We start from the raw sequence: 72,089 nt of genomic DNA, 5'->3' as shown, positions 1-72,089 counted from the left end.
CCATCTTTGTAGATATCTTTGCATCATTATCATATTCAAGCATTCACAAACATGTTACATGCAAATTAGGAATTGTACCATTCATTTAGTAAGAATAATAGCATAAGCATTGTTGGTGTTAAACCTTTGAAATAATATTTTTGTTAGTGAGTATAAGATGCCAAAAATATGGAAGATCAATTGGAAGCCCAAATTAGTGCATTAGAACGAAATCAAGAGGAGTTTGGTCATGACATTCAAGAGCACAAGTGAGCCTTATGAATTCATGGAGTTATGATTAACCGATTCCCACTAGACTTGGTAAACTTTCAGAGTATGCTGAATTATTCCATGGTTTGAGCAATAATAAAAATCTCGACAAGATCATGGGAATGATGAGTGATCTAACCATTCAAAGGTCTGAGCTTCAGAATTTAATTTTTAAGACAGGATTACCAAGTTTTATGCAGCTTTCACTAATTGTCCCCACTTCAAACTTGCATTCAAATCTTTCTCATGACTGTTTTCAACCTTTTTTCCAAACATCTACGATCAGCCCCTCAAAAATTCATACAATCTCTAAGTCCATGTCTAAACTAAAATTTTTGGCCTTTCATTCCCTAACCACCTATTCAGTCGATTGCTCAAGTCTGAACCTTTGTACCATTGTCAAATCCTAAGACTCATAGTCAACCTATTATCCAAGAATTACCTAAAAAAAAGAAATAGTGAGATTCTTTCCTTATTTCATAGTAATTTTTTTCCCATATGTTTAAGAGACACTTTATTGTCCCTATGCCTTCAGAGCCTTTAAAGCTTCTGTACCAAAAATAATTTGACCCAAATGCAAGATGTGAATATCATAGTGAGAATATAGGACATTCTATTAAGAATTATAGGGTTTCAAGCATAAAGTACAGTTATTCATAGATATAAAATGGTTTGATCTAACTACAATAGGAGATTAAAAAGTTTAGGAATAATGAGAAAAAGATGACAAGATGATAAACTTAGATGAGACTTTTGTTTAAAGAGGGTTTTCAAGTGATAGGCTGTTCAAAAATAAAATGCCTTATAATTTTTTTCTGTTTGAAATTTTTTATGTTGACATGACATTGTCTGTTGAATTTAGATATGCGAATTATGGTTCATCTTTCATTTTTGCCCTTTTGCCAATTTTCATAGTTTCACTAAAGAGTTTTGTTAGTTGTGCATTCACTCATTGATTCATTCATTCATTTGTGCATTCATTTATTTATTCATTCATCCATTTATGTATTCATTCGATATAATGCAATTCTTATGTGCTCTAAAGGAAAAAAATTTTTCGAGAATAATCTCTATGATTTTTTCTAAAGATCTGAAGAATATTGATCGATTTAAGAGAGATGAAGAAGATCATTGATGGATAATGTGCTCAAAAAAAATCATCTTAAAGGACCTGGCTTAGGACTCATAAGGGGAAAACCAAGAAATCTAAATGAACAGAAAAGGTACAATCTCTTGGAAGAAAGAGTTCGAGCTATTGAAGGTAAGGATAAATCTTGTGATGTAAAAAAATTTCAGCTAGTTTTAGATGTGGTTATTCCACTTAAGTTCAAAGTTTCGATGTTTAAAAAGTATAATGGAATTGGATGTCCTCAAATACATTTGGCTCAATACTGTCACAAAATGGTTGGGGTATACTGGTGACGAAAAGCTGCTTATTCATATCTTTCAAGAAAGCTTGACTAGGGTAACAGCTAATTGGTATTATAGTTTGAAAAGCAATCAAATTCGTACTTGGAGAGATTTATCATGAGCATTCTTGAAGTAATACCAGTATATATTAGAGTTGGCCCCAGATCAATTAACCCTTCAAAATATGAGAAAGAGCCATAATGAGAGCTATAAAAAATATACTGTCAGATTAAAGAAAATGGCATCACAAGTGTAACCACCTCTTACCAATATGGAGCTGAATTCTCTGTTTATGGATACCCTTCTTTCTCCTTATTATGATAAATTGATCAGTAATACTTTATCAGAATTTGTAGATTTATTGTTTGCTATAGGCAAAATTGAGGATAGGATAAAAAAAAAAGAATTATAGAAGTTAGTGATGAAAGAAAGGGAGATATTTTTACAGAACAAGCCCAAGAAACAATCGTTAAAAGGTAAAATGAGGGAAACTTCACTAGGATACAAGAAGATTTAATGGATGATTATTCATAATGGTCACCATATTGTCCCCAACCAATATTTTAGATCAGTGATTTTCCCCGACCACTTCATCTGTGTGCTTCAATTCTTTCACCACAAACAATTACAGAACCAAAGATCAACTTAAACCATTCATGGAGCCATAATAGAAAGAGAGTCAAAGTGTATCATTCACTTCTAATACCTTACGCTAAGCTTTTTAACTTACTGATTAAGAATCATATGATCTCTGTTATTTTTGCAAGACCCAAAAAGCCTCCGTACCTGAAGTGGTATGATCCTAATGCTAAATGTGAATTTCATGATGGAGTTAAAAGGCATTCCATAGAAGATTGTACTATGTTCAAGGATATAGTTCAAGCTTTGATCGATGTGGATGTTGCAAAGTTTAAAGAGTTGGTTGGTAGTCTTGATGATTGATGGTAGTAGAGTTGCAAGTTAGTGACGCTAACGTTGAAACTTCAAAGGGGGAAGCTTTTATTTATGTAACTTTGAATGTCATCTCAAGAGCACATCAGGATGGTAAATTTTTTTTTTCTCAGGTTCGAAGGTTTGCATTGCATGAGTGGACATTGTGCATCATAGTGTTTTATGGTTATATTATCATTTGATGTCCTTTTATTTTGTGTAAGTTTTTTATATATGGTTGGTTTTCTTAAAAAAAAAAAAAGTAGAAAAAGGAAGATATTAGATATGAATAAAGCCCTACGTGGTTAAATACCAAGGCTATAGCAATGCCTTAAAAAAACACAAAAAAAGTAAAAAAGTAAAAAAAAAAAAAGAAAAAAAAAAGAAAAGTTTTGAGTCTAAGATGAATTGACGATCACTATTAGGAATTTTTCAAATACTTAAACAATAATTTGCTTTAATCATTTAGTTGACCCCATTCATCAGCAATGATCCCTTAACAGCCTTGAATTCGAATTTATGAACCTTGCTTTCACCTGATACTGTTATTATATCAAAGGGGCAATATTCTTTTCTAAAGCAATGAACAATGAAATAGCCATTGAAAAAAATGTGTGGTTCCAAGAAAATCAAGTTTATCTGACTTTTTTTAAAAGAATTTAAATGCGATAATTTGATGTGTCAAGATTATGCTACAATTCCAAAATTTCCAAATCCAAGTTTTGTAAAATAAACTCAAACATACTATCTTTTTAGCTTTTTACCCAAAAACTGACCTGATCCTTTGTCCTGAGGTATGATTGTTAGAAGAGAAATATTTCATTGCCTTTAAGGCAACTTAAGCTATGATTAACCTTTTTGTTCTCTTTTTGTAGAGTAACTTAGATCATTCGATACCTTAAACATGTTTACTCTACATAATTCTTTTCTCATCCATTTCATATGATCATTACTTTCATTAATGGTGGTTTGTTAAAATGGGATATCTTCCATGAAACGTATTACTGGCAGAATGAATCTAGGTGTGAGCCATGGGGGCATGTTAAAAAAAAAAGAAAGAAAAAAGCAAAGAAAAAAAGAAAATGGTTATGACATCATACACTTAGAAAATTTGAGCAAATCTAAATAAAGTCCTGACAAAGTCAAAGTTTTGAAAAGGGACGAGAAAAAACCTTAAAATAGAAAAAACCAATAATTCAAAAAAAAATTTTCAAAATAAAAACCTTTCTTCAAGTTCATTTTACTAAAGAGAATTGCTCTTCAATTTAAGTGTTTATGCTTGAAATGACAAATGACCATATTTCATTATCCCTTCACAAAAATAAAAATTTATATCTTGTTACCCTTTTGAGCCTAATTAAATTCTTTCAAAATAAATCTTGACTAAGGATCACCTTCCACATTGAGGGGCAAAAAAGAATGCGTTTGAGGGTTAAGAATGAGAATGTCTAATGGAATCTCATGTGATAAGGGCAAAAGCCCAATATAAAAGTTCATAAAAGTTTTGAATCCACCTAGTGAAAGAATGCAAAAAAAAAAAAAATGAAAAGAAAAGAAGAATAAAAAAAGAAAAAAAAAGAAATGAATGGGTGGAAAGCATAAAAGGGAATATACCTTAAAGTGTATCCTTCAAATGAAAAATGATCTTTAGTTTCAAATACCCTTGAATAATTATTTTGGGCCTTTTTATCTTTTTTTTTGGCAACCCTAACCTTAACCTACATTACAACCTTTGAAAAGTTCATATTGGATCAAGTATGAAAGCTTAAACTTGAAGAGTTTTTCTTGAAAAAATGAATATGAATCTTTTGAGTTCCTTTTTATTACCTAATTTCCTATCTAAACTGTTAAACCCTTTCAAAAAAATTCTTTTCCTCTTTCAAATTAGGTTTGAATTTTTTAAATGCATGGTGTGTAAAAAAAAATCAAACAAAAAAAAGAGAAATAAAAAATAGAAATAAAAACAGCTCTAGGGTGAAAACCCTCAAAATGGCAGTCTAGAGCAAACCCTGAAAGGCCACTCCTGATGCTAAATATGGTGGACGTTGAACAAAGGTAAAGCCAAACCTTTTTGAAAGATCTAAAATATCAAAGCCATAGAAATTTGAGATGGGTTGATTTCGAAAATGTTAACTTTTGTTCATTCTTAAATAACCTTTTAAAATCTCAAGCCTTTACAGCTGACTTTGATATATATCAAAATGTCGCATTTGGATACTAAGAAAAATATTGAATATGTTTGATTTTCAAGGAATTCATGTTTTTAAAAAAGTTTATGTTTCATCTATAAGCTTGCATGAAAAATTATATGCCTCTTTCACTCCTTTTAAGTATTGAAACCTTTTGAATAAACATCTCTATCTATAAAACCATTACATCCATTTAGAAAAAAAATCTCACCTCTTTCATTTCTGATAGGGATTGCCAATTTTTTTAAAAAAATTTTCAAGCCCAATTTAGCTAGCATCAATAAAGTCTTAAACCCAGATGATTTAGCATTAAAGAAGTTTTAAGCTCAGTTTAGCTGGCACATAGGCATAGATTATTTGGCACCAATGAAGTTTAAAGCCTAGTTTAGTTGGTACCAATGAAAACTTAAGACCAGTATAGCTAGCATGCAAGCCCAAATTAGATGGCATATAAGCCCAATTTAACTGGCACAATAAGCCCAGATTAGCTAGCATAGAAGCCCAGATTAGGTGAAAAAGTGTATACCTCTTTTATCACTTCTAAGTGGTGGAATCTTTTTGAATCAACAAGAATCGTTGGGTACTAAATCAACCAATTCATTGAGAGAGATTTTTCATTTTTTTCCATTTCTAATAGAAATTGTCAGTTCTTGAAAAAAAAAATCAAATCCACATAAGATTTAAGCCTAGTTTATCTAGCCCTTAATAAAATTTAAGCCTAGTTTATCTGGCCATCAATGAAGATTTAAGCCCAGTTTAGCTGGCCTCAAGAAAATCTTAAGCCCATTTTATTTGGCCTCAAATCTTTAAGCCCAGTTTATCTGGTCTTCAAAGAAAATTTAAGCCCAGTTTATTTGGCCATCAATGAAGTTTTAACCTAATTTATTTGACCATCAATGAAGTTTTAAGCCCAGTTTAACTGGCCTTTAAAAAAAATTTAAGCCCAATTTATGTGGCCATTAATGAAGTTTTAAGCCCAGTCTAGCTGGCCCTTAAAGAAATTTTAAGCCCAGTTTATCTGGCCATCAATGAAGTTTTAACCTTAGTTTAACTAGCCCTTAAAAAAATCTTAAGCCCAGTTTAGCTGGCTCTTAATAAAATTTAAGCCCAGTTTATCTGGCCTCAAAAGAGTTTTAGAGTTTTAAGGTTCTATCCAGAATAAAAAAAAAATTCTTGATGCAAAACCTTTTGAAAGATCTTGCATTTGCATTACTTGTATCATGAGAAAAACATTTGATCTGTAAACAAAAAAGAAACAAAAAAGAAATATTCAAAGTTGCATCACCTGCCTGTGCATCAGGAAAGGGACATTTGCATTTGCATCACTTGCATCTGCACTATAAGAAAGACATTCGCATTTTCATTACTTGCATTTGCACTTGTATAAGATATTCACATTCGTACTATAAGAAAACTATTTGCATCATGGCATCTGCATCCTAAGAAAAAGTAATAGTAGGAGCATTTACATAAAAAGAATATTGTCATTGTCAAATGTATTTGCATCAAGCAGTCGCATTCTTGCATTTGCATTAACATTTGTATTCACATCGACATTTCCATTAGCATCATTTGATGAGAATAGACTTTTGTACCATTATTGCATTTATCAACTTTAATTGGGGGAAAGCCACTTTCAATTTTAAATATTTTAAAGTTTTATGGCCTTTAATTAGAGGAGCATTAAAAAATTTTGAGATCTGTAAGACCTCTGAGCATGATTTTTAAGATCTTCGGGCATAATTTTTAAGATCTTTGGGCATAATTTTGATTCACAGTGTTATCTCGATCGATTCTTTACTTTTTGACTTGTGGTGTTGTCCTGATCATTTTTTTTACTTCTCGACTCACGATGTTGTCCTGGTCATTTTCTTATTTTTTGACTCACGATGTTATCCCAGTCGATTTTGTAAGACCTCCGAGCATAATCTTTAAGACCTCTGGGTATAATTTCGATTAGCGATTTTATCCCAATCGATTTTTTATTTTTTGACTCACGGTGTTATCCCGATCGATTTTGTAAGACCTCCGGGCATAATTTTGATTTGCGGTGTTGTCCCGATCGATTCTTTATTTTTTGACTCGCGGTGTTATCCCGGTTGATTTTGTAAGACCTTCGGATATGATTTTTAAGGCCTTCGGGCATAATTTTGATTCGCGGTGTTATCTTGATCAATTTCTTTATATTTTTGACTCGCAGTGTTGTCCTGATCAACTCTTTATTTTTTGACTCACGGTATTATCCTGTCGATTCTGTAAGACTGTCGGACAAAATTTTTAAGATCGGGTATAATTTTGATTCACGGTGTTGTCCCGATCGATTCTTTATTTTTCTACTCATGGTGTTGTCTCGATCGATTCTCTATTTCTCTACTTACAGTGTTATCCTGGTCGATTCTTTATTTTTCGACTCGTGGTGTCATCCTGATAATTTCCTTTATCACTTGACTTGTACTTTAAAAAAAAAGAGAAAAAATGAAAAATCCTTGATTTGCTTCCAGACAAAATTGGCATCTTTATCTTTGTCCTATTTTGATTCTCAGCAATATGTAAATAGGGGCAGCTGTAAACATCTGATTTTATCCGGGTTTTTTATGATAAAATAATAATAATAATAATAGTAATAATAAATATATAATTTTTTAGAAAATTAATTATTAAAAAAAGAAAAATAAATAAAAAGTAGGGGGTCGGCGTATGGCGCCGTTGCCACCCCGCAACCCCCTACAGCCCCTTTCCACCAGACCAGCCATTCTACTTGCCTCTAGTAGACCCCTCACCAGCCACCTTATAGCTTCTTGCCATCGCCCTATCGCCACCTTACAGCCACCCCTACGGCATACCTTATAGCCACCCCTGCAACCACCTTAGTCCACCCAATCCTTAAAGCCCCAATTTCTTACCCTTTTAGCTTTCTCCTCTCAGACACACCAAAACCCTATGTAGACACACTGCTCTTGAATACACCAAAACCCTAACCTTGGCCCCCCATCTAGCCACTACACTACCCTCAGATACCCAAAAACTTGAAAACTCCCAACGATCACAAATCACAAGCCTCGATTACCCAAAAACCAAACTCTCAAACCGAACCCTAGCTCAACCCCAACTGCACCTCTGCTTAGTTATCCCCTCGACCATAGCCTTTGCTCGTTCAAGACACCACTTCGCAAACCCCAGTGCCAAGCTTCCACCCATACAAACACCCCTCACTAGCAAAAAAAAAATACCAGAAACATAAAAAAAGTAACAAATCCTCGCCGATTAGGTGAGGAACTAATAGCATCGAGCTACCTGCAAAGAAAAAAGAAATATATAAGTTTTAGTTTTCAAAAAAAAAAGGAAAAACAAAAACAAAAACTTTGAGCCTTGATCTACGCCTATCGGGGCTGTTTTTGACGAAAAGAAGGCCATATTTGATAAGAGGGTGTTGGAAAGAACTTGGGGAAGAATTTTCATATTTTCGACGATTGCACGATCGTCGGCGACCACCGACGGTGACCTTAGGCAATGGCCGACATGGTGGTCCAATGCCAAACTCTAGTAAAGCTAGAGAATTTTTTTAAGCCAAAGATTTTTTTTCTAGAGCATAAGAAGAAATGAGCCAAAAAAAAAATCTTAAGCTTATATAGAGAAAACTTGAAGCAAAATGACGTCGTTTTGCTCAATGAGAGGATCCGCGCGTGGACCCAGTTATGACCTAGGATCCGCGTGACCCTACCGATGACCCATCCTTTAACCAGCCTTGAACCGATCGCTGAACAGCCCCTCATCTGGTTCAACCGGACAGAACGGTTGAACTGCCTGAACTGCTCGAACCGATGTTGACCGGTTCGATTCAGGTAATTTTTTTTAATTTTTTAATATATTATTATTTTTGTTATTTTGCACTTTATTTTTAATATTTATGCATGATAAATTTTTAAATTTTTTTAGAATAAATATTTAATTATTTTTAATAATAATAAAAATAAAAACAAGTAGGATAATAATTAAAAAATATTAAAAATGCTAAAAAAATAATAATAATATAAAAATTAATAATAAAAATTAAATTAAATTATTTTATTTTATTTTATTTTTCCTGCCTAGATGTTGGAGGGAACAAAAACATACTTTCAAAAATAATTTCGCCTAGATATTAGGAAATTATTATATAAAAATTAATTAAAAAAAGGTATAAAAAGAATAATAATTAAATTAAAAAAAGCATAACAATAATAGTAATAATAATAGTAATAAATTATTAATTTTAATAATAATAAATCTTCATAAAAAAAGAAATATATGAAAATTTTTAATTAATTTTTGAAAATCATAAAAATCAAACTTGCTCCAAAAGTCCATATAGATATTAAATATTTTTAGATATGTTGGCATTTTTTTAAAATAAAAAGGAAAACATCAAATCCTCAAAGCGCTAAAACTAAAACCTTAAACCCTAAATCAAAACCCAAAAATTGGAACCCTAAAATCAAATCCCAAATACTCTAAACCTTAAAATCAAAACTCCAAATCTTCAAATCCAAAAATTAAACTCTAAACCCCTAAACCCTAAAATCAAAACCCTAAATCCTGCAAATCCTAAAAGTAAAACCTTAAACCCTTTAAACCTTGAAATCAAAACCCCAAACCACCAAACCCTAAAATTTAATCCCTAAAACCCTCTAAACCCTAAGACCCTAAAACCCTTGAAACTCAAACCAAAACCCTAAAATCCAAAATTCCAAAATCTTGAAACCCCGACCTTTAAAGCCCTAACGTATATCTGTATTCAAAACCATTTCGAAGTTTTAAAGATACATGCAAAAATCTCAATTTGAGTAATTTATTCTCGAATGCTGCCTAAATGATGAGATATTTAAAGAAATCTTATTCCATTAAGTTTTTCTCATGAGGTTTTAATTCGCTTTAACAATGGGGTTAATATTTAATAAATAAATAAGAATAATAATATAATGGGATCTTAAATATAAATAGTCGCATCCAAGCTCTGCTTAGATGTTGGAGAGTCAAGGTCATCTCGTTATATTCAAGAATCCAATTTTAAATTTGCATTTTATCATTATACGCAATACCTATTGGCTCAAATACATTTATTTTGTTATTGTTTACAATCTTTTACATCTCATTGTCCTTAATTTTTACTTGTTATCTGATAATACCACCATGTATTTTTTCGCACAAAAATGTTTTTCAATTTACTTACTTTTAAAATTGTGATATTATAAAATAAAACAAAAATAATATTCCAAAGAAAATAATTTTTGGTACTCTGCCTAGATGTTGGAGAGTCACCAATAATCATTTCTTGCAATGAGTGTTATTTTTATTTTAAAGGATATTGTATTAAATTTTAAGTGAAAAGAGTTATTTTAAATTCTGCTTAGACGTTAGAGAATTTTAAGATAATTCTTTAACTTAAAGATTTTCTCGATACTCCTAAATAAAAATTTTGATAAAATTAATTTTCTTTCTTTTAAAATGATAAAAAAAGATTATTATTAAATTTTAAAATAAATTTTTTTATCCAACACCAAAAATAGCGCATGATTAAATGGTATCAATTTATAGGCGTAGTGCGGGTGCTAATCCTTCCTCACATGTAACCAATTCCCAAACACAACCTGATTTTTATAGACCAAAATTTATCTTTTTGATAAATTTTAAACCCGTTTTTATAGTTTTTATTAAAAAGATAAATTTTTTGGTGACCAATCACATCCTAAAAAAGATTGATGGTGACTCTCTTTTTATTTTTCTCGCTTTTAGTGTGAAATTTATTCTTATGCAACCAATCTCTTTTCTTTACATGCACATCACTTAAGCTGTATTGTATAACAAGTGAGGATTCAAGATCATTATAGGTCTCTTTAACATTTTCTTCAAAATCTCGGGTACTTTAATAGGTTTTCCTTCAGCATCTTCAAGATCTTCATCCTCAACCAACGTAACTATTTTGAGATTTGGACACTCATAATGTATATGCCCAACTCTTTAGCTCTTGAAGTCTCTTTGGGTTTGAGTGTTGATAGTACTAGATTGTGGTTTGATGAAAATGGCTCATTCTTTCTTTAGGGGTAGATTTAAAGGAGATTTAGTAGAACCACTGGTCTTGGACGTGTTTTCCTTGTTAATGCATTCTTTCACTAAAAGATCCCTTTGCTTCAAGTTATGGAGCCTAAGGAAGACATATTGTCGAAAGTTATTTGGAAGATACTTCCTCTTCAACTCTCTTTTCATCTTCTTTCAAGTTGTAATTTTTCTCTTGCCTTTTCTTTCTCTTTGTTTCTTCAAATTTTTCCACCAAAAGGATGCATGCTTTCTAAGTTTGATGGCCACTAGCATCACCTTACGATGCTCAGAGGCATCATGGTTTTAAAATATGCGTTTCACTGTATGTAGTCAATCTAAGAATTCTTCAGGTTGCATCTTCCCCTCGAACTCAGGAATCTCTATCTTTGGATTGAATATGTTAGTTTGAAGTTAGTTTCTGTGTAGATAATCTTTGACTTATCGTGGGTGAGATAGGGTGCTATCGTCAGAATCACTATTATTTTCGTGGAATGGATTGGTTTTTCCTTCATCTTTTTCGTTTCTTCTTTGTTGCCTCCTCATTTCCTTCTTTTTTTTCTTGTATATGCAGTCGATGTTGTAGTTGAAGGATCTATTGCAGCATCTCCTCTATAAGGGCATCTTTTAGGTCAACAATGATCGTTGCTGCTACATTGGTGTTGGCTTCAACCTCTTCTATTAGTGTTTGATGACGACGACCTACCATAGCTCTGATACCAATTTGATGCCGAAAATTAAAGTTGGAGATATGGAGATTAACTGTAAACAGAAAAACTCACAACAAAGATAATTCGCAAGAATTTGAATAATAGCATAATATGATTATTGGATTAAAAAGGATAAGAGTTCACCACCAAGACTAGAAACTAAGGGATACAGAAACACCACCTTAAGAATTCTAATCAAGGATACAAAACAATAAAAAGTTCACCACTCTAGAAAATCCACCTAAGAGATACAGAACTTGAATAACAATAAAAAAGATTGCCTAAGGATAAATAAAACTCTATTTTGCATTTTACCAAAGAATAATAGAAAATATATAGGCTAGGAACATCCCTCCAAGTATAGAAACTTTCATATTGTATTGCTAGAATCATGCCTAAAATCATGAGATTTACATGTGAACATAATCTGTCCATTTACTCCTTAAACTGACCTTTTTTTTTTACATGTGAACATAATATTCATGATCTTTTTTTTTTAACTAATGTGAACATAATCTCTTTATTTCAACCCACTTTATTTATGTGTGAATTTGGACCAATAATAAATCAATCTTATTTTTAGATAAATTTACCTTAATCTCAACCTAAATTATATAATGTTCAGATACTCCGATGTGATCCCTACCATAAGCTTTCTAATTCAAAGGCATGACAGGGCTCGGAAATAATAATAAAAAAGCGTTGCCATTGTTTTCAAACTTCAAAGTTTGTGCTCTGATTTTAAAAAGGTATAGGATTTTACCTTCCGAAAAGCTAAAAAAACTAACAATAAATTTTCCACCTCATGCTGGAGCAACTGAGTAAATGACTACAACAAGGCAAGACGCGTGGTACAAAATTGACAAGTGTATAGGAAAATATTAATTTACAAACCAAAACATTATAAATGGTAATAATTAATGAATTTGACAATGTTTGGCACTGCTACTTGTTGGACTCTTTGATCCCAAAATTCCAAAACCGTGAGGATCATGTCAGGCCATCGAAACCCTCCAAAAACAAAAAAAAAGTTTTCAAAGCCCACTCAGATTTCTCAATAATAAGCAAACACATAGCAAGATTTTGCGTGCTCTGCATTGTGAAGCTGCCACATGCACCTTTTTGCATGCTCATCCCTAATGCTATGCAGCCACGCATCTCTTTGCCCATACCTTTGCCTAATCCTCTCCTTTTTCTCTTTCTCTTTAATCCACCAACAATATATGTAAGCCCCCATCCCAAGCCCTTTTGTTCCCTTATCCATCAGCAGCTGAAGACATCCCTTTCTTTTCCTTTTAATTTTAACAAACTAGCTATTAGGCCATTAGCCATCCCCCCTAAAGGAAAGATGAGCACTGCTTGTGCCGAGCAACACAAGTTCCAGCCCTCTCACCAACTCGCCAAGAAACTACCCTTCAAAGACGACATCGAAATTCCTACGAGGAAACTCCTCCTTTCTTCCAATCACATCTCAGAAAACACCACCATGCAACTTCCCTACGAAACTAGCCTTCAGAAATACCTGCCTTCCAACAGGAGCAGCAATGAAGATGAAGACAATGACTCCGATCCCTATGCTACTGACCATTTCCGCATGTATGAATTCAAGGTGAGAAGGTGCACCAGGAGCAGGAGCCATGATTGGACTGACTGTCCCTTTGCTCATCCTGGCGAGAAGGCCCGCCGCCGTGACCCTTGTCGCTACCATTACTCCTCCACCGTCTGTTCTGACTTCCGCCATGGCGGTGGGTGCCCTCGCGGGGATGATTGTGACTTCGCACATGGGGTATTCGAGTGCTGGCTACACCCTACCCGCTACAGAACTGAAGCTTGCAAGGATGGCAAAAATTGCAAGCGCAAGGTTTGCTTTTTCGCTCACTCTTCTCGTGAGCTACGTATCTTGCCTGCGGCAACTCTAAAGTACAAAAATTCAAGCCCTTGCATCTCTTCCCCAATGAACAGGAATAATCATTGCTGCTTGTTTTGTCACTCTGTTACCTCCTCTCCTACGAGTACTCTGTTGGGTTTGTCTCATTTGTCAAGGTCACCATCTTTATCACCGCCTTTGTCTCCTGCGAAGCAGCGGACATCTTTAAGTGGGTTTTTACCAATTTCTAGGTACAGTGATCGTTTGAGGAAGTTTGGAACCGAAATGATGAGTTACAAGGATGTGCTTAACAAGCTGATGAGCTCTTTGGAGAACATGAATTTCTGTGAAGTCTCTTCGCCGATGGCTGGTGGGAACGACCTGTCTACAAACATTCCCTGGTTTGATGTTTCCTTCAATGGGGAAGACCAGACACAGTTTGTTCTATCTCCTTCCGGGGCAAGCCCTTCTGGATCTGGGGAATATTTTGGTGCAACGTCAAAAGGATTTGGTGGTGATGAGAAGCTCAATGAAAACACCGTGGCTTCTGGTCCTGATCCTGATCTTGGGTGGGTCAATGAGCTATTGATGTAGAGATCAGGAGGAGATGATGACGAAAATGAAAGGAGAATTGCATTTGTAAATACTGTCATGCAACAGCCGTAAATACATACATACATATATATATATATATATATATATATATCTGATCTCTAAAGTATATTTATATGTATGTGTGTGATTCCTTTAATATTGCTAATCTGATTATTGTTTCAAGCTCTTGTTTGTTTTTAAAATTAAGATTGTTTAAGTTTGTTTGAGTTTTTTTTTTTTTTTTTTTGGTATGTTTTTTTTGAAGATCTGATCTGATCTTCTTTTATTTACTCTCGAATTTCGAATTATTGACGTGAAAATTTTATTTCTACCAAGCACAGTAGTAGTTTATAATCTTGCATGTAGCCTACGTGGTTAACCTAATGTAGCAATAACGAGATTTTGGGTCGAGAATCATGCTCAAAACTTGAAGAAGATATTTGCGATCTGATCACGGCTTAGGTGGCAAACTAAATCTGATTGGATTACGTGGCAAACATGCAAGAGGTGAGGCGGCGACTAGATTTGGAGAGGTGAGGCATTATTATCGATCGGGCTGAGGGGATTCGTTTTATTTGCCAGATATTTTTTGGCTGCTTATTCTGGACGTGACGGTGTGAAAACTAAAACTTTGTTTCTTAGCTGCCACCAGCAGGCTATATTTAACAAGAATATATACGTAAACACACGCCTTCCATCTTAAAATGAACTTCTATTGCAATATGAGGTTTAAATAGGGGAAGAACTTACACAAAGTTTTAAGGTGAAATTTTTTGTAAAATTTTTTAAGTTATTTTTATTAAAAATGAATTAATGAAAATGTTAATATTTTCGTGACATTTTTGAAGTCTTTTTTATTAACAATGATTTAATGAAAATTTTAATATTTTTTAAATAAATTTTAATATTCTTCAGATGAAGTTTATGAAAATTTTTATTAAAAATGATTTAATAATACGAAAATTTTTAAATAAAGTTTGTAAAGGTTTTTTTTTATTAAAAATGATTTAATAAAAATTTTAAAATTTTTTATATGAAATTTGTAAAATTTTTTATTGAAAATAATTTAATAAAAATTTAAAACCAATAGATTAATGAGAAGATCAATAATATATAAAAAATATTATTAAAAATATTGTTTATAATTAAATTTGATTAGTACTCATTTAATAGTAAACATTTTATTAAAAATGCCTAAAATATATATAAAAATTTATTAATTTTTTTTTCAAAATTTGTATATTTTATCTATATAATAAGAACTTTCAATCTATTGATTTTGATTTTTTATTTTAGTTTCTATTTAATTAATTTTAATATATAACTTCACTAATTTTACCTAATAAATTTCATGTAAAATTTTCCCGTTTAAACTTTTGCCTTTTTTCCTCTATTTTTGAGACTGTTATTTGTAAACAGAACAATTCAAATTTTAGTATGTGCTATTTTTATTTCAATATTTGTATTTTTTTCTTATTTTCAAATCAATTTCTTTGTATTAAAAATATAAAAGATGTACATTAATTTCAAATTTTAAATTCAAAGTGTTGTTTGAATAGAATTAAATTTCTCTCAACTACTAACAAAAAGAAATTTTATCCCAAGTACAAGATGGCCATTAGTAATTCGTTTTATTTTCCATTATTATATAACTAAGTGTAGGTATTATATATATATATATATATATATATTCATTCGAAGGGGATAGAGGAAGGAATATTAAATTTTCTCCGCAGAATATTGATCACATTGGTTAGAATTGGATCAAAGGATATTACTATTTTTCTCATGATTACAGCTGTGGTATTTCGTTTTTTAGATAAATGTACAATTTGCTTTGGTCGGATTGTAGGTGGTAGCTAGAAATGGGACTTCAATTGCTATCATAATTATTTCAGTGGGATAGTGAGCATGTTTCATTTAGTAATTATTTTAAGATTTGATGGTTTCCAAACCCTCTTTACGCATAAAAAATTTCGATATAAAATAATTCGTACTATTACCATATGGGAAGTGAATGACACACGACCCTTTGATTTGTAGAACTTGTAAATCAAAGTACTAAAAGATCTTTAATTTCTTAATTTAACTTAAATAATTAATAGTAACAAATTGAGGCTGAAAGAAAGCAGAAATATTATACCATCATCTCCCTCCTCGAGAAAAAATGAAAAATATTTATGAACATGAATGAGGAAAATCATTCGACTCAAAGGGACTAGTCAAGCTCTCTGAACGTGAAGAAGACTAGAGAACGGCGAAATGTAGCTGCAGAATTACAGCTACAGTACCATGGTCCTAAAGAAGAATTATAAGTCCCATATCCATTGTATATTAGAGTTTGACTTAAAACGTAAATATCACATAATCTTTATTTGATACGTATTTTATAAGATAAAATAGTAAATTTTAATTTATCAAAGTAGATAATATTTTATAAATAAATATGAATTATAACATTGATATTAAAATCAACTTCAAATACTAGCATTGTACCATCAAGGACAGCAAATCTTTATTGGAGAAAAAGAGAAAGTCATTATCTTAGGGAAAAGTTATAAATCCCAAATTGATTTTGTATTAAAATTCGACTTGAGATATAAATGATTTATCACTTTTAATTTGTAAGGTTTATTTTATAAGATAAAATTATGAGGTTTAATTGATTGAAGCAAATAATATCTTATAAGTTGATGTGAGCAATGATATTTAATATTAGAGCTAACTCTAGGTATTAGTGATATATATCATCAAGAATGATCCTTGGAGTAAGGAAAATGTAATGATCTTAAAAAAAAATTTATAAATTTCGTATCAATTATGTATTAAAATTTAATTGAAAATATAAGTATTCATGTTATTTTTAATTTGCAAAATTTTTTTGTAAGATAAAATCATAAATATTAATAAATAAAAACAGATAGTATTTTATAAATTGGTATATAGCGTCTTACAAACCATAATATTTGGTTCCTAGAGAGGTAAATGTGATCTGAATTAAGACATCTGTGATGGCGGTAGGGACGGCGATCCAACCCGTCTCTGATGGGTTCCGACCCGATTTGACACTGTGAGGTCGATTTTTTTTTTGAAATTCGGGTTTCAGGTCGAGTCAAGTCGGATAAGGTTAGAGAACAATCGGATTCGGGTCGGGTTCGGGTTTTAGGCAAACCCGATCCGACCTGATATTATATAAAAAATTATTTTTTAATTATATATATTTATATAATGATATTTTTAAATATTTATATTTAAAAAATAATATTTTATTAATTTCGAATCGGATCGAATCGGATACTATTTATATAATATCGGGTCAAGGTCGGGTTTAGGTATGAAAAAATAAAAAAAAAATCAGGTAGGGTCAAGTTCGAACTTATTAATGCATAAAGTCAGATCGAATTCGAGGCGAGCAAAACCCGCCTCGAATCCGACCTGATGCCAACCCTAGATGGCGGGGGAAATGAACCATAAGGGTGTGTTTGGAATGATTTCTAATCCATTGGTAGGGCTAGGCTTGTTGGCAGTGTTGGGTTAGGTGGGGATTGTCAAAGGCTCACAATAATGGTGTGGGGGTGAGGTAGCAGCCCATGCTAAAACGACCATAGATAGGGGACTCAGCCTGGGGTCCTCCACCTGCCCTTGCCTTTTTTGGGTTCACAAATTTCCATTTCATTTACTATTTGTGAATTCGATTGTCATACATGGGACCAAAGGCCCATACTTTCCTTTTGCCCTGTGACTAACCTCTTCTTAGCTAGGTATGGCCGCTCCTCCACCATCAAATGGATTTATTTAGATAGATAGGGCCATGTATGGCATTCAATGCATCGTAGATCTATATCTGCAAAGGGGGAAAAACAGAGTACTTCTTATTATGTACTATATATCTCTTTGCGTGACAAATGGCTTGTGAGTTGTAAAATGCCACAAATGCTAGAATAATATATGCAACCTAATTGAAAATGAAAAGATACTGCTTGCTGTTACAAACATTTGTAGCGCGCATTTTTAGTTGCCAAGCGAAGTTGTAGTTTATTATTATTATTATTATTATTGTTATTTTAACTTGTTAGAAAATTTGTGATTTAGTAATTTTTTTTTTTTTTTGACAAAGAAAGTGAACAATGGTTTTGCACTTAAGAGATATTTCTATTTATTAATCGGATAATGTTGATCCGAATTATAAATTAAATTTATCTCCCAACGCCTGTAAATAAGTTCATAGGTAAATTATTTAACATGTGTTTGATATATAATATTATGATAAAAAATAAAATAATATTATTAATAAAATTAAATTAAATAATATTATCTTATTTTACATTTAATATGTGCAATGATTAAATAGAATAATTTTATTTATTCGTCAAATTTTTTTTTTCAAAATTTATATTATTTTTAAAAGTATAATAATAAGATATTTAAATTCAATCTTATACATTAAAATAATCTTTTTTATTTTGAAAAAATTGAATCATTCTATGCCAAAATAATAATTAATCATTTTTACAATTTTATCATTTTTTTTATACAAACCAAATATGGTATAGGATTATTATTATATTTTATCGATCATCTTATGTACAAAACATAGGATCAGGTCATATTTAATAAACAAGATTATGATAAGATGAGATAAAATAATATTATGAATAAGATTAAATTAAATAATATCATCTTATCTTATATTTAATATGTACAAAGATTAAGATATGATAATTTATTTATTGGTCAAAATTATCTTTCTTCAAAATTTATACAATTTAAATTATTGATATAATTTTTAAAGATATAATAGGACATACTTTTTTAATCCTATGAATTAAAAATAATCTCTTACTTTTCCAAACGTTAAAGTTATCATATTGGTATATAATATCTAATCTTTTCAATAATCCAATCATTTTATTTAAATGCATAACAAACATATGATAAGATTATTAGTATCTTATGCTTCAACTTATATGTCAAACATAACCTAAATATATTATATTATATTATCTATTGTATAATCAAAGATAGATTTAAAATTCTTTTTCCAAAGAATCCATTTATAATATATATAACAAAATTATAAAAAAATTGAAATAATATATTGCTATATTATTATAATTATCAATAATGAATTCTCATACATTAAAAAAATAATTACATTATTGCTAATGCTATCAAATACACTTTCTTAATATATAACTAAACAATCATTTAATAAAAAATCATTGCTAATTCTATCAAATTTTATTCTTATCTATTTATCAATACTATCAACAAAAATATGTTCAAAAATATTTAAGAATGTCCATTTTTCCTTTAAATTTTTTATTTTTAATTTTTGAGTGATCATAGGATATATCACATAGATCAGCCATTGAGTATAACCTTTACGATCCAACGTTTCCTTTATTCTTTTTCTTTTTAATTTTTTTAGGGTTCATTCATTAATTTTATTAGGGTTTATAATTGATTATATTAGATAAGATAGGAGTAAAAGAAAAAAAAAATTTTATTACTTTGCCTAAGCCCGGTTGAAACTTTGGAGTCTAGAGTCAAATCGTCTAGCCACTAATTTCTATTGCAAGTCGTATCTTGGAAGAGATCTACAAAGAAAAGGTAATATTTTTTTCATTATTAATTGACATGACCAACTTGTTTGTCCACCCTCGGGGAACCCTTTTAATCTTTCTGAGCTTATAGCTAGATATTCATGAATATCCATCTTATTGAAACTTACATGAAACTTCGTTTCTATTATTTATTTCGTAGTGAAATCCCTAAAACAAAAAGAGCGTTCAAAATTCCGACTCAATTGCTCTTCCTCATAAACAATAAGCTACGAAGTTCACATGAAAGAATAGATAACATCAATCACAGTAATACATTCAAATTCGATATGTCAAGATGATGTAAATAATCATGTATTCCCCCCCCCCCCCCCCCCCTTATTCCATTCCTGCCGCTAAATGTGTGCAAGCTTGTTTTATGATGCTAATACCCAAAAAAAAAAGGAAAATCACAAGCTAATGTTAGTCTTTTTGTGAAATATATTATTTACAATTATTACAATACAATACAATTAATTAATTATGATTCAATACTAAAAAAAATTAATAAAAAATTATATGCAATTTACACTTTTAACCCTTGTATCCTAAACTTAGAATCGGCCCACCTATTCTTCAGCCTGCTGAAGTGTATCGATTTTACTTGGTTTGTATGTATACCGGAAGTACTTCAAAGATAGAACCGGACCCATCCCTGCTGCAACTATGAGCTGTTTAGGGGCAAAAAAGAAAAAAAAGGAAGTTTAGTTTTATCACACCAAGTATCATATCAAGTGAATGCTGGTCAATATCTTGAACCAAGTAAAACATTAACCAAGTTTTAGAGTATGGCAAAAGGACTAGCCCTCCATCACTTAAATTGGCACTGGAAGCTGACAAGTTAGAAGATGATTGGAGGAATTGGAATCCGATGACGACTAATTGAACAGGACAGAAAGAAATGGAAGTTGTTTTCCCTCCCCATAACATCGAAAGGTAAAGTAAACAAAAGGAAAAGGTGAAACTTACCAATGAGATAGTTGTCTACATAACCGAAACATGACAGTGTACATCCCCGTTCAAGGAACCGCGCTTAAAATCCAATTGATGACATAGAAAGCAACTAAATTCCCCCATGTGGCAAGATGTTGCAATATTGTGAAGGAACTGCAAGCACCAATTAAACCTCAACAAGTCAGGATGGCCAGGTTTGAAGCAATTATTTTGAAATTTAGGGTAAAAGTAATTGGCACGGGCCAATTAGCAAGCTCCAGGCCTCTGGCAGGCGCAGGCCGTGAAGTTATGGTGAACAAGAAAATAAAACTCCCCTCATCAGAACTTGTGGAAAAACAATATTTTGTAGAATCCTAAAGCAGGGTTAAACTATCACATACCATTTTTCTTATTCTCTATAAGCTAGCCTAAAACACATCGTTAGAAAAAGGAAAAAGGGAAAACAATACAGAAATTCAAACATATTTAGTGCATTCTGCAGTTTTTTAGAAGGAAGCATACGTTGTCTCTACTGGCACAACAAAAGCCTGCAGCCATATACATCTTGAGAGTGCCACCATATAGAGTTCTTCCATTTCACTTTTCTCATACGCATAAGCATGTATGGTGATCACAAATATAACAATTGCTTGCAAATAACCATAAAAATCAATAGATGGGGCAATAAAGCAAAATGTTACAAATGTAAAAATGTTCAAAATACACTCCAACATAAACAGATAAAATAACAAGCAAAAGATTTTAACCATGCCGATGAACATTACTTTAAACCTAGTCCCTAGCATATAGATGAAGAGAATCTCTAGATACGATAGGTGAGTTATCAAACAATCTCAAGAACTCGTTGAAGGAAATAATATCCCCGCATCCAACATCTTGACATTCAGGGACTAGAAATCATGTATATACCTGTCACTCGCATTCTCTGTCAATCCATTGCAAGGCACATCAATTTGGAAAGCCTTTTAAGCATTACAGAGAAATGATTCCCACCCATTTATTGGATTCCCAACATAGACAAGACAAAGTCTCCCATATGTTCCTAATCAGTAATCACTCTACGATGCTATTTCAAATTTCAGACTAGCTAATCAAGTTTCTTAGAGTTTGCTCAAGGAGTCAGATAAAAGAAAAAGCACTTTCTGACTATGAAGTCTCAATCAATGGTATAAGATTTAACTAATGTCATGGATCATTACGTGTTTTAGAATTGCTTCAATTGCTTCATGAGTTATATCAGTAAACATGCTTTGATAAAGAACTTCACTCACATGGAACAGAGATTAACCAAACCATCCAGCAAATGTACCTGGATTCAGAAGCCTATGGCAGAAACAACCCTGTATCAGTTAGATGACCATTAACCAGCAGTCCGTATAGTTACATGCGAAAATGATACAACAAATTGTTAAGTTCCAATGTTTCGTATCCTGACCCTGTTATATAGAAAATGCAAATAAATAAATATATAAAAGGAGGAAAAACAGCAAACCTTCCAGCTTGTCAGTAAAATAAAATTTGTGGATGCTGCATAACTGTTCCTTCACTAAGATCTTTGTCAAGGACACTAACTAGAGCAGGAATACTAGTGTAGAAAACATTATAGACCATCAAGCTAACATAATTAAAAAGAATAGTTGCAGAGACTCCTGAAATAAAAGAGAAACTGATGTGTTCTGCTGTCAGAAGAAAAGAATTCATAAGCAAGTTAAGTGGGAATCAAGTACGATGAAAAACAACATATAGGGGAACATTAAATTTAGGAACTCACAAAATTTGGATGAAGCATATAACTAGTGACTTGTAGAAGGAATACTAAGATAAAAATGATGTGCGATTGTAGGAATAAAGGCCATGAACAAGTATCAATCTTTTAAGAAAGCTCAACTCTGCAAGCCAGAGAGGTATTTGGTAAAAGAAAACCATTGAAAAGGTAATCAGTGATTACTTCACATTGAAGATAAAGAAAACGAAAAAAATTCAAAACAGGAGCGTCTGTAATTGCCATAACAAAATAGTGGTTAACATATAAATTTATGTGTACACCAAACATTCAAGGCAGCCATGATCAATAGCATTCTTGCCATAGTTTTAAACTTACCCTATCGGCGTCCATCCTTGAGCATTTTTTATCCAAACTATTGGACTTCAAAACCATGAAATATTATATTATCAACAAGAAAGAGTAGGTAATATCCATTCCATCCTCATTAATATTATATTTTCCCAAGGGAATCATAACAACATGTTGTAAGCACAATTATGCTGGGCTGGGCTCATTACCTTTATTTCACTTGGGCTGCTTTTATTTCCTTTTTTGTTTTTGCGGCCTATGTTGTATATGGCTAGTTTTCATTTTATTTTCTTTACATTGCCAACTACTGTTGTTACCGTTATGGAAAGAGAAAATTGAGTGATAGTTTCCGAGAGTTTAGGAGGTAGCTGGAAGTTGTTAGCCAGCACAAAAAGCGAGTCCAGGGGAGGGGTGACGCATTCTGTGATTTGGAAATAAAATTCTTTTGTCTGGTTCTTCTCTGTTCTGGATTTTTCTTATTTCTATATTCTATTATTTTCTTGAAAAATCTTCTATTTCTCTTGCTCGTTTATTTTGCTTCATCATTTTGGCATTAGAGCTTCGACTTGGCTACCATGGCAGATGGAATTACCACCAGACTTTAGAAGGACGTTCAGCAGAATCAACAGGAGATAGCAAGAACACATGTGGAGCTGCAGCAAATGGAGTCTAGGCTGCTTCAACAGATGAACGTTAGGATGAAACAAAGGTTGGAGAGATTTCGCAATGAGCTTGTGGATGAGATCAAGAAGTTATTCCAGATGGCCAACAAGAATGGAAGTGGTGCATCCAGTGAACCGATCCATGATCAAGCATCTGACAGTAAATCAGAAAAACAGTTTGTGAAGGAACCTGTTATTGGCTCTGGGTTGAGCAAACCTTTTTCAGTGGAGGTAACCGTGAACACTTCATCACCTTGAACACCCAACAGGTATTTGATCTCTGATTTTTCTAAGCTCTTTAAATGAGATTGTCCTAAATTTAATGGGGATAATTTCAAAGGCTGGTATATGAAGTTGGAACAATATTTGGAGGCTGAGAGGGTACATGAAAATGCTAAGGTGAGGACAGTTGTGTGAGTCTTAAGGGTAAAGCCCTTCAATGGCATCAGCATTATACTAAGTCTCAAGGGGGTTTTGAACAGTTAGGATGACCTGAATATTAGAGAAATGAGGGAAAGGTTTGCATCTGAAGAGTATGAGAACCCCATGACTGAATTGGTCGAACTTAAACAAACTACTTCTGTTGAACAGTATTGTGAAGAATTTTTGGGTATTGTTAACATGCTGCAATCGTTTGACCTGTATGCTCCAAGTATCTTTATCAGCAACCTTAAACCTGATATTTCCCAGTCGCTCAAACCGTTTAAACCAAAAACCTTAAACCAAGTTTTACACCTGTCTAAACAGATTGAATCTATAATTTGCTCCAGCCATAAAAAGACTTACTCATCTTATAAACCACCCCTGGTAATACATCAGACTTGTACCAGCACTATTCATACCGACACCAATAACCTTCCACCTTTATTACCAACTCCAAAGGCCCCACCTAATCCTAATCCTTATTCCTTCCACCCCATAAAACCACCAAATCAGTCACCTAATAGGCCTAACAACCTTCAACCCTAAAATAACAGTTTGAAAACTACTAGTAAGAAACGCTCCCCAGCTGAGATAGAGGAAAGGAGGAAAAAAGGCTTATGTTTTTGGTGTGGAGCTAAATATTCGGTTGGTCACAAATGCATGAAATCCCAATTGTATCAACTGTTGATAGAAGATTGTGATGAGGAAGGAGTTGAGACTGAAAAGTTTTCTGATTGTATTGAAAATCCTGAAGTGTTGTTGACTAGTAATAATGATTGTAATGAGCCCCTCCGTGGCACTTCTGGTTTTCAAACCATGAGAATAGAAGGACTGATAAAAATCACAAGTTGGTGATGTTAGTTGACTCAGGTAGTACACTCAATTTCATAGACCTAACAGTCGCCAAGGTTGCAGTTCTAAGTGTGAGGCAAAACCATCAGGTGAGGGTGACTGTAGCAAATGGAGACAGGGTGAGGACTGCTGGAATTTGCCAAGCACTACAATGGTCAGTACTGGACTCTACTTTCATTGCTGATTTCATGGCTTTATCCTTAAAGGGCTGTGATGTTGTTCTTGGGGTGTAACGGCTTGTAACTCTTGGTTTTATTCTGTGGGATTTTACTGCTTTGACCATGGAGTTTAAGGACCAAGGCAAGTGGAAGACACTGCATGGAATTAAGTCTGGCACAGTGGAGCTAGTTGATGACAAACAGACTACTAAACTTTTACAATCTCTGACTGTTGGTCAAAATCCTTATCCATGCACACTGATGCTTACTTTTGGCAATCTTATACAGTTGAATGCTGTTAGTTATTAGGCAGCTTGTTCAATTGAAGAAAATAGTGAATTTTAAGTCTCTGATGCAAGAATATGCTGAATTGTTTGAAATACCACGGGACTTGCCTCTTTATAGATCCCGTGACCGTAAAATTTCCCTCAAGGATGAAGCTCTAACAGTCAAGATCAGGCCTTACAGGTACCTAGACTTCCAAAAAGATGAAATTGAAAGAATGATTTAAAAGTCGCTGGAATCTGGAATTATTAGGCCAAGTTGTAGTTCCTTCGCCTCTCCAGTTGTCATGGTTAAGAAGAAAGATGGAACATGGAGGTAGTGTGTTGATTATAGGCAATTGAACCAATTCACCATTAAAGATAAATTCCCATACCTTTAGTGGATGAGTTGTTGGATGAGTTGCATGGAGCTCAGATTTTTTCCCAACTGGACTTGAGATTGGGTTATCATCAGATTAGGATGAATGAAGCTGACATATACAAGATTGCTTTCAGGAATCATGATGGACACTATGAGTTCTTGGTTATGCCATTTAAGCTCACAAACGCACCATCAACCTTCAAAGCCTTATGAACAGTATCTTTAAATCCTATTTAGGAAGTTCGTGTTGGTGTTCTTTGATGATATTCTCATTTATTAACCTAACTTAGGAAGTCATCTAAGACAGTTGAGAAAGGTGTTTGAGCTTCTGAAGGCTCATAGGTTGTTCCTTAAAAGAAGTGTGTGTGAATTTGGGGCGAATGAGATTGAATATCTTGGGCATGTAATCTCTGCTAATGGAGTGGAAATGGATAAGAACAAGATCTCCAGTATTATTGACCGGCCTATTCCGAAGTTAGTGAAGGAATTAAGAGAATTTTTGGGACTTAAGGAGTACTACAGAAGGTTCATCAGAAACTATGGACTATTGGCGAGACCTTTGACAGAATTGTTGAGAAAGGATGCCTTCAACTGGAGTGAAACAACTATGGAGTGTTTTAGAAGATTGAAGACAGCAATGACTATAGTGCCTGTGTTAGCCCTTCTAGACTTTATTAAAACTTTTATGGTGGAAACTGATGCTTCTGGTTTTGGTGTTGGGGCAGTGTTAACTTAAGAGGGAAGGCCCATAACTTATTTCAGTAAAGCATTGTCTATGAAACATCAAGCCCTGTCGGTGTATGGAAAAGAAATGATGGTTGTTTTGATGGCAGTCAAGAAATGGAATGCCTATCTCACTGGCAGACATTTCATTATCAAAACTGACCACCAAAGCTTGAAAATTTTCCTCACCAAACAAGGCACCACACTTGCGCAACAATTATGGATCACTATGATGATGGGCTATGACTATGAGGTGGTGTACAGGAAAGGAATCTCTAATACTGTAGCTGATGCTTTATCAAGCAAACCTGAATTAAGTCCAACTCAAATCATGGCAATTTCCACTATGAGCACTAATTTACTGAGTAGAATTAAAGATTCTTGAAAACAAGACCCAAAGCTGCACAAATTAATAGAAGAGTTACAGTCCAATACAGTCTCACATTCTAAGTATACATGGCATGGGAATCAATTAAGAAGGAAGGGAAATTGGTGGTAGGTTCAGTACCAGAATTGAAAAAAGAATTGTTACATTACTTCCATCACGGTCCTACAGGTGGTCACTCAGGAATAATTGTCACCATGCATAGAATCTCTGGAGTGTTATACTAGAAAGGGCTTCAAAAAAATGTCAGAAGGATGGTCAGAGAATGCTCCATATGTCAGCAATGTAAGGGTGATAATGTTGCATCACCTGGGCTCCTTCAGCCATTGCCTGTACCTTATAAAGTTTGGTACGATATTTCACTGGATTTCATAGAGGGTTTGCCTTAGTCCCGTGGCAAAGACACCATTTTAGTGGTGGTTGACAGATTTAAGTATGCTCATTTTATAGCCCTCTCGCACCCTTTTACAGCCCTTACAGTAGCTAAACTCTTCATGGATAACGTCTTCAAGTTACATGGGATGCCACGCTTTATTGTATCAGACAGGGATAAGGTCTTCATGAGTTGGTTTTGGCACAAATTATTCGAAAGACATGGAACTTCCTTAAACATGTCTACTTCCTACCATCCACAATCTGATCGTCAAACAGAAGTGGTTAATAGATGTGTGGAAACCTACATAAGATGCTTAGTGAGTGAAACGCCTAAGGAGTGGACGAAATGGCTTGTACTGGCAAAGTGGTTGTATAATACCAATCATCACATTGCCATTAACACGACTCCTTATGAGGTGGTTTATGGTCAAGCACCTCTATTGCATCTGCCATATCTAGCAGTTGGTTTAGTTGTGGAGACAGTGGACAGGAGTTTACAAGCCAAGGAGGCTGCAATTCAGATGATGAAGTTTTATCTGAATTGGACTCAGGCTAAGATAAAGGTCATGGCTGACAGATACAGAGTGACAGAGAGTTCAAAATAGGGGATCTTGTTTATGTCAAGTTGCAACCTTACAGGCAGCAGTCAGTAGCGAACAGGAGTTGTACTAAACTAGCTGCTAAATATTTTGGCCCTTCTATAGCCAAGGAGAAGATAGGGCAGGTGGCCTATAAGTTACAACTACCTCAGGGCTCTAAAGTTCATCCCACTTTCCATGTCTCTCAGCTCAAGAAACATGTGGGTACCTCCACTCAACAATCTCAATTGTCCATTGTAGGTGGAACCATAATTAAGGAGGCAGTTCAGATTTTAGATAGCAGGATGGTTCGAAGGGGGAACAGGGCTGTTACAGAAGTTCTATCACAATGGATGAACTCTTTCCCAAAGATGCAACTTGGGAGATTCTTTTTGAATTGAAAAAGAAGTATCCTTCCATTGATCCTTGAGGACAAGGAACTTTTTCAAGGAGAGGGTATTGTTGCAGACACAATTATGGTAGACAAGGATCTTTTTCAAGGAGAAGGTATTAAGGCCTTCATAGCCATTTTATTTTTTGCTTCTTTAGCCTTCATTGCTAAGAGTCATTTTTAGTTATATCTTAAGACTTATTTGTTCAAAGAAAGATAACAATGTCAAAAATAATAAAATCTACTATCACTATTACCCAATTTGAAGAAGTGTCAATTGATAAAACCACTAGAGTACTACAAATGTCTCGGGAATAAGGAAAGTTGGATAGAAAAGAGATTGAAAAGCTGAGAAGTCTATTGAAAACCCTTGAAAAGCCTACTGGGGCATGTTCCTTGGGTAAGGTTTCAAGTTTAGGCAAAGCTTTTGATTCTCATAGATTAAATGTCTCAGTTATGCCTATTATGAGTTCTTGGGTCATTAATTCAAAAGCCACAGATCACATGACACATTCCTTATAGAAGTTTAGTACATATACCCTGTATCCTAGTAATAAAAAAATTGTTGTTTCAGATGGTTCACTTACTACAATGGCAAGATTACGAGATGTTCAAATTAATCCATCATTTGCTCTTAAAAATATTCTTCATGTTCCTAGATTGTCTACTAATATGATATTTATACAAAAACTTATTAAAGACATGAGTTAAAAAGTGACTTTTTATCTCTCCTATTATGAATTTTAGGACCAAAGTTTGAAAAAAAGAATTGAACTTGCTAAGGAAAAAGAAGGGCTATATTATCTTGAAATATCAAACAATATAAGTAATATCAAGAATAATTTACTTTTGTCATTTCTTTCTGAAAAATCTCCTATAAAGACAAAACATAGCTTTATTATTTTAGTTTTGGATATCCTTTTTTTAGAACTTTGAAAAACATGTTTCTTTCTTTGTTCAATGGATTAAATGTTGAAAATTCTCTTTGCAATATTTGTGAACTTGCAAAGTATATACATGTGTCTTTTCTAGTTAGTAACAAAAAAAGTTTTACACTTTTTTACTTGATTCATAATGACATATAGGGTCTCTCTACAATTTCAGTATTTCTGGTGTAAGGTAGTTTGTTTATTTCATAGAAAATTGTACTAGGGTCATTTGGATATTTTTATTTAAATCAAAATTAGATGTGAATAGTGTGTTTTTAAGCTTTTAAAACATGATCCAAAATCAATTTAAAGTGAAAATCAAGAGATTTAGGTTTGATAATGTAAAAGACTATTTCAACTAGATCAACCTATTTTTAAAAAAAGAAGATTATCCATGAGTCATCTTGTGTTAATACTCTATAACAAAATGGAGTGGCAGAAAGAAAAAACAACCATTTACTAGTTACAACCTAAGCTTTACTTTTTCAAGCAAACATACTCAAATCCTATTGAAGGGAAGATGTTCTGACTACCACACACATTATAAATAGGTTACATTTAAGGGTTTTGTGATTTAAAACTTCTGTGTAACTACTTTCACAATTCTATACCAACTTTAATACCACAAACAACCACACACCTAGGATATTTCATTATACATCATTTATTCATGTTCACATTCATAATAAGGGAAAATTGGATCCTATAGTAGTTAAGTGCATTTTTGTGGGCTATTCATCAACTTAAAAAAGGTATAGGTGCTATCATCCTCTAACCAAAAAATTTTATGTGTCTATAGATGTCACTTTTCAAGAAAGTAAATCATTTTTTACTTAACCTTATCTTTAGGGAGAGACTTTATTCATGGAAAATAAGGATAAAAACTTCTTTTTTCTTGACTTGTCCTCCTCTTCAACATTATCACCCATTAATTTTTATAAGTCTAAACCTATTGTTCCCTCTTTAACATTTTCACCTATTAATTTTTTTGAGTCAAACCTGTTTCTTCTTAGTCCCAATTAAACACTGAATTTGAATATGAACCCATTCCAAACACAGAAGATGTGATAAATGATAGTATTGTTCTTGATTCTATGAAAGAATTGTAGGTGTTCTCAAGAAAGAAAGTTTTAGCTCTTGAACTGGTGCAAGTCTAAGAACCTAATCCTAACTCTGAAAACGAGGTAACTACAATTTTTAACTCTATTTCTCAAAATAAGCATGAATCTCTTAAAACTATAACTAGTGATTATGATCTACCTATTGCCATTAAAATATAAACTAGAGAATGTGCTAAGCATCCACTATACCTAATGTCTAATTCTGTGTCATTTGAAGAATTCTCACCATCCCATAAAAATTTTCTTGTGAGCCCAAATACTATTTCTATTCCAACTACATTATCTAAAGCATTATCCACTGAAAAATGGAAACAAGCCATGAAAATAGAAATTGAGGCCTTAGAGAAAAATAAAACATGGGAAGTAGTAAAGTTGTATAAAGAAAAAACTTCAGTTAGGTGTAAATGGGTTTTCACTATAAAATACAAGGTGGATGATACTATTAAAAGGTATACGATCAGGTTGGTGGCTAAAAGTTATACTTAAACTTATGAAATGGATTATTAAAAAACTTTTGCTCCAATTACCAATATGAATACAACTAGGGTTTTGTTATCCTTAACTGTAAATTATAATTGGTAGTGTCAATAATTTGATGTAAAGAATGCTTTTATACATGGTGATTTGGAATAAGGCCATCTAGAAGTAAACAAAGTCTATAAGCTAAAAAAGGCTTTATATGACCTCAAACAATCTCCTACGGTTTAGTTCGAGAGATTTGCCAAAGTGATGCTAACAATGGGATATAAACAAAGTCAAAAAGATCACATACTATTTATCAAGCACTCGGATTCAGGGAGAATCATAGTTCTATTAGTGTATGTTGATGATATAATTGTAACTGAAGATGACGAAAAAGAGAAAGAATCTCTAAAACAGTATTTGGCTCAAAAATTTAAGATAAAAGAGCTAAGGAGATTGAAGTACTTCTTAGGAATTAAAGCAGCCCACTCACGGTATGGTATTTTCATCTCATAACAGAAATATGTGACAGATTTTTTGAAGAAAATTGAGAAACTTGCATGTAAACTTGCAAATATTCCTATAGATCTTAATCATAAACTTGAAAAAACTAATGAAGAAGTTATTATAGATAGAGAGATGTATCAGAGGTTAGTTTGAAAACTCATTTATCTCTCACATACTATACCTAATATAGCTTATAATGTGAATGTGATAAATCAATTTATGCATAGTCCTAAAGAAGTGCAGCTATAGGCTTCTACTATGTATGGCTTCTACTATATAATACACTATTTGAAAGTCAATCCTTAGAGAGGTATCTTGTTCAAAAAAAATTCGAGGCTGATTATAGAGACCTACAAATGTAGATTATGCAAGTTCTGTAACTATTAAAAGATCCACCTCAGGCTACTGCACTTTCTTAGATAGTAATCTTGTAACTTGGAAGAGTAAAAAATAGAATGTGATGGCAAGATCAAATGCTGAAGCAGAGTTCAGAGCAATGGCTCAAAGAATTTGTGAACTACTATGGTTAAAGAGTATCTTAAAAGACTTGAAAATCAAGTGGGATGGACCAAAGAAACCTTACTGTGATAACAAGTTTGCAATAAGCATTGCACACAATCCTATGTAACATGACAAAACAAAACACATTGAAGTAGGCTGACACTTCATAAAAGAAAAACTAGACAGTGGGTTGATTTGTCTATCACATGTAAGAACTAAGGGTTAGCTTGCAAATATGTTAAGTAATGGTCTCAATAATGCAACATTTTAGGAAATTATTTCCAAGTTGGAATGGAAAACACCTATTAACTAGCTTGAGGGGGAGTGTGGATAAATATTTTTTTACAATTAGTTGTAATATTATAATTTGTATATTTATATTTGTATATTTAGAATTAAGCATTTGTATATCTAGAATTAAGGATAGAAAATTAGGATAGAAAATCCCTATTATAATATCAATTTTAAGAAGATTTAATTTTTCTAGTTTATCTACTAGTTAATTGTGTATAAATCTAAGATACTTGCATAATTCTTAAGAATAATTTTTTAATATACATTCAATTTTACTTTTAATTTTTCATACAATTTTATTTTTCAATTTTTCCACGGACTCATCAAGCTACTATAACAATGTTATTGTTAAGGATAACATGCATGACACTTATTTCTAGCCTTAGAAATGCTCTTCTTTGTTTAGATCAGCTGATACACGCAGCAAAATGGAGGCAGTCTGTCATGCATTCCTTTTCTTCTTTAGTAATTAGCTTGTATATTAGTGTTATGAGCCAAAAGTACCACTTGATGAGACAAATCTGTGGATAACGATCATATTGTGGACTATTATGTGTGAGTGCTATTTGTCCTCTTCGTATCTCAACTACATAAAGTAGGTTAGGGAATTTTAGCAATTTTATTTAACATATTCCTACTAGGAAAGCTCCCTGTACAAAGTGGCAAGAATTATGCATCATCTATCATTTTAAAAAGTTTTCGAGACATTCAACTTTTTGCTTTTGAATATCCTAGCATAGAGGTGGAGGTTAACATGAGTTTTAAGGCCAAAATTATAGAAAAAAATTGAAGTCAGCATCCTTCTTGAGCATGATGAATAGAACTATGAGGGAGAACATAATTGTAACATCTTCTCCGAGGGTTCTGTAATTGTAACTTAAATAGAATATAACAAGCCAAAATATATTTAAAAATTTAAAAATAATAATAACAAAATGAAAACCTGTGCTTTTTGTGATGGTGCAACACGACAACATGTTGCAGTCCTTGATAAAATAGCTAATTCAGTAAAAGCTTTCCGGAAATAAAACCTTTTGAGTTAACCATTGTCAGACGGATAAAATCTTACCAAAATAGTTCTTCCTACGACTATAGTAAAATAAACTAAACCCGCAAAAAGAAGCAATAGAAAGGAATGAAGGTTCTTTACAGGATTGTTGAGGGACCCATTTCTTGCTATTAATGTAAGATGGCATGAATTTCCATTAAACACTCAATCATAAGAATGTGGGAAAATAAAATAGAAATCATCAGACTAGACGTAAGTCAAACTATCCACCGATTCTTTTTCTTTCTTTCATAGAAAGTGTATATTGATTCTTGCATAATGCATATGTGACCACATAACTTCCCTTCAATCAAAAGTGTGAAATTCCAAGATCAAGTCGATAATTTAATTTTTGAATAATTTAAACACTACATTTTAACTGCAATTAAGGTGGCAAGCACTCAAAACACAACAGCCAGAACGAAAAAGAACATAACCCATTATAACTTAAATTTGCAAAGATGGAGCATTAAGATTTACCTTTGGTTCTGAAGCTGTTATCCTCATTGTAAGCAAAACTCTCTCGAAACTTCTATAAACTTCATATTCAGTTTTGCCATCAATTAGAAGAAGCTGAACTTTTGGTTCTGATAGTAAGGTCGGAAGGAAGCACATTTAGGATACATGATCAATGTGAAATGAATGCTGATGAGAATCTTCAAACTTTTACATATTGTATTCATTAATTTCTAAAGCAATAGATTTCGTGTGGCACCATTAGAACCAAAGCAGAGAAAAAGACCAATTCCACCACAAAATCACATAAAACAGCAAAATGGCCCCCTCTAACCAACCAAAGGTCCAAAACCCCAAACTTTGCCCCCCACCAACCCTATTATTAGATTAACCATTAATCTGGCATGAAACACCAAAAACCAGAATCAAGTACAATAAGCTTTTTAAAGCATCTCAATAACATAAAAAGACAAAGCCATGCCAATATTTTTGAAAATGAAACAAGTTCAGGTATTAAAATTTCGAATCTAGGGCTAAATCCTGACTGTTTATGCGTATATACATTTGTCACAAACACGAACTTTTATTTTTGATCTTTATCATAACACATAAGAACACAGAGGATTTGTAAGTATGGGAGGGATGCAAGGATGAACACTTTGAGTATATGCAGTTGTTCAATCCAAGCAACAAATCAGACAAGCATAGTTTAAAACATATAAGAACCAAGAAAAGCCCTTCTCATTGACCTAGATAATTGAAACAATGGAAAAAATAAAAATATAACCAACACAAGGAAATCTAAAACATGTGAATAACATAAGGAATGGAAATTTATGAAAATGATACTGATCTACCAGGGGAATTAAAATTGCAAGAAAGAGCAATCTTTGTGGCAGTATTCTGCTTGTCTCCGGTCAGCATCCAAAAATTTATTCCTGCTTTTCTGAGTGTCTCGATTGTTTCTGGTACTCCATCCTAAACTAATTAAAAACAAAAGGAAAGACAAATGTTAGCCTTAAAAATATTACATGGCAATAACATGGATTTGACTTAAAAAATTGATGACACAAGTTTTACACTCAGAAGTTGGATTTAAATGGATCTACTTCACCTGCATACCATCCTCTATCGCAGTAACTCCTAGAACCTCAAGATCATGTTCTAATCACCTCAGCAATTCTCCACTGCAGAAAATAGTGACTAGTGGAACTCAGTCACTTGTTAGCAAACTGTGCAAAAAAAAAAAAAAAAAAAGAGAAATAAATAGAACAGACAGGAAGATCATTGGATTGTACCCTTTACCTCCCTATCAACCAATGTGCTACTAGCCTCTTTGAACATCAGAGACCACTTTTGATACTCATCTTCTTTTAATTCATTCCAAGCTAAGCATAATTTACGAAGCCCAATTGAGCATATTGTTCTACAGCTTTAATAAATATTCTTGTTTGCTGCCCTGAAAAAGAAATGATTTACCACATGGAAAGCCAACTGGTGCAGTAACTGATATCAGTTACCTGTTCAAAAATGAGTATATTTTCTAACAATTAATAACAAGATATTTTATTAGTAATAATTCACAAATGTACAGTAGGCACCACCATAAAAATCTTTCCACTATTAAAACATAAAAAATACATGAATAAACCAGCAAGATGAGGGGTAAATCAAGTTTATGCTTATTGATGCATGATCCTGAAATTAATTAAAAGAACAATCAACAAGCAAAACGGCCGATTCCCCATAAACATACAAAGGCAGTGCCTCAACTGCACCAAGACCTATACTGAAGATAGCCTGTGATAAAGAAATCAACAAGAGAAGCCACCATGCGGAACCTTTTGAATTCTTTCTGCTACAAATTTAGGAAATCCTTTTCTCTAATTAGAATGAGATCCCGACAAGGATGTTAAACAACCATATAAAAATAGTGAAAAGAGGGTGACAGACTCTGAACATAGATTAAAGTTGAAACTTTCCCAAAATTATCTGTAAATATAAGTTCCTGACAACGCAATGAAAGGGATGAGACTTGACTCAAAAATATAGGGCAACATGAAGTTATACTCAACTGATGCACATAATAGTTGTGCCATGCAGGATTGCAGCAACTATATATACTTATGAACCAAAGAAATTCGTCACAGAAGGAAAGAATGTCCATGCACGCTAAGGCAACAATCATCAAATAAATAAATCATGCAGATATACCACCAACAAAGATCTTATTAAGAAAACCACGCAGCTATACTGTCAACAACCATCAAATAAATAAATTGAATTCGAAAGAGTAACCTAATTGATGCATTATAAAATGTTATCTGAAAGTCCTTAAGTAAACAATTGAATAAAAAGCTTAACCAGCATAAGCATAAGGAAGAATTGCTTCATCTGCACCCTTTGACAAAAGGTTGATTTTTCCATTCTGGCAATCTCTAACAACCACTGACATTCTTTCCCTATCAGAAGAGAACTCCAAAGTCTCCAATACTTCATACTGAATTAGTGATCCGTTGAACCTGATCTCTGTAAAATATTTAAATACAGGAAACTATACATAATCATCCCAACAATCAAGTTCCTTCTTTTCATTTGGGCAAAAAGAAAAGCGCTTTACCGAAAATTTTGCATTTTTATTGATATAAACCATATGCAATCGAGCGGCAGCACTAACAAGAGCATTTTCATCCTGAGATTGTGCCTTGTACAATGATAACAGCAGGTTTGGATTATATTTATTAGTGAATGTATCCCTATAGAACTTTAAAATTACACATAAGCTAGGGTGCTTATATGTGGGTCTATCTCAAAATTGCAACTAATATTCTACCAAGACAGAAATCAGATTCACCTCTTTATAGTTATAACAGTATTACATACAGCCATAACAGTGAGAAACTGAACAACATAAGGAGAACAGCATTAAGCAGCTCCACATCTGTGTACCAGTGGAAAAACTAATCACAATCAAAGTTTAAATGTTTACTCGAAAATTATCCTCAATGTATGAAAAACAGAAGAAACACAATAACTGATTTAAAGATCCTCCCATTAATTTCAAGCTAGTTAAGCATAAAAAGCATAAATGTTAAGACGATCGAGCTCAGCTATCTAAAAGTATGCATTTTGCTTCAAGTCAATTATGTTACTTCAAATTATAAATACATTAAAAAATAAATAAAGAATAACAAAATAAAGCAGACAATTTGAAAGATAAATCAGACTTTACATTACGAAGATGGATAAAATAATATTCAGTGGTACATTCTTAACTGATATAATTAATAAATTGTAAAATACTAATTAAAACCGTCAAACATTTTGCCTTCCATAACTTATGGGCCTGGGGCAAAATAGATGTGCAGAATTGCTGAAAGCCTGAAACACTATATTACACCAGCAGCTTGCAGCATCGCGCTTGAGCAGAATGAAGTATCAGAAAATGTAGAAAATGATTGGGACTCAAGAAAGACTTCACTTAGTAGAACGAACATTAGGCATGGAGCAGGAAGGTATTAATCAGGAAACCAACCGATTATTGCGGTTTTGGATGGTTATAAAGGGACACGTGCAGGTTTTGAATAGTTAAATTAAGGGTTAATTTCAAGAATGATTCTTATATTGTAATAAAATATTAAATGTAATATCTAAATTTTAAAAATCTTTAATATGATGCATAAATGATATATCTGTCAATTAAAGTAGTACTTATCTGTAACATGATTATTTTTGAATGATGATACATGATAAATAAATAATTCTTCGAATATCATATTAATTAATAAATTCATAATTTAAATATTATATTAAAGATTTTTAACATTTAAATACAATATTAAATATTTAACTATTTATAATATTAAACCTAAAATTAATAGGGTTCAGGTTTGAGAGTTAAGATTCCCACTACCTGAAACTATTCACAATTAATCAATTTTGGTGTGAATACTCAGAGAGTAAACATTTCAAACCTGTTTAAAAAAGAGGAAAAATGTTAAATCTTACAAATGACAACGTTAAAAACTTGCAAAACCAACAACTCTTTTAATACCTTGGTGTATTTTTGTGTGTTTGGGATTTCATGGTTGATATTTTATTTTATATTTAATTTTTAGTTTTTTTTTTTTTGTAGAATTTAGAAGTAGGTCAGGGGCTATGGTCCCCAAAAAATTTTTCAACCCCTTATGCTATAGCGCCTGGACCACCAAAATTAGAGCCTTCCCCTCGGAAATTACTAGTTAGCCTCCCATTTACCCAAATCCTGCCTTCGCCCCTAAAGTAGGCTATTAAATATTTAGTTTAACTATAAACTTATGCGTTTACTTATTTTTGTAATGCATTCGCAATGTTATATTGTACTTCACCAAATTAAATTATTGGGTATGGTCGATAAACTGCGTTTATCCCAGGATAGATACTTCAACTCATGAGTTTATTTATGAGTTTATCCCAATCAATAGACCGCGTATGAACTCTTCACAAGCACTATGGTTTATAAAACAAAATATCAGAGAAAGTAACTCCTCAAATACAGAAATGAAATCAAAATTGAGACAGATAAATCAAGATTAGGAGTAACATATAACTTTATATTCCCAACTATTTCAAACCTTAAGCTTCAAGTAAAGAAACTGACCATCTCCCAACCACCCGGCTTAATAGTAACAGGAAATAAACCATCAATCCAAAAGCGAGTAACTTTCATCATCAGGATAATGACATATTCCATAAAAAGTTTAAACTAGAGCTGGTTTCTGACACCCATGCACACACACTTGGGTTTCTATTAACAATTACATGATTGAACAAAAACAGTTCCACCCTAGTCCTTCAACTAGGTTTTGTATTTACATGCAATATGCATTGAACTAAAACATTTCTTCCTTTGTACTGCTTTAATTCTATCAGCTACATGCATTGTACAAATTTAAGTCTGCATGTTAGCTAAGTGATGCTCTCTAATCGTGTTCTAAGTATGTCATAAACCATTAATACTCTAATCCTTAAGATCAAATCACTTTTGCACCTTTGTTTTTTTTTTTATCTATCTTAACAATCTCTTCCTTCCACGCTAGAGGACGGTAATTTTTGCTAAGAACCTTCTGTGGCTATTAGCAGCAAGGCAAGTTGCTATTTTCGGTATCATCCAGGTTCACACTACCAAAACAATATGGGCAACAATCCAAAATCATTACCATTTTTAGATTAGATTGCCTTAACAGATATGGGTATTATGATGGAACACAGAAGCTCAAAACGAAGAAGAATGACCAATAACTCCTACCATAGACCTTCAACTGGATATAGCACATACCATTGCAGCAACAAGAACAAGAAAAATCTAGATAATAATATGGAAAACCACAAGCATGCATGGAGTAAAGGCCACTGAGCATCAAGAGAATTTGAAATAACAATAAAGCTAGAAGAGTTACAGAGGTGTCCAAGGGCTGGAACACCTCCCAGGGCCGTACGTGCAGCCTAACTCAGTCAGGCTTAGCCTTAGATTTTTAGGCCCAGGCCAGCTCACAGAGATTATTTTATCAATAAATTATTTATTTAATTTTCAATCTAAATTATATTTTAAAATATAGATTAATAGATAATCTTTTAATAATAAAATATTAAATAAACAGGTGGCGCAAGCTGAGGTTAGCTCGAAAAATGTGGACACCGCGCTAAATTACCATGGAAAAAATTAAAAGTACATAGAAAACTCCTTTTTAGAATTAAACAAGCATTATAGATTTATATACAGTTAATTAAGGATAAAATAAGAAATTAAATCTTTCTAAATTGATTTATATAATTAATGGATTATCTATCTTAATTTTTTGTCCTAATTAAAGGATATAAATACTTAATTTTAAAGATATAATTATATATAGATTACAACCAACCGGTAAACTAGGTGTTTTCCCACACTCCCCTTCAAGTTGTTTAATAAGTGTTTTTCATTCCTAATTTGAAAATAATTTCCTGAAATATTACATTGTTAAGACCTTTAGTCAATACATCTACAAGTTAACCTTTGATTGATATATATGATATGCAAATCAATCAATTGTCTAGTTTTTCCTTTATGAAGTGTCAGTCTACTTTAATGTGTCTTGTTTTGTCATATTGCACAGGATTGTGTGCAATGTTAATTGCCAACTTGTTATCACAGTAGAGTCTCATTGGTCAATTTCACTTGATCTTCAAGTCTTCTAAGAGAATCTTTAACCATAATAATTCACAAATTTCTTGAACTATTGTTCTAAACTCTACTTCAATACTTGATCTTACCACCACATTATGTTTTTTCCTCCACTAAAATTATAATATTATCACCTAAGAAAGTGCAATAGCCTAAGGTAGATCTTCTATTAGTTACCAAATCTATATAATCAATATCTATATATACCTCTAGTACCAGCCTCGAATTACTTTTGAACAAGATATCTCTCTTAGGATTGGCCTTCAAATAGTGTAGTATATGGTAGATAGTCTATAGGTGCACTTCTTTAGGATTATACATAAATTAACTTATCACACTCACAGCATATGTTATATCAAGTCTTGTATGTGAGAGATAAATGAATCTTTCAACTAATCTTTGGTACATTTCTCTATTTATAGCAGCATCTCTATTAACATATCTAAGTTTATGATTATAATCTATAGTGGTACTTTCAGGTTTACATAGGAGCTTCCCAATTTCCTTCAAAAGATCCATCACATATTTCTATTGTGAGATGAAAATACCCTGTTGTGAGTTAGCTATTTCAATTCCTAGAAAATACTTCAATCTTCCTAGCTCTTTTATCTCAAATTCTCTTGTCAAATATTGTTTTAGAGATTCTCTCTCTTTTTCATCATCTCTAGTTATAATTATATCATTAATATATACTAATAGAACTGTGACTCTCTTTGAATCTGAGTGCTTAATAAACAGTGTGTAATCCCCTTGACCCTGTTTATATCTTATTACTAGCAACACTTTCACAAATCTCCCAAACTAAATCCTAGGAGACTATTTAAAGTCATATAAAGTCTTTTTTAGCTTGCATACTTTGCTTCTAAATGACCTCCAAATCTCAGTGGAATCTTTATATTTTTTTTTCTTCCAAATCACCATGTAGAAAAGCATTCTTTACATCAATTGCCAAAGCTGTCAATTGTAATTTGTAGCCAAAGATAAAAAAATTCTAACTATATTCATCTTGACAACTAGAGCAAAAGTTTCCTAATAATCCACTTCATAAGTTTGATTATAACCTTTAGCAATCAACTTGGCTTTATATCTTTCAACAATACTTTCTGTTTTGTATTTTACAGTGAAAACCCATTAACACCTAACTACATTTTTTCCTTTACGCAACTCTACCAGTTCCTATATTTTGGTTTTCTCTAAGGCCTCCATTTCTATTTTCATGGATTGCTTCCATTTCTCCTTAGATAATGCCTCGAATAATGTAGTTAGAATAGAGATAGTGTTTAGGCTCACAAGAAAATTTTTGTAAGATGGTGAGAGTTTTTCAAATTACACAAAATTAGAGAATAGGTATAGTGGATGTCTAGTACATTCTTTGGTTCTTTTTCTAATGGCAATAGGCATATCAGAATTACTAGTTTTAGTTTTAGAGATTCATGCTTATTTTGAGAAATAGAGTAAGAGATTGTAGTTACCTCATTTCCAAAGTTAGGATTAGGTTCTTCAACTTGCAGGAACTGAAGCTTTCCTTCTTAAGTACAGCTATAATTCCTTTATAGAATCAAGAATAATATTATCTTTAGTCACAGCTTCTACATTTGGGATGGGTTCAGACTTAGATTTAGTGTTTATTTTATTTGAACTCAGAAGAAACAAGTTTAGAATTAGAAGAAACAAATTATTCAAGATTCATAAAAGTTCAAAGATTCGCAAGAGATTTAAAAATTCAAAAAAATTTAAAGATTCACAAAAGATTCAAGATTCACAAGTGATTCAAAGATTCGAAATTGAAATTCTTAAAGATTCAAATCCAAGATTAAGATTCTCTTTCAAAAATCTTAGATATTCATATTTAAGATTCAAAGATTCGTATTCGAAAATTTTTTGAGATTCTCATCAAAGATTTACATTTAAAAAGATTTTTTTAATAGTTTTAAAATCTCATCATGATAAAACCCCATGGATAAAGGCTTAACAACTTTGAAAAATATTAAAAAAATGCTCCTCTTATCAAAAGCCCAATAATTTTGAAAAATATATAAAGCTCATCTTAACATAGACTTAACAACTTTTGAAAATATAAAAGGCTATTCTAAATAGAGACTCAATAACTTTAAAAAATATAAAAGGCTCCTCTAAACAGAGGCTTAATAACTTTATAAATAAGGGCTCCTCCTAACAGAGGCATGCAACATTAAAAATAAAGGATCCTCATAACAGAGGCATACAACTTTAAAAATAAAAACTCCTCATAAATAGAGGCACACAATTTTAAAATAAAAGGTTTCTTATTTGAAAAAGATCAAGGGTTTATTCAAATATTCAAATCAAAAATTCAAGATTTTCACTGAAAGATTCTTGAAATTTACATAATTCTTCAAAATTCACATTTGAAAATCTTAGAGATTCATATCCAAGATTCAAAAGTTCTTATTTGAAAAGTTCAAATCTAAAATTCAATGTCTCAAGGATTTGTATATGAGATTTTCATCTTGTAGTAAAAAAACTAATCTAAACGAAGACTATGAAACTTTAAAACTAGAAGAGTTTCTTAACCAAGATTTACCAACTATTCTTGAAATCATTTTCTTCATTTAAAGGTTTCAAACTTCATTTTTACAATATTTTTCTCATACAAGGATCAAGATCTTATCAAAAGGTGTTATTTTTTCAAAATTTAGTTTTTCTGAAATTATGTCCAAAAGTCTTACAAATTATGCTCAGAGACCTTACAAATTATGCTTGAAGATCTTGAAAATTACGTTCGAAGGCCTTCCAAATTATGTTCAAAGATCTTATAAATTATGTCTGGAGGTCTTAAGAATTATGCCTAGAGGCCTTACAAATTATGCCTGAAGGCCTTGAAAATTATGTTTGGAGGTCTTACAAATCATGCTTGGAGGTTTTAAGAATTATGCCTAGAGGCTTTACAAATTATGCCCGAAGGTCATATAAATCATTTCTTATCTTTGAAAAAAACTTCTCCTTAACAAAGGTTTCAAAACGTAAAAAAAAATCATTTTTTTGGAAATAAAACATATCATCTTAGAAAAGATTTCACCCCTTAATCAAAGTTAAACACTTTTACAAGTCTCATTTTGAAAATATTCTTAGCCCAAAACTTATCACTTTTGTCATTAAAATTTTTCCTCAACCAAAAATTGAAACTCAAACTTAAAAAATTCTCCTTAATCGAGGGTCATAATTTCATATTTCCAAATTCTCAATCTTTCAAAATCAAAATCCAAAATCAACTGAATATGTAATGAATGAGATGAATGTCATGCATTTAATGCAAAAATCAATGTCATGAATATTTAATTATGGTAAATAGGTCCTCAAGCCCTTTTTCATTTTTTATCACAAAGCTTTAGAATTAGCTAACAAGCAAGTTTTCAACAATAATCCTATATCCCCTTCTTTTAACTCAAAGCATTCCATTTTTCAAACCAATTATCTTATCCATGGATCTTCTTCAAACTTTTTACCTTAACCATTCTCTTTGTTCCAAAAAGTCATTCTTACTATAATGATCTAAAATCACATATCTCTTATCCATACCAATTTATGTCAATATAAATGTCTTCACAAAAATGCCCCAATGTTCATGACAACCAAAGAAATTGCAAATACAACTATTCCATGATCCAAAAAATGCATATTATTTTGAAAACATGTGATTGAATCTCTTAGAAATTGGTGATTATTGCATAGAATGTAAAAGTGAATCTCAATTTGGTCTATTGAAGGGAATGAAATAATTCGACACACCAAGGTTTTAAAAGAGATTTTACCACTAAACAAGAAAAAGTAAATCAATATGTCTTCATTTGGGCTTACCAATGAAAAATCATCTTTTAAAGCATAATGCACTTTTGTACTTTCTTAATTTCTTAATATGATAATTTAACAAATATCAAGACTAACTATGATAGGCTCAAAATTTTTAAGAAATAAATAAAGTTTCAATTTTTAAAATAATCTTCAAATTGGGGTTCATCTTTTTTAATTTCTTAAAAATTTCTATTTGGTTCCTTCCTTTAATGTCATTGCTTGAGTTACTTTTAATCATGCTCTATACTACCATTTCAAGTTTGCACCCTATAGCTCTATTCGATCTTTTTTTTTTTCTCTCTTTTTTTTTTACTATTCTATCATGCTTTTGAAAACTCAAAATTCATTCAAAATCAAAAAGTAATTGTGATTTTCTAAAGAAAAGCTTTTCAATTAAATATTCACACTTGATCAAAATGGGCTTTTCAAAAGATGTAAAGTAGGCCAGTGTTTAGGGTTCTGAAAGAAACGTTAAATAGGCCCAAAACTGTATTTAAGGGTAATCAAATCAATGATTATTTCTCTCAATGAAATTTTCCTTTCATTTTCTCAAAACGTGCATTTTCTTTTTTTTTTCTTTTTTCCTTTTTCTTTTTTTTAATTTCTTTTTCCTTTTTTTTCCTTCATTTTTCCACATTCAAACAAAGTGAGCCCAAAATCTTGAAAACTTGCCTTTTAACTATAAGCATTATTTCCTTGCCCTTAACTTTGTATCCATTGCTTTTTCAAATAGATATTTTTTCATTCTTGCCCCCTAATGTAAAGTGTGATCCTTAGTTAGGGTTCTTCCAAAAAGAATTCAATAAGTTCAAAAGAGGGTAGCAAATAGATATTTTTTTTTCATGAAAGTAATATGAAAGATTGCCATTTATCATATCATATATGGATATCTTCATTGAAAAGTAATTCTCATGAAAAGATTTTTCTTTAATTTTGGAATCATTTAAATATCCTATATGCACATGTTATAATTAATTTTATTTTTTTGTCTTTCATTTTTTTCTGTTTTTTGTTTTTTTTTTTTTACAACTCAAGCTCAAATTACTGCATCAAATGAACTCTCAATGTAATAATTTTGATTTTCACAACTCACATCAAAAGATAAAATCAATGTCATCCAGAGGAAAGGATATTGAAAAAATTAGATAATTTGACTTTTCAGTAAACTTGCCCCAAAATATGGGTAAAAGAAAATTTTAAAATAATGAAAAAAAAAGGGATATTGCATATATCAAGATGTAAAACAAGGATATTAAGGGATATGGCCTTTTTAGTGATTATATCTCAAGGAAGAAATTAAAGAGGATAGGTTGCGTTTAGGCTTGCCTTGATACTTATCAAATTACCCAAAATCTAGAATCTTTAAAAGAGTACCCATGTATTGGCTTACAAACATTTCGTAAATTTCATTAGTCATAGCCTTAATGAAGATTATCATCATCGAAATCCCTCTCGGTCAAGTGAAAATCAAGTTTGTGAGACTTGGGAAGTTAGGCTTTAGAATGGTGTAATTCTTAACTGAATTGAAGTATGAATTGGTTATAACTGGGTATGTTTATTCTTGACAATAAATACCAATTCCCTCAAGATTATTTTCACATGTAATGTAGGAATTCATATGTAAACAAAATTGAAAGCAAAACTTAAGCAAAAACTCATGCATATGTCAAAGCAAAACTTAGACAACAAACTAAAAATTCTAAACTCTTCCTATAAATTATTTGATACTTCACATATCCAAAAAAAAAAACTATTGTAAAGCAAATTTTCATTGCTCCATAAGCTCTATAATCAAAGTGCCACTATTGATGAGTTCTTCAATTTTCTTTTTTAATTGTCTGCATCTTTTAGTTAAGTGTTCAATTACTCCCATGTGATAATTATAACTACCATTCCGATTATAATTTCTTACTGATGGATTTAGGGTTATTTTTAAAGGCATATGGGTGAAGAATTGGTGCTTTATTAGTAAAAGTAACAGGTCATGAATTAGGATTGGAATTTTCTCTTAATTATTCCTTGACCTTTTTTAGCTTGTTCTTTGATTAGGTAGCAAATTGAGTGACTATTGTTTGAAGACAAGGATTTGCATGAAAGCCTAATCGTTGCACATGTTGGCAAAGATAAGGATTTTAGGAAAGGCTATTTATAAAAAGATAATAAGGTGGGTACATTGAATAAGGTTGATATAAGGTGAAGTCTCTAGCTTGTTGCATTTCATAAATCATAACTTGAGCATCTCATTCATTCTTCTTTAGTGCATCATCTCTCTTTACATCATTGGTATCACTTCCCTTAAGTTTTCCATTCTTGATTGCATTTTCTATCACCTCTCCAGAAATTACCATATTAGTAAAATTTTTAATGGCATTTTCAATCATCCTTTCATAATATGGGCATTAAGAGTATTGACAAATAGAACTATGGTCTCTTTGTCAGTGAGCAGTGGTTGAACTTAGGCAATAACATCCCTTCACCTTTGAGCATATTTCTTAAAGCTTCAGCATCTTTTTGTTTTCATGTTTTGTAAAGACAAACAGTTTAAAGCCAAATCTATGATATGCTTGTATTATGTGATGAATGCCATAGCTAGTTTCTTTTAACCACGGATGTGAAACCTATCTAATTAGACATACCATTTTAAAGCATATACAATAAGGCTATCTTGAAAAATATGGATGAGCAACTTTTCATTACGTGTATGTGTAGCCATTTTACGATAATACATAATGACATGCCTTATGGGGCATTTGGTTCCATCATACTTTTCAAATTTAGAAACTTTAAACTTGGGTGGAATGACAATATCAGGAACCAAGCACAGTTCAATAGCATCCATTGAACCATAAAATCCATCCTCTTAATAAATCGAAGCCTTTCTTCAATAAGATCTTTTTTTTTGTTGAAATTTAAAGCCTTCATTGGTTTCTACTGTGTTTGTCTTCAGTTTCGCTTATTCTTTTAGATAATCTAGCTTAGGAACTTGAGTGGGATCAAGAATAAGAGCTAAATGAGTAAGAGCAACAATTGTAGGCATGTTAGTATGCATGTAGGGGTAGCTTACCGTAATTGGCATTTGATATTGAGCCCCTTAATATGTCTGTTTGGAATATGTGCCAAAGCTAAGTAAATGTATTGGATCATTAATCTGTTCAACCACCATCTTCTTTTTGTTCAAATTCTTTAGCAATTCATCTATATCTTCTAATTGCCTCTTCATCTCTTCTTATGCCCTTTCCATTTTTTGGAAACGAGGAGCTTATTCTTTTATCATAATTCTAGCTTGATACGGAGATTGAGTTATCCTCGAACCAAATTACCATAATTATAATAATATGTTACTAGATGCCAAGAATCATCCTAACTTGTTAAAAACATTCTGCTATATGCATGAATGAATAAATGAATGCACATATTGAATATGATACACAACAATTCAATTATGCATGAACGAATAAGTAAATGCATTCACATAACTATGATGATGGATTGACAAATGACTGCTTGAATGGATACAAGAGTTAATGTTTGCCTCATAATGATGCATGAATGAATAAATGACTGCATGAATAAGCTAATGTTTGCCTTATAATGATGCATGAATGATGAATGCATGCATTAGATGCTAGATAGATAAAAATTCAATGATGCATTAATGAATAAATGTATTGAATGCCACATAACAACACATAAAAGAGTGAATAAAACTCAAACTATTTGAGCTTTATCACAAAACTTACACAATTGGAAGAACACAAATGACACTACCAAAGTTCCTTCATTTGTTTTAACTTGGGTTACATTCTAACAATAGATGGACATGGCTCTAACCTTGGATTGGTTTTGTAGAGTTAACTACATGTGGTTTAAGTTAATATAAAGGTTCTTAAATTGTTTCTCATATTATTGCCCTTTACAGACTAGTAAGACACTCCAATCCTCGTCTATCACAGGCTATCAATAAAAAGGATTCAATTTTAGTAAGAATATTTCGCTAACCATTTAAGAGATTATCATTTCACGAGAATATAGATACTTTACTCCTTTTTAAGAAAGACAAGCCCGAGTATAGAGCTCATGTAATGCAAATGCATGTGATAGATAGTGTGTGTGAAATAACATATAATTTTCAAACCCCCATAAATGAAAGACAGGAAAAAAAAACGTTAGTAAACAAATAACAAAATCATTACAATTTAAAACCATTAGCTCAGAGGATAAGATAAATTTAAAATGTTATGGCCTTACTCTCTATTAGTCTCCAGTGGAGTCACCAAACTGTCATAATGTATAGATTCGTATACATATAGCTAGACATAACTTTAAGAGTCGCCATCAATTTTTTATCTAGGTGTGATTGGCCACTTAATGAATCTATCGTTTTAAGAAGCTCCTAAGCTTGACTGAAGGTCACTAAAGAATAGATTCTGATCTACTAATCAAAATAGAGTTCGAGAGTTTGGTTACATATGGGGAATGTTATAGCGCTCCCACATGCCTATTCAAGGGACGATACTAGTTTATTTTAAATTATCCTAAAATCTTAATTATAGTGGTCTTAAATTTAATATTGAAAATAATTCTTAAGATTTTTTCATCAATTTGGTAGAATTCTTAAAAAAATACTTCATCACCTTAAGAGTATTCAAGAATCTCATTTCTTTTCTTAAAGAGGCTCTATCATCGAAAAGCTTAATCAATTTTATTTGTTGTTAAATTTTTGTTTTATTGAAAATGTATATAATTCTTCCACCATTTGGAGTAAATTTTAAAATATTTTCTCACCTAGAAATATCTTAAATAATCATCCATTTGTGATTATTAAGAATTTTATCATTGGAATTTATTTTTTATTTTTATTTTTAAATTTTTCATCATTTTGGCCTATTTAAAAAATTTTCCTACAAGTTTCATTTCTAAATTTTCCACCATTTAGGCTCAATTTAAAATCTAAACTTTTATTTGTTTCTTAATCTTCGGAAAGAAAATAATATGACAATTATTTTTGGAAATCTCATTTAAACTTTTCTACCATTTGAGTTAAATTTAGAAAAAAAACCTTTCACCTAAAAATCTTATGAAAATTCAACCATTTGTTATTTTTATTAAGATTTCATCATTGGATAATTGTCAAATATTTTCACCTAAATTTTTAAGTTTTATTTTTTATATTTTTATATTTTTAATTTTTTTATTTGAAAAAAATACTATTATTTTTATTGAAATTTCATCTAAATTATTTTACCATTTAGGTTAAATTTAGAGAAATTGCTCACTTAGAGATTTCTTAAAAAATTTATCATTTGAAATTTTTAAGATTCTCATCTTTGGATAATTGTTAATTATTCTTGTAGACACCAAATTTGTTCGGGACTTTTAACCCGATTTTTAGCCTGAGATCTAATTTAGACTTAATCGGGCCCGAAGCCCGATTTCATTATTTAGGCCCAGCCTACTTTTATTTTATTTTATTTTTAGTTTATTTTATTTTTTTGTAAAATTAAACAAAATACAAAAAAAAAGGGAAAGAACAAAAGACAAACAAAAAATACAAGAAAAGGAAAAAAACCAAAGAGGTAGGGGGTGCCTGGTGCCGTGCACGGCACCACTGGCACCGTCCCTTGCTAGGCCTTGTGCCACTTACCCAGGCACAAGGCCAAAGCCAGACAAAATAGAAGAAACAAGAATGGGCAAAGAGGCTAATGATGTATGGCATCCTCTTTCTGCCAAGCCCTGTGCCACCTGCCCAGGGACAGGGCTACAACGGGAGCTCTATAAATAGAGCTTCTGGTTGACCCTAAATGGAAGAGAAAAAAAAAAGAGGAGACCTACAAAAAAAAACTATTTTACAAAAAAATAAAAAAAACACAGTCCCTTAAAACGAGAAACCTAGCACCAAAAACACCTAAAAAAAAATCAATCAAAATCAGTTGTAACAAAAAACAAGTCATAAAACAAAAAAAAGAAAAAAGAGTTTTGGCTGAAAGTTCAAGAGCAAATCTAGGTCGTTCGGGTCTCTTTTTGATAAAACGGAGGCCAGATTTGGGTTCAGGGAGTTGATGGGAGCATTTTGATGTCTTTTTAAAATTTTTTGACATTGACGATGGCAGTCGAAGCTCCTTGTTGACAAGGACCATGGTGGCTATCATGACAGATAGCCACTAACCCTCGACCTGTCTAAAGAAAAGGGGAGAGTTTTTTTAAAAATAGGGGCAAAAATGCTAAAAAAAAAAATTTTGACTTTTATATTGGAGTTTAACCCTAAAACGACGTCGTTTTAAGCCCGGGATCTACATGTCAACCCACTGACCTGACCCAAGGTTATCGCAACTAACCTGAAGACCCAACTTACCCTTTGACCTCTGACCGATCTAATTGAACCAACTCAGACTGAACCAGATTAGCACTGAACAGTCGAACTGATCAGACCGGCACTAAACTGCCAAACCGATTGGATCCACGTTGACTGAACTGTTGATTGGTCCAGTTCAGGTAAAAAAAAATTTATTTTTAAATATTATTTTATTAATATTTATATTTGTTAGATTAAATGATGAAATATGTAGTTAAATTTTTTTATAATTTTGTTCATTTTAAAATAAACTTTAATAAAAATAAATTCTCTAATAATATAAATTAATAAAAAGTGTAAGAAAAAGAAATTTTTATCCGACGATGAGATTCGTGGGTACTCTGAATAGTGATACCTACGAAATCTTTAGGTGAAAATTTTTTTTTAAATACTACTAGTGTATTGGAGTATCTATAAAAAAGTTTTCAATACAATAAAAATTTTCTTTTTCTTGTTAAAAAATTAAATAATAAAAATTAACTAATAAATTAAGAATAAGCAATAAAAAATAGGAAAAAAAATGTTATCCGATGATGAAATTCTAAAAATATTTTGAGTAGAGATGCTTTAAGAAATCCCTAAGTGATAAGATATTTTTTTTAATTATTACCAGTGTATTGGGATATTTATAGAAAATCTTCAATATAATAAAAAAAAATTTTCTTCATTTTTAAATGAAAATATTAATAAAAATTAGAAAAATTTCTAAATAAAAAAATAAAATGTGTACATTAAGGTATTATCATTTGCATTACATGCATGGCATAGCTTTTTATAAAAATAAATTTCAGCCTCTGAGGATGAGATTATAAGGTATTCTGAAAAGTGATACCTAAGAAATCTCTATGTGAGAAATGGTTCTTCTAATGTTACCAATGCACCGGAACATTTTAAGAATTATTTCAATAAAAAGGTTTTGATTTATTTTTTTTGAATAAAGAATCAAGCAATAAATAGTAATTAAAAAAAAAAACAAAAACAATTTCCAATAAATGAAAAAATCAAGAAAATTATTTTTCTAACACAAAAAATGAGACTTTTTTTTATCAAAATTAAAGGATAATGCGTAATTAAATGGTACCTTTTTTAAACGGACACTGTGATGGTGCTAATCCTTCCCCACAGATAATCGACTCTCGTACTCAGACTATTTCACAGACCATAAAATTATCTTTTTAATAAATTTTAATTAATTTTAAAATCTTATTAAAAGGATAAATTTTAATAAGTGGTCAATCGCACTTAGCCAAAAAGATTGGTGGTGACTCCATTTTTCTTTCTTTTATTTTTGTTTCCAAATTTTTCGGGCGGCCTCAAAATCATTACGATAACTTGGCGACTCCACTGGTGATACCATTTGTTTTCAAGAGTCAAGCCAAAATTAACTTCATGTTATCCTCAAATTTTGATTTAAACAGTTATAATCGCTATTTAGTTTTTAATTCCTAGATTCTTTTCACTTTCAATAAAAAAATAAAAAAGCCAAACAAATGAAAAAAACCAAAAAATGAAAAGAAAAATTTTCATACGCATTTCTTTTTTTTTTTTTCGTATATATTATTCTCAATAAATTAGGAAACATATGCACATAACAACATGATACATTTCATGCATGAGCTCTATACCTGGGCTCTATCCTTTATAGGAAGAAATAAAGTACCTACGCCCTTGTGAGGTGATAACCTCTGCAATGGCAAGTGAAATACTTTCACTTAAATTGAAACCTTTTCGTTCGTAGCTTGTAATAGGTGAGGATCGAGATGCCTTACTAGTCCAACATGGACAACAGTAAGAAACAATTTGAGAACCTTTAGACACATGTCAACCCAAACCAAGCATGTAATAAGCCATAGGAAGCTAACCTTAGGTAGAGCCTTGCCCACCTTCTTGTAGAAAATACCTAAGTTCAAAATATGTAAGAATAAAAGTTATGTGTAAGAAAAAACACAAACAAAAACAAATAAAAAATAAAAAATCTCAAAATTTTTTTTATCTCAAACCACATCTTCACACTAACTCAATTTTGTTTTTCTTTTCTTTTTTTACATTAATCATATCATACAGTTCTGCATCAAGATATTTGCTCTAAGACATCTTTCTCTTAAGAAGTTTTCATAGATCCCATAAAACTATAAATTGCTCAAATCTTAGGTAACAAAAGTTGTATAGAATTAATGAGAATTTTTAGTGCTGAAATTTGTCCAATAGCAAATATATCTGACTTGCATTCATGCATCATGTACATCATTTTTTTCAAAAAAATCAAAAATAAAAAAAATAAAATTTTCAACACATGGTATTCTGATTTTCAAAATTTATGGTAATAAAAGTTCAAGAATAGCTCGTCCATTAAAAATTTTGACTCAACCTACCTGCCATTCATATAACACGAAAGCTAAAACAAGAATATGGAATAAGAACAAGCAAGTCGATTTAAGAGGATGGAGAAGGCTAAAAAAGAACTAAAAGAGGATATTGATAAGATAATGGACATGCTTAAGAAACTTGATAAAAAAAAAGCGATGGAAGAAAATCTTAGCTTTAAAGAGCAATCGTCAAACATGGTGGATACTGTTTACCCTTCAGGGTTTGAGTCATGACCAACCCAACCTTCTCAATGAATCAGAGTACAAATTTCTACTCCCAGTGGATATTTCAATCCTTATTCAGGAATGACATCCACCCCAGCTCTAAGACAATTCTAAAATTTTGCTAATCCTGTTATGATGAAAAAATCACTCGAGCCAATCATGGTTCCTGATTTGAATGATCCCAAGGAGAAAAAAAAGCTAGGGATAAAGATACTTTAGAAAGTAGAAGATGCTAGTACCTAACAGAAGATGAAATTATTAGAAGAAAGACTTAGGGCCATAGAAGGAATGATTTTTTATGGCCTATGGATGTAACTGAGCTTTGTTTGGTCCTAGACATGGTCATTTCACCTAAATTCAAGGTTCTTAAATTTGAAAAATATGATGGCACAAAATGTCCAATGACTCATGTCACCATGTATTGTCGCAAGATGGCAACATATGCTTGTGACGAGAAGTTATTAATGCACGTGTTTCAAGATAACTTTACGAGATCTATAGTCAAATGGTATTTTCACCTAGACAAGACTCATATTCATTCCTGGCAAGAGCTCACAAAGGCATTCCTTACACAATACCGGCATGTCATGGATCTAACTCCATATTGCTTATCTTTATAGAACATGAAAAAAAAAGCAACAAAAAGCTTTAAAGAGTATGCACAGAAATAGAAAGATGTGGTCGCACAAGTACAACATCTCCTCACTGAGAAAAAAATAATTGTCTTGTTTGTAACCACCTTGTAAGTACCATACTATGAGAGACTGATAGGCAATGCAACCAAAAACTTTACATATATGGTGATATCTAGTAAGATTATTGAAAATACCATAAAAAATGGTAAGCTCATTGCAAGAGAGACAAGCGAAGCAAAAAAAGGTGAAGCTACCAAAAAGAAAAAAAATAAAGCTCAAATAATGAATTATATAGGGCAACAGTTCAGAGGTTTCATGCCATATCCCACACCAGTGTACCAAATTAATTACCTTTCCATAAACAATGTTACATCTATCCCTCATCCATCTCAGCCATATCAACCACTAGAACACCAGTTTATCCATCCCATTTTCAATCATCCTTTTAGACACCTACCTATCCCGCTGTATTTACCAGACCAGAATGGAGACCTAGCCTAAATAGTGGTCCGAAAACCCTAAAAAATACCAAGAAAAGAACCACTTTTGACCTTATTCCCATATCTTACACTAAATTGTTATCGTGACTTATTCAAAATCAACTTTGAGAGATTGTGCATCTAGAACCCTTTTAACCCCCTTACCAAAAATGGTATGATCCTAATACAAAATGTGATTACCATAATGGAAATCATGGTCATTCAATAGAGAACTATCCTACACTAAAATACAAGGTTAGAGATCTCATTAAAGTTAGAAAAATAAAACTTGAAACCAACAAGGATCACCGTGTTACTAAAAATTTTCTATCTTGATATATGAAAAAAGAGGTGAACCAAGGGTGTTAAAGCATTGACATGAATAATTTAGGAACAATGGATAGATGAGAATTGGAAAGTGGTTTTAGGGCCTTTCTTAAAAAATGATGGTTCGATTGGTGTTGTAAAAAGGTGGATTGATTCAAAACAAAAAGTGTACCCCTTTTGTTTCCTTAGATATGCGTATGAACTTCATGACTTGTATGAAAGTTGAATTTGAATGCTAATTAAGAGATTTTTTTTTTGTATTTTTTGGCTTAAGTTTTTTTTTTTAAAAAAAATCTTTTCTTTTTATAATAGAAGTCTCAAAAAATTGGTGGTTGTTATTATGAATCTACCCGAATAAAATATTCTTGTGTCCTTTTCATGTCTCAAAGTCACTTGAAAAAACTTAATACTCCAAAGGATACAAGTTTGAACTTTGTGATACCTCTTGTCAAGGCAACAAATACTGAAATGATCAATTTGGAAAAACCTTTTGAGTTTTTTGAAAATCAAACAAATATGATACTTCTTTTATCTAGATGTTGGTGAGTTGATAGGTGTCAAGACTATGCTTCAAACAAAAAGTCATCTAGATAGTCACAAATGCACCTTTTTATCTAAGGGCATGTTGACATAAGAGAATGATTTCCAATCACCCAAAATTACCTAGTTCATGCCACTATTCAATTTGGTGATGATGTACACAATCGAGACCTAAATAGACTCTTTTAACATGATTTCCATTGTCACATAAACCATGGACAAAGATTGGTTATCATATGAATTAAGAAGAAAAAATGAAAAATAGAAAAAATGTTGATGGTTACATCATGCACTTTAGATATTCAAATGATCAAAAAAAATGACAAAAAAATGTGATAAAAACAAATTTTTGATTTTTTAAGGAATCACTTTTTAGCATAAATGACCAGGCTTGAGATGACGAATGGCAATCTTTTTTCATCCTTTCACAAATAAGAAATTATCCATTTGCTACCCCTTTGAGCCTAGTGAATTCTTTCTAAATGAATCTTGATCAAGGATCACTTGACACAAAGAAAGATTTATTTGATGAAGTCATGCTTTGACAACAAAGGAAGAATGCCTTAAGTTGTAGAAGCAAACCTCAGACAAATTGAGTGTTAGAACATATTTCTATAAATGTTCAAATATGCAAGAAAAAGAAAAAGTGGAAGCAAAAAAAAAAAAGAAAGAGAAAGGAAAAAAGAGATGATTGGATGTTATGATTAAAGAAATAAAAAGAGTGAATGTCCAAAAGAAAATCCTTCACATGATATGAAATGATCCTTGGTCCAATTACCTTCAAACATGTGTTTTAGGCCTATTTATCCATTTCTTCAAAACCTTGAACCCTAACCTATGTTACATACCTTGAAAAGTTCATTTTGATCAAACATTGACATTTGAACTAAAGAATTTGTTCCTTGCAGAATTCTCATGACCAACTTCGCTTTTGTCTATTTCTTTGCAAGGTTTTCTCCTTCACAATAATACTTGAGTGCACGATGAAATCGTTAAACAAAAAAAAAGGAAAGAAAGAAAAAATAAGAGAAAAATGAAAAAATAAAGCTCTAGAGTGAAAACCAAAAATCAAAAAAGGTAGTTTAGAGCAAGAATGAGATTGCAACATGAAAACTCATTGCAACCAATGATTGAGATAGAAAATCTTGGCCTTTCCTAATATGATCTTGAATTTACCACAACTGATCTTGATATCTATTAAAATACCACATTGTGATATTAAAAAGGGTGTCAAATCTGATTTAACCATAAAAGAACCTTCAAAAAGAATTTGTTGTTGAGCCTGGATAAAAATCCAATTTTTCATATCAAGTTATGGACCTTAATTTGACAATTAATCATCCAAGCCGTTTGAAAAGATGGAATTGTCGTTCTGTTCAGACATATGCATAATAATGATCACCATTTTTTTATAGGCTTAAGAGTCACATTGTTTCATAAAGGTTGACTAAGACAATTTTTTTTTGAACAATTTTGACATTAAAATAAAATATTTTTAAGGAAGAAAAAATACTTTGAGGAAAATAAGGGGTAGTATGAAAAACACTTTTTAATACAAAAGTATGTTTAATCAATTGAGTTTTACCACAATTCGATGGCTCATTTTCTTTAATTCACTTTCACCAAGTTTGAGTTGATCACACACATGTTTGATTTGAAGATGAAAAATAAAAATAAAAAAAGTCGAGAAATCCAAATTGTGAATAAAGAAAGCAAAATTGGTGAAAAATGAGCAACAAAAAAAGGATTTGGAATTAAGATGAAAGATTAGGGTTTGAAAGAAAAAGAACTTTGAAAATTTTAAGAAAATAAGATTTTGGGCAGTTACATATCTTAACTTGACTATTTTTGAAAGGAAAATTTTGAGCATTTGAATCTTTTGACTTTACATTTGCATCATTAGTTTGTCCAACATTGATAGGAAAGTATGCATCAGTATTTTTGGAAAAGACATTTTCATTTCATGTACATCTTTTTAAGAAAAGACATTTGCATCTCATGTACATCATTTTAAGAAAAGACATTTGCATCTCATGAGCATCATTTAAAAAAAAGATATTTTGCATCTCATTTGCATCATCATTTTGAGAAAAGTCATTTGTATCATAATGGTGTTCGCCAATTTTGGAAGCATTAAAGAAGAAAAAAAAGGGGGAAAAAAAACATATTCAAAAGATCAAAAATTTTCAAGAATTTCAATGAAATGGCATAAGAAGAAAGGTTTAAGACCAATCTAGCTAGCAAAAAAGTTGTTAACTCAGTGAAATTGGCATCATTCAAGAAAAATATTGTGATAAATTATTTTCAAAGTTCTCGGTGGTGATATCCGAGTATTAAAGTATGAATTTCATTTTCTTAATGGTAATATCAAGACATTTTCAAAATTACTTAGTGGTGATATCTAAATTTAAAATTTGAAATTGCACTTGTATTTTTTCAGTGGTGATATCCCAACACTAAAAAAATCATTTGTATTTTTTCGATGGTGATATTCGAATGTTAAGGTTTAAATTACTTTTTCTCGATGATGATATCCGAGTGTCAAAGGTTGATTTACATTTTTTCGATGGTGATATTCGAGTTTCTTTTGATGGTGATATTCCAAGTTATTTTTTGATGGTCTAATTTATTTTCGTTAAACCTCTACTGAGAGGAACTTTTTTCAAAATAAAAATTTTTAAAGTTGTTGAGTCTTTATTGAGAGGAGCCTTTTTCAGATTTTAAAGTTTCAAGTTGTCGAGTTTCAAGAAAAAGAAGCATTTCGATTTTATAAGAAAACTCTTTTGATTAGTTTAAAAAACTAAAATAAAAAAATATCTTGACTCTGAACAAAATTGATGTCTTTGTCTTTGCACTATTCTTGATCCTCAATAATGCGTAAAAAGGGGCAGTTGTAGACACCAAATTTGTCATAGACTTTTAACTCGATTTTTAGCCTAAGATCTGATTTAGACTCATGATCGATTTCATTATTTAAGCCCAGCCTACTTTTTATTTTATTTTATTTTTTTGTTAAATTAAACAAAATAGAAAAAAAAATAAAGACAAATAGAAAAATACAAGAAAAGAAAAAAAATAAAAAGGTAGAGGGTGTCTGGTGCCGTGCATAGCACCATTGGCATTGCCCCCTACTAGGCCCTGTGCCACCTACCCAAGCACAAGGCCAAAGTCAAACAAAATAGAAAAAACAAGAGGGGGCAAAGAGGTTGGTGATGGGGTGCCGTACATGGCAACCCCTTTTCCCAAGCCCTGTGCCACCTACCTAGGCACAGGGCCATCGCGGGAGCTTTATAAATAGAGCTCCTGAAAAAACTTAAATGAAAGAAGAAAAAAAAAAGAGGAAACCTGCCAAAAAAAAAATTATTCTTCAAAAAAAAAAAAAAAAAAAAACACAATTCCCTGGAACGGGAAACCCAACACCAAAAATACCTACAAAAAAAATCAATCAAAATCAATTGCAACAAAAAACAAGTCAGAATACAAAAAAAAAAAAGAAAGAGAGTTTTGACCGAAAGTTCAAGAGTAGATTTAGGCCATTGGGGTCTTCTTTTGGTAAAACGGAGGCCAAATTTGGTTCAGGGAGTTGATAGGAGCATTTTGATATTTTTAAAAATTTTTCAACACTGGCAACAATGGTTGGAGCTCACCGCTGGTAAAGACCACGACAGTCGCTATGACAAATGGCCATCGGCCCCCAGCCTTTCTGAAAAAGAGAAAAGAGAGTTTTTTTTAGGGAGAGGGACAAAAATGCTAAAAAAAAATTTAACTTTTATATAGGAGTCTAACCCCAAAACGATGTTGTTTCATTTAAACACCAAAACGACACCGTTTTAAGCCCAGGATCCGTGCGTCAATCCATCGACCCGACTTGGGGTCCACACAATCGACCCAACGATCTAAGTCACCCTTTGGCCCCTGACTAGTCTAGTTGAATCGGCCTAGACCAAACTAGACTGACATTGAACTGCCGACCTGACCAGACACATGTTAACCAGACCGTTGACCGATCCGATTCAGGTAAAAATATTTGTTATATATTATTTTATTAATATTTATGCATATTAAAATATTTATATTTGTTAGATTAAATGATGAAATATATAGTTAAATTTTTTTATAATTTTATTCATTTTAAAATAAACTTTAATAAAAATGAACTTTCTAATAATATAAATTAATAAAAAGTATAAGAAAAGGGAACTTTTATCCGACGATGAGATTCGCAGGTACTCCAAGTAGTGATACCTACGAAATCTAGATGAGAAAATTTTTTTTAAATACTACCAATGTATTGGAGTATCTATAAAAAAGTTTTTAATACAATAAAAATTTTCTTTTTCTTGTTAAAAAATTAAATAATAAAAATTAACTAATAAATTAAGAATAAGCAATAAAAATGAGAAAAAAATTTTATTCGATGACGAAATTTTAAAAATATTCTGAATAGATATGCTTTAAGAAATTCCTAGGTGAAAAAATATTTTTTAAAATATGATTAGTGTATTGGGATATTTATAGAAAATCTTTAATATAATAAAAATTCTTTTTTTTCTTCATTTTTTAATGAAAATATTAATAAAAATTAGTAAAATTTCTAAATAAAAAAAATAAAATGTGTACATTAATGTATTATCATTTGCATTACATGCATGGTATAGTTTTTTATGAAAAATAAATTTGAACTTATGAAGATGAGATTTTAAGGTATTCCGAGAAGCGATGCCTAAGAAATCTCCATGTGAGAAAGAGTTCTTCTAATGTTACCAATGTGCTGGAACATTTTAAGAATTATTTCAATAAAAAGGTTTTGATTTATTTTTCTTAAATAAAAAATGAAACAATAAATAGTAATTAAAAAAAATTCCAATAAATGAAAAAATCAACAAAATTATTTTTCAAATACCGAAAATGAGACTATTTTTTTATCAAAATTAAAGATAACACGTAATTAAGTGGTACCATTTTAAATGGGCACTGTGGAAGTGCTAATCTTCTCTCATGCATAATTGATTCCCGAACTCAGACTGTTTCACAAATCATAAAATTATCTTTTTAATAAATTTTAATTAATTTTAAAATCTTATTAAAATGATAAATTTTAATAGGTGATCAATCGTACTTAGCTAAAAAATATTGATGATGACTCCATTTTTCGTTTTTTTATTTTTATTTTCAAATTCGTCGAGCAACCCCAAAACCGTTACGACAATTCTAAAAGAAATTTATTAATATTTTTTTTTGTTTTTTTTTTTTTGTAAATACTTTCTAATCTTTGTAAAAATTATACATAAATACTCAACTTTAATCTTGGATTTTATAGTTTTTTTTTTTAATTAAAACACTTTCAATTCAACAACTCAATTAAAATTAAACCATTTTTAAGTTTTAACAAAACAATTCTTTTTTTTTTGTTTTTAATAATAATAACTTTAACCTAAATATAATACCAAAAATAAATTAAAAAAATTTAAAATTTAATCTTAAAATATAAATTGACTTTGGATTAAATGGGGATTTACGTCAAAGATAGCAGTAAAAAAAGTCCTTTCAAGAGGTCAAAATTTGAGACTATTGAAATAAAGAAATACTGATATAAGATCAAGGCAACTAGTCAATTTTTACATCAAAAAGTTCCCTACAAGGAGAAGGGTAATATAGATTCGTATTCAGTTGAAAAGCATAAAGTTCATGCAAATTCCTATTGAGCTTGGGGAAAAAACAAAGGAAGCAAAATGTGATTGTCTACCAAACCTAAAGAATAAATATGTGATTAATGATGATGAAAACTAGATGAAAAACTCAAGCTAGCAATTTGAAATCTCTGTCAACCTTTCTTGCTTCTGTATCCTTCCACACATTCCCAGCTATACCGAAAACCATAACAACCATTCTTTGGAAAAGAAATATTGTCCCAGTTAACTTGTCAATCATGGCATCCATAGCTGTTAGCTTTGGTTTCACTATGCCCCTACTCATACCCAACCTAGTTTCATTACCTGACAATGGAATAAATAATTCAAAAATTGTAGAACAGATGTAAACAACATCAGAATGACAAATGAAGCCATCAAATGAACTACGGATTACAAAAATCATTTTTCAAAAACAGAGAGTAGAAACTCAGGAAGCCAGTTGAGGGAACAAAATAATGCAGAAACATTCACAAAATTATGTAGCAAACAAGTTACAGATAATATCTAGAATGAAATAAAATTAAAAAAGATAAGCTATCGCGTCATCAATGCATCTGTCAAAATCTCATCCTTAACCCATCAATGTGATCAGAGACAGATTTTGACATTTTATTTTGGAGGTTTCATTTAAAATTATATATTTTTTTATTTGCTATGTTACTCAAACTTAAAAATAAATGTCAGATGCACTATGTATCCAATACAATATGCATTTTTTTTTAAGGTTTTTTTTTTTATAGTTGGCCTGTCCAACCTCTATATCTACATTTATCTTATATATGTCAAACATAAGTACTTTAAAGAAAATGAAGAATCCAATAATTAACATAATTCATTTGAGATTTTATCAAATTAAAAAAAGAATAAGAGAGAAAGATCATAAAGAAATGCAATCAAGTAAAAATAAAAACAATATAGTTACACTTTTACTTTTGATACTTTGCTGAAAACTTAATTTTTTTTTAAATTTACACAAATGTGACTTAATATCTATTACTTTGAAGAATTTGTGAATAATAAATGTGGGTATAATAAATAAATAAATAAATAATATGATTTTAATTCGTGTTAAATTATAATATAAAATTAAGCTAAAGATTAAAAAATAAAAATTAATAAAAAATAATTTAATGTGAGAGTCAATTCAATTTTAGTTTAATTTTTATATATAATAATTATAATATATATATATATATATATATATATATTAAAGGATTGGAAAATACTCACAGCAATTGCTTATGCAATTGCCCTTAAACACCTGCTCAGATAAAGAAACACGCCAAAATTTTAAGTCTCAAATGGCCAAATCGGTTAGCTGATAAGTATGCAATTGCCCCTTTTTTTTATTGATGTTTCATGCTAGTTTTAATTTATCACCTGAATCACCGTGTGCACTACTCTAGATCTTAAACTTTAAATTTTTTTTTTTTTTTGTTAACTAGACGCCTAGACCTTAACCTTCAGATTGATCCCCTAGAGCTTTTTAGTTTATCCTCTTCTATTTGTCTATGGTGCATTTTAACCCTTCATTTTATTGTCTCTGCCATGGGCCTCCAAAGCTTCAAAATTTTTGTGGGGGCCAAGCTTCCACGACAGTCCGCCATTGAATGTGGTGCTAAAGTCATGTTACAAAAAAAGGGTTTGCACTAGGTGCAGATATGAGGCAAAATGCGTATGTATAACAAAGATACTAATAAAGGGCGAAAATATAAAATAAGATTGTACTACATACCAGGATATATGTATGTAACACTGTCAAAGTTATGATTTCTAGAAGCAAAAATCTCCTTATAAATTGATCGAATACTAGATGAAGCTTATTTACCAGTGCCCTCCCGAGGCCACCAGAAAAAATTACTAAAGTATCATGGTTTGTTTCCAAACTCAATCTCTGTGTTGGAATGGCCAAAACACATTAAAAAATTACCACAACCTGTATTTTACATGTTCATGAATACTAGAAAGTTCCGGAAACTAAAATGATATGATTCTGAATCCAATGTATAAATTTTCCTCGAAGATACTGTTGACTTGAATCAGCCATCAAACGAATATGTTTTGCTTACTAATTTTTTTTCTGCAACCATGAGTTTATAGTTTTTTGTATCTCAGCTCTTTCTCATCATTTTTTTAGCTTTTCTCTACACCAGCATTAAACATCAAGTGGAAAAAGGATTAATAATAAACAAGAATGATAAATTGATGATATGAATTGTTTGTGACCTTTAAATTTCATATGATAGGAACTTGCCTGTGTAGATAGCCATACCACAAGCCCATTCTGTGTTCCTCAAGTAGCATGACTGAAGAATTATGTTTTTTATGGTTAAAGGGCACACATCGTTATCAATAAATGGAGGAAACAAATGCAGATTAGCATCAAATCTTCTAATATCCTTAGCTGGATCTGGACACTCAATAACACCCTAAAAAAGAAGATAAAACATGTAAAGATCAAAAGACACGGGTGTGTGTTTGGTCTAAAACACACAAATTTTGAATTTACGGTACTAAAAAGAAATCTTGCCTTGATTTTATGCAGCAATTCAAAATCTATTCCCATGCAAGCAGAGGGTATTACCCTTGTGTTCAGATCAGTTTCACCATCAAGCACAGCAGTCTACAAGACAATTTGTACGGTCAATCGATGCAAAAGAATTAAAAGTACAATTGATACACACAACGTAAGCATTCTTAACAATGTTATATGTTAAGTCTCTTCTCTTCTTTTATGTTAAGAGGTAGGCTTTCGTCCAACTTTCAATTACATTTCTGGTAAGAATTTAAATCTGTAAATTTTAATAAAACAATCTTCCTGAAGAATTCAACCCACTCAGGCTTTAAAAAAAATAATGAAACAGAATCATATCCTGATTTAGATTTTCTTGTATCTAAATTGCTAACAAAATCAGAACACAGAAGGTACCCGAACCTATTCATTCAATCTAACAGAACTTTAACAACAGAACGCTCTTTCTCAATTTCATATAACTTGGTTGTTTTTTTGGTGTCCTTCCCCGTCCACTGATATTTCAACCTTGAATTAATATTTACAGCATTTTACAATTTTAAAAAAAGTCACATATTCACCTCAACATAGAAAAGGCCTTGTGCATCAGTGGTACCAATCAAAACAAGATCACAAGGCACTTCATAATTCTCACGAAGCCACACTATATTACCAACATGAATATCCTATCCTTGGATCTGCAAATTATTCTCACAATCACAAATGAAATAGAAAAAGAAAGCAAACAGTTACTTCTAAAAAGTTTAAAAGGAAACATGATAGTAAGCAAACCTAAACAACACCAGATAACATGCAATTATGTTGACTCACCGCAAAGAAATTCAAAATAAATAAGTTTTCTAGGAATATCAAATAATCAAAGGAAAAAAGAATATTGAAAATTCCCTTACATGTTTCTTAATGCCCCGCCTAACAACCCACACATCTTTCTCATTTGCTTTCTTGTCTGACAAATAACTGTTTTAATCATCCCATGCTTCTTTTGATGCAGAGATTGCGAATATAAAAATTAGTGGACCCCATGTACTAGCAGGATTTACTGGAGTAATTAGCGACCATAACTGAAGGCAAGCAATCAATAAGAAATACTGGTTCATGAACCGGCTGAAATGAGTAGTAATAGACATATTAGAAAGAGTTGGTGAGCCTGAGAAATGCTAATAGATAAAACTTTCAAGCAGAAAAAGGAAACGTATCCCTTCCCAAACAAATTATCATGCACCATTGATTAATGAATCAGAAAATGCATTGGAACCATGAAGAGTTCTAAACAGGACCGTTCAGTCATGTTATGTGGCAATTCTTAAAATAGTCAATTATCAGTGAGGTAGAAGGTATGAATTGATCACTGTATAAGCAAAAGAACATTTATGTGTGAAAAAAAAAATGAGCATAGCAAACAGTTGATCATGATAAGTCAACGGAGAACCTTTGTTCATTCACCTAATGAAACCAAGGGAAGCACAATGTTAATCAAATTCGGATTATTAAACTAATGTCGAATAGAAAACAAAACTTTGTAAAATATACCTGAACTGCTCCCATAAATTTTTAGGAAGGAAATTCAATACCGTATATTTTCTGTTAGAAATTCGGTTGTCAACGTAAAGTTCTTGTGACTCATCGTCATGAATGTTAACATATCGCTTCATTGGTGTCTCAAAAGCAATCAATGGCAACTCTCAGGTTCATTACAGAGCTCCACAGCAGTTAGGAGCCCCGTCACTTAACCTGAAAAAGATATGTAAATAAAGTTATAATATCAGCAGCACTGTTTCATGATAATTTTCCTTTCTTTTTCTTTTCTTTCTACAGGAAGTGTAGCAGAGAAAATAAGCAAAATTAAAACCAGCTCCATAAATTACACATCACATCGTGGAATCTTCATTTAAACAGTTCAAATTAAGATTTTTCCAATTTCTGATTTTATCACTTAAAAGAAAACGATAAGAGACAATATCAAGAAATATAAAATTCTGCATTAAGGTGTCAATTAGTTCGATCAATGAACCGTCAGATTAACTGAAATCTTGATTAAATTGTTGCTAAAAATTTCAAAGAAATCCAACCAGCCTTTCGCGAAAAGATATTTGGCATCCAAGATTTTGAATCTTGAATTAAAATTTTAACGGAAATAATGAGAGATCGTACGCTTTTTATTTTTATTTTCTTGATGTTTTTCTATTCTACCTTCTCCTACTTCTTCTTCTTCCCCTTGCTCGGTCATTGGTCACAGTTTTGTTAATTGGCTTGAAAGGAAAAAGGGTCAGTTGCTGTGTGCATGCGGTTCCACTGTTTAACATATGTGGATCCACTGTTCTCCCTCCGATAATTGTAAATCTCCTTTTTGAGCCAAGTTATAGGTCATGGACTCAGTTAATATAAATTATCACGGAATTTTTACATGATTAATAATTATTATAATATCAAATTTGTGAGATTAAAATTTTAATTGAAATTTACTTTTAGAAAATTATATTTAATAAATTTAAAGTTCAAATTTCAACTTTTATAAATTTTTTTTATATTTAAATTATTATTTTTGTATAAAAAATACATTGTATTTATGATAATAAAATTTTTTTAATTAAAAAAATCTACTAGCATAATATATGAGAAAAGACCTAAAAAAAAAAAAGTAAAAAAAAAAATCACTTTCAACAGTTTAAATTTAGTGGTACGATAGTTGATTGAATTGTTCTTTTTATGATAGTTGACTCCGAATTTAGTAAAAGGAAAAAGGAGTTGTTGAAGATTACGTCTCTTAATTAAGAATAGCAAAAACAATAAGAGTTAGTGCTTAGATGATTAAAGCAATCATGGTTGCCTTTCTAGGAAAATCATATATGAATTATAAAATTTGTCTAATTTATTCAGTTTTTAAACTCCTCAAACAAGAATAGAAGAGTGACATATACGAAGGTATATTTAAAAATTTTAAAATTAATTAAAAAATAAATAACACATATGATAATTTCTTAACCTTATTTGTAAAATAAAAAAATTGTATTGTTAATGCATAAAAACAAATCCTATGAATTATACATACAATTTTTATGAACCTCAATTTAACAAGTAATGATATAATAAATTTTATTGTATTTATAAATATGAATACTAATTTCACTAAAAGCCCTTCATTAAATGAATTTAATTGAATTTTAATTTCATGTAAACTTTATATACATGTTAATGAAAGTTTATGTTAATATGTAAATTTTAGTTACTTGTGCAATATATGAAATTATAGGTTTAATATATAATTATTATCTAAAAATAAATATAAAAATTTCATAACGTGATAATAAAAAAATTCTATTATCTATAATATTATATATATATATATAAACACTCATATTGAAATTCTTTTGAACTGATGAAAATAAATAGTTTTGTTCATATATTTCCATATTACCATTTTAAATGCTATATGTTACATAAATATTTATACAATTTATTCAATTTATAATAAGAATTTTAATTACATTAAAAGACTTTCATTAAAAAATTATATGACTAATAAAGTTTATTCAATTTATAAGGAAAATTTCTAATTCAATGTAAATTTTATAAACATATTAATATAAGTTTCGTTAATACGTAAATTTAAGTTATTTGTACAAAATATATGCGACTATGTGTTTAATATATAGCTATTATTTAAAAATAAATAAAAATAAGTACTCGTATGTAATGTCTATGGCATCAAAAGTTAATTAAAATAAATCCACAAGTGGTTCACAAATAAACTTTGAGCATTGGCTCAAACAGTAATGTTCTCACTTATGTGTATATGTCATACCAAAAACGGGGGTTTATCCCATATTTATATATCAATCAGTTATCAGTTTTATGTTGTATTTATTTTATATTGATAGATTAACAAAGTAATTATATATTAGATATATTATATTAATTAATGAGTAATTTTTGTGATATCATAATATAATATATTGAAATTTATAGTATAATTTTAATTAAGTGTGATTCTCGTGGTATCATATTATAATATATTCATAAGAGATAGGTCAGTTTTGACTAACATATTAAGGAAGATCCTACTTTTTTCTCTATATATATATGAGGTTAGTCTATTAAATTTTATAACTTCAGAATAGAGAAACAGAGAGTAGTTCTCTCTCTTTTAATTGTGCAGGTTTCCAATCTGACCTTCGAGGTAGGCAATAGAGAGCTTGTGATGGCAGCATTAATTCTATGGACATGGATTTAGTGAGATTGAGTTCTCGCTCGCATCCAAGTCAGTATTAGTTTTTATTAAATTATGTTAGTAACTCTATGAACTTTTGGGCTAAAACCAATAGTTGGTATCAGAGACATACTCACGATGCATTGTATACCTTTATTTTGTTGTCATGGACGTGTGTGTCACCTAACCCACCCATTACGTGTGTGTCACACATGCCGTGATCAGCCTTTTTAGTGGTTGGGCACACGCGATAAACACACCCTTAGCATATGCGCCAAAAACAGGAAAATCAAAAAAGGAAAAGTTCGAGAAGAATTGCACCTTAGCCCTCAATTATTTTATAATTTAGGCCAATTTAATTTTTTCTTTTCCATATTAGGTTTTATTTTTCCCTTTTCAGATAATTTCTTTCTAGGCTATTCAAGATTATGACATTTTTTGGAAATTAAAGGGTTTTTCATTATTGTTGGATCAATTTGATTTTCCCTTCCATGTTTGGCTATTTTTCCCTTTTTAGGCAATTTCCTTATGAACCTTTTAAATTTAGACCACTTGGTGAAAATTAAAAGGGTTTTTTTTTTTATTATTGTTGGGCTATTTTGTTTAGGCCAAATTCAATGATTAAATTTTTAGGGTCATTAATTTAAGTAATTTTGGCTATTTGGTTAATTAATTTGAAACAAATAGATTTGTTTGATTTTGGATCACATTAATTTAAATTAGAGGCCAATTTTAATTTTAATTTCATTTGGGCCATTTAGGTTTAGGTCATTTTGGTGGAATTAAATTTTTAGTCATTTTGTTTTAGGCCAATTTTGTTGAAATTAAAATATTAAACCTAATTTAATTGATTTTAACCATTTTGCTTAAGCCTATTTTGGTTAATTATTTTTGTAAAATATTTTGGGTCCAAAATTGATAGCTCCATTCTATAAAATATTTGGCCTAATTAAATGGGTGATAAATGAATTATTTGGATATTTTGTTTAGCCCAATTTCAATAATTAAATTTTACACATTTTGTTAATAATTCATTTAATTTTGTAAAAGCCCTTTTAACTAATAAAATTGCCTTAATATCTGAATATTCATAACAAATTAAATTACATGATTTGGATAGACTTGACCTTCTGTATATGCTTTCGATGTTGTATATTTCTATTGTAATTAAATGGTGGTCTGACAATTTTTGTGAGTATTTTTAAATTATACAAATCACTAATCGGATTGATTAAAGCGTGCCTATTGTGAAAGCTACCATGATGATGCTTGGGAAGGAAAATATTTTGATTGGGGTATAATGTGATTTAGCTACCTTGTCGGCAACAAGTCATTTCGGGGTTATATTTGACCAATTATATATTATCCTTTGTTGTATATTCTGAAAAAGACTTTAAATTTTGAAATTAATAAAATAACCTTCATGGCATGATTTTGTTTTACATGCATGATATAGTTTAAGTTATTCTATAAAGTCGCCAATCTCAATTTCGTCTCTACAACTATCATTTAACAAGAATTAGCTTTATAGATTAGATGGTGATCCAAGAGGGGGGTGAATTGGATCTCTCCAAATTCTTCTCAAATAATAATTTCAATATAGTTGAATGGAAATCAATACAATAAGCACTTTTGATGAAAATATAATGCAAACAATAACAATTAATAAACTTAAAATCAAATATGAACAACAATAAATTATAAGGAGATAGGGATAGAGAAATCAAACACAATGATTTATAGAGGTTTAGTCCTTTTCCACAATGCACCTACATCCTCTCTCTTGGTTGTCCACACCAAGGCTTCAATCCACTAATTGAAGAAAAATTCTTACAAGATACAAACCTATCTTGTACTAAATCTCTATCTTTTTTTCAAAGCTTAGGTAGCAACCTCTACCCTTACAATATCAAGAGGATACCTCACCTCTTGTTCTCTTTCACCCTTGTATATCAAGGTAATTTTGCAAACAATAGAACAACCTCTCTAAGGCTAAGTGTTTGCTAAGTGTAAGTACAAGAAAATGATGAATGAACAACAAATATAATTTGGATACAATAAAGACAAAGATATGGACTTTGAAGCTATAAAAACTCTTGATTCTTTGAAAGAATGAAAATATGGTTTGTTGGCTTTTACTCACTTGATTCATCAATCTTCTTGGTGTGTTAGAGTGTTCAATTTATAGAGAAATTGAATAAGTAGCTGTTGGAAGTGTTTGGGAAGTGAAAGTAGCTGTTGAATCCTTGATAAAATAGTCATTGGAGTGATTTTGACGTTCAGGGGATCGATCCCCTCCCTTAAGGAATCGATTGGTTCATGTTTTGAACCAATTTTCCTTTGAAAATAGCCTAACCGATCGATCCATTTTGTAGGGGATCGATCCATTTTCTGGATTTTCGATCCTGGGAACATTCTGTTTGAAAACCAATCGATCCCTTCTAGAGGGGATCGATCTTGTCCATGTTGGGTGGTAGTTTCACTTTTTATACTCTACTTACTAATTTGATCATAACTTGAGTTATACAAATCCAAATCACAAACCATTTCAAGATTTAGAAACTAGACTTAAAGGGCTTTCTATCCATTTAAGGTTTCATTACCTAATTCACTGTGTATGAATTATAGTGAATTTTCAAACTTACAGTTTGTGCAATTTTTTGACAACTACAGAATGTCTAGTAAAAATTTAAAATCTTTTCTTAGAAAATTTAGAATTTGATTTTGTTTAATCCATTAGAAATTAGACTCAAAGATCTTTCCAACCATATAAAATTCAAATATTAAGACTTTGTGAATTAATACAAAAAAATAAAACAAGTTCGATGTTGGAAAACTTTATTATTGTAAAACAGCTTTCTTAAGTTAATCTATTTCTCAAAACCAATATTATCAAAATTGTATTAAGTCCAAAATGAATAAGTTCACTTTAAAAACAACAATTGAACTTTCATTTAAGCTCAAATAAATAATTTTTAAAGATAGATTTGGTTTGAGAAATATGAAAACAAAGAAAGGTTTGTTTAAGCTTTGAAAATCATATTATTTATTTAGTAGCAAAATATAAAACTTAATAAATGTACTAAATAAATCCTTTTTCAAAATCTTGATAAGTTTATTTAGCTTAATGTTTTGTCATTTCAAAATAAGGATCAATTCAAGGTTAACAATTTGTTTTTAGGATCAAGCGCTTACTACTACACTAAAAACTATAGGTGATAGTGAAGACGCAACTCTATTTTCTTATTCTCTTTGGTAGTGCAGAGTTTCGTACTAAGTGACAGGTGGACATAAGGGGCTTCGCAAAGCCTTCATGGGATACCTCACCCATTGGGCCTTGGCAGGTTGGGTTGCCATACACCAAAATTTGATCCACCATGAGATACCCCACCCAGATGAATCGACATACCGAGTCCCTAAGGGAGATCGCTGGACCCCATAATCCAACAACAAGATTAATTCATATAAATGGTGTGTATCACTTTCTTCAATTTTAAGCATAATAAATTGAAAAATAGCCCGAAGAGTTGATCGCATTCAGTACCCATCCAGGTGATAAGCCTACGTTACATTCAATACCCATCCAAGTGATAAGCTCACATTATTGAGCTCGATTGAGGATAAAAAGACAATGTGCTTTCTAAAGATACTCTAATTAGAATTGTCTAATGGCATATAAGTATACCATTAGTTACCGTATTAGATAGAGTGTTCAGCACATTAATAATTATGGATGCTATTAAAATCTTTTTGAAAAGTTACATAAGATTAAAACATCGAACCACATAGACTGTTCACCATTACCATGTTGGATAGAGTAGATGGTTTCTATGAGCACATTCCAAAAATGATCAATATTGAAATAAAGACTAGTTTCTAGCGTGAAAGATTTCTAATAGCTTATTTTTGGTGTGATAGTGTGAAATCTGACCATAAAGTACAGAAGAAAACATGAGATCTAAATATCGTGAGTGTTATAACCATCCAAGAGGAATATATATTTTAAGCAGCAATCATATTCAACCCTTTAGATGATACAGGTCAACATTATTGCCAAATGGAATATTAAGAAATGTTTCATTAAAGGTCATTTAAGAATAAGAATTTTGTGAAGTTCACTTCTTATTTTGGTTTCATAAATGCCTTTAAAATATGAAATCAGAGAATTTTGGAATGTGTGCCACTTCTATTATAAATCAGGCATAAGAAACCAATTTATAAAAGTTCTTTGGATTGGAAAGTGAAGCAAAGCATTTAGTTAGCTTTTTCTATTTGAAGTAAGGCATTTTATTAGCCATTTTTGTTTGAATCCAATCTAGTACCATGACTTCTACTTTTCATGGTTGATTACTTATGCTAGTGTTGATACGCCAAATCTGGTAATATGTAAGCAATCGAAAACCAAATAAAAGTAAGATATTTATGAATATGAACGATCTTCTTTAGTTGTACGTACTGTAAATGATGTGGTTATTGGTTTTAATATTGGTAGAATAGATGAGAAGTCTATCATGTTGTGACATAAGCATATCATGTTGTGACATAAGCATTAGGAATATTCTAAATCTAGCAAATGTATAGATTGCATTAAAAGAAATGTCATTGCTAATATATGATTGTGATTAGCAAATGTAGAAAAATTTAGAAACTGATCTATAGTGACAATTATGAACTGTTTCCACTTACTATTTTCAATGGATTTAGGCATTTTATCACCCTCACTAAAAAACTATTCAGGTTTCGATTATCTAAAGTGAAAAGTCTGATCATGTAGAAGCCTTAAAGTTTTTTTTTTTTTAAACCTGCTACTAAGTTTTCAAAAATACAAAATTAAGGCAATGAGGCTAAACATAAGTGATGAATACTATGGTCAGTATAATGAAACTAGACAGAACCCTAGACTATTTTGTTGAGTGTTTTATAGGATTTTGGCGTTAACTCCTAGTATTTTGTGCTTAGAACACCCAAAGAGAATAAGTTGCAATAAGAGGCACTATAAAAAATTTTAATTTTAGAGACATTAAAATTCTGAGGGTTCATAAAAATGTCAATAATTTCTTTTTTAATTTTTATTTACTAACTAATTGAAACTATCCATACTTCTACTAAACTGTATATTAGGCACCATAGTCTTTATGCAAATTAGATTTCAAAAACCAAGATAAATTTTTTAATAACTTAATAACAATGGCATTTAATCCTATAGCTCTTTTTGACTTAATAACACTAAAAACAATATTAGCAATATCCTCTGATTAAATCCCAAGTCCCTAAAAATGGTTGAAACAGAGGATAATCATACAATAAGAAGATATACACTGGAGTATTAATTAAAGGTCCAAAACCTGACTCTTTCATCCAACTCAAACCTTCATTTTCAGCTCAATTGAACATAAAAACAAAAGTCTTTAAAAACTATTATCCCATTAATTCACTCTTTCAACTATTTCTAAATCATACAGTAAATTTTCATTTCAAACAACAATTTATAACAATCAAATTCAGGTACAATGGTCATTATCAAAGCTACCATTTTA

The 72,089-nt window shown here is 31.2% G+C and overlaps 1 protein-coding gene, 1 long non-coding RNA gene and 1 pseudogene across 3 annotated transcripts; 1 reads left to right on the top strand and 2 right to left on the bottom strand.

The window, feature by feature from the left end:
- Positions 1-12,836: 12,836 nt before the first annotated feature.
- On the top strand, positions 12,837-14,514 carry LOC111282117 (zinc finger CCCH domain-containing protein 2 pseudogene; annotated as a pseudogene).
- Positions 14,515-20,053: 5,539 nt separating this feature from the next.
- On the bottom strand, positions 20,054-25,496 carry LOC149518867 (uncharacterized). 2 transcript variants are annotated; one of them, XR_016342202.1, is made up of 4 exons: positions 22,071-25,496; positions 21,888-21,918; positions 20,594-20,731; positions 20,054-20,295 (listed from the first exon to the last, which is right to left on the bottom strand). It is a non-coding gene; the product is annotated as an uncharacterized LOC149518867 (long non-coding RNA). The 2 variants fall into 2 exon arrangements; XR_016342201.1 differs by having other exon boundaries at positions 21,850-21,918; positions 25,406-25,453.
- A 10,025-nt stretch (positions 25,497-35,521) lies between these two features.
- On the bottom strand, positions 35,522-64,572 carry LOC111281592 (phospholipid-transporting ATPase 2-like). The gene is made up of 8 exons (XM_089760403.1): positions 64,536-64,572; positions 62,906-62,988; positions 62,343-62,435; positions 62,067-62,241; positions 59,949-60,115; positions 36,017-36,063; positions 35,813-35,918; positions 35,522-35,716 (listed from the first exon to the last, which is right to left on the bottom strand). The coding sequence occupies exons 1-8, from the start codon at positions 64,570-64,572 to the stop codon at positions 35,522-35,524; spliced, it is 903 nt and encodes a 300-aa protein (XP_089616529.1).
- Positions 64,573-72,089: the final 7,517 nt, after the last annotated feature.

Source organism: Durio zibethinus, chromosome 5 (genome assembly GCF_047325235.1).
Source record: "Durio zibethinus cultivar Kanyao isolate XHJ-2024 chromosome 5, ASM4732523v1, whole genome shotgun sequence".
Classification (NCBI taxonomy): Eukaryota; Viridiplantae; Streptophyta; class Magnoliopsida; order Malvales; family Malvaceae; genus Durio; species Durio zibethinus.
This window is presented reverse-complemented; position numbering and strand designations above follow the sequence as displayed.

Coding starts and splice junctions, on each gene's coding strand:
- LOC111281592 (XM_089760403.1), bottom strand. CDS start 64,572: ATGACCGAGCAAGGGGAAGAAGAAGAAGTAGGAGAAG. Junction 62,436..62,905: donor AAGGCCTTTTCTATGTTGAG/GTGAATATGTGA, acceptor ATTGTCTTGTAG/ACTGCTGTGCTTGATGGTGA. Junction 35,919..36,016: donor ACTGTTATAACTATAAAGAG/GTGAATCTGATT, acceptor AAAGTTCTATAG/GGATACATTCACTAATAAAT.